The sequence below is a fragment of the Arachis hypogaea genome, chromosome 16 (assembly GCF_003086295.3).
Source record: "Arachis hypogaea cultivar Tifrunner chromosome 16, arahy.Tifrunner.gnm2.J5K5, whole genome shotgun sequence".
NCBI classification, from domain to species: domain Eukaryota; kingdom Viridiplantae; phylum Streptophyta; class Magnoliopsida; order Fabales; family Fabaceae; genus Arachis; species Arachis hypogaea.
Window position 1 is genome coordinate 88,861,920 of NC_092051.1, and position 72,089 is coordinate 88,934,008.

General features: G+C 39.9%; 2 protein-coding genes and 2 non-coding genes across 4 annotated transcripts; all 4 read right to left on the reverse strand.

Annotated features, from left to right (window-relative positions):
- Positions 1-23,165: 23,165 nt before the first annotated feature.
- LOC112757218 (uncharacterized) lies at positions 23,166-24,174 on the reverse strand. The gene is made up of 2 exons (XM_025805826.1): positions 23,986-24,174; positions 23,166-23,711 (listed from the first exon to the last, which is right to left on the reverse strand). Exons 1-2 carry the CDS (start codon positions 24,172-24,174, stop codon positions 23,166-23,168), a joined length of 735 nt encoding a protein of 244 aa, XP_025661611.1.
- A 3,270-nt stretch (positions 24,175-27,444) lies between these two features.
- On the reverse strand, positions 27,445-28,728 carry LOC112757219 (uncharacterized). Its single transcript, XM_025805827.1, has one exon. The coding sequence runs from the start codon at positions 28,726-28,728 to the stop codon at positions 27,445-27,447; it is 1,284 nt and encodes a 427-aa protein (XP_025661612.1).
- A 29,436-nt stretch (positions 28,729-58,164) lies between these two features.
- LOC112759936 (small nucleolar RNA R71) lies at positions 58,165-58,268 on the reverse strand. The gene has a single exon (XR_003180398.1). It is a non-coding gene; the product is annotated as a small nucleolar RNA R71 (small nucleolar RNA).
- Positions 58,269-69,289: 11,021 nt separating this feature from the next.
- LOC112760668 (small nucleolar RNA R71) lies at positions 69,290-69,396 on the reverse strand. Its single transcript, XR_003181098.1, has one exon. It is a non-coding gene; the product is annotated as a small nucleolar RNA R71 (small nucleolar RNA).
- Between the last annotated feature and the right edge of the window lie 2,693 nt (positions 69,397-72,089).

The following is a 72,089-nucleotide window of genomic DNA, read 5'->3' on the forward strand; positions in this document are numbered from 1 at the left end:
AGGTGGAGCTTCTGTGGGACCTACTGGTCCTGAGAGGTTAGGAATTTCAGATTCCCTGCTCTCTTTCACTAGCGTTTGAACGCCCAGGGGATACTCCCTGGCTGGCGTTCAACGCTAGCAATGCTGCCCATGATGGCCGTTGAACGCCCAGTGAGGGCTTACTTACTGGCGTTCATGACTAATGCACACGATCATGACTCCAACAACTCAAAGGAAAAACAAAATGAAAGAAAATAAATATAGTTATACAAGGTTGGGTTACCTCCCAACAAGCGCTTCTTTAGTGTCTTTAGCTGGACTTCACAGTACTTAAATTAGTAACAGTGTTGAGCTTCTTGGCTCTACATCTCCTTCAAGGTAATGTTTGACTCTCTTTCCATTGACAGTGACCCTGTTTGCAGGATCTTTTCCTTGAAGTTCCATGTGTCCGTAAAGTGATACTCTTGTAATCACATACAGTCCCTTCCAGCGGGATTTGAGTTTTTCAAGGAATAATCTGAGCCTTGAGTTGAAGAGCAGAACTTTCTGCCCTGGTTCAAAGACTCTGGAAGTTATCTTCCTGTCATGCCACCTCTTTGCCTTTTCCTTATAGATCTTTGCATTCTCAAATGCATCTAAGTGGAATTCATCCAACTCATTTAGCTGGAGCAACCATTTTTCTCCTGCTGCTTTAGCATTGAGGTTGAGGAATCTAGTGGCCCAATAGGCCTTGTGTTCTAGTTCCACTGGCAAATGACAGGACTTCTTGATGAGCTATATTTTGTCGTTATATAATACTCCAATGGAATTTTGTCGTGTGTATAGTCTAAACCAACAAACTATAACGCATCAAACAAAGAAAGTGTGTCCATGATGAGCGGATAATTTATACGCTTTTTGGCATTGTGTTTACATAGTTTTTAGTATGATTTAGTTAGTTTTTAATATATTTTTATTAGTTTTTAAATAAAAATCACACCTTTGGACTTTACTATGAGTTTGTGTGTTTTTCTATGATTTCAGGTAATTTCTGGCTGAAATTGAGGGACCTGAGAAAAAATCTGATTTAGAGGCTGAAAAAGGACTGCAAATGCTGTTGGATTCTGACCTCCTTGAACTCAAAGTGGATTTTCTGGAGCTACAGGAGTCCAAATGGCGCGCTCTCAATTCGTTGGAAAGTAGACATCCAGGGCTTTTCAGAAATATATAATAGTCCATACTTTGCCCGAGTTTCGATGACGCAAACTGGTGTTCAACACCAGTCCTCTGCCCTATTCTGGCGTTAAATGCCAGAAACAGGTTACAAGTTGGAGTTAAACGCCCAAAACAGGTTACAACCTGGAGTTTAACTCCAGAAACAGCCTAGGCATGTGTAAAGCTCAAGTCTCAGCCCCAGCACACACCAAGTGGGCCCCGGAAGTGGATTTATGTACTATCTATCATAGTTTACTCATTTTCTGTAAACCTAGGTTACTAGTTTAGTATTTAAACAACTTTTAGAGATTTGTTTTGTACCTCATGACATTTTCACGTTTTACATTGTATGTCTACGGCATGAGTCTCTAAACTCCATTGTTGGGGGTGAGGAGCTCTGCTGTGTCTCGATGAATTAATGCAATTACTTCTGTTTGCTATTTAAACACGCTTGTTTCTATCTAAGATGTTCATTCGCACTTCAATATGATGGATGTGATGATCCGTGACATTCATCACCATTCTCAACTTATGAACGTATGATTGACAATCACCTCCGTTCTACCTTCGATTGAATGAGTATCTCTTGGATTCCTTAATCAGAATCTTCATGGTATAAGCTAGAATCTATTGGTAGCATTCTTGAGAATCCGAAAAGTCTAAACCTTGTCTGTGGTATTCTGAGTAGGATTCAGGGATCGAATGACTGTGACGAGCTTCAAACTCACAAGGGTTGGGTGTAGTGACAGACGCAAAAGGATCAATGGATCCTATTCCAGCATGAGTGAGAACCGACAGATGATTAGTCGTGCGGTGACAGCGCACCTGGACCATTTTCACTGAGAGGACGGATGGTAGCCATTGACAATGGTGATCCACCAACACACAGCTTGCCATAGGAGGAACCTTGCGTGCGTGAAGAAGAAGACAGGGGGAAAGCAGAGATTCAGAAGACAAAGCATCTCCAAAACTCCAACATATTCTCCGTTACTGCATAATAAGTATCATTTATTTTATGCTATTTACTCTTCATAAATATAATCACTCTTATCGTTGATTTTCTGACTAAGAATTACAAAATAACCATAGCTTGCTTCAAGCCGACAATCTCCGTGGGATCGACCCTTACTCACGTAAGGTATTACTTGGACGAACCAATGCACTTGCTGGTTAGTGGTACGAGTTGTGAAAAGTGTGATTCTCAATTCGTGCACCAAGTTTTTGGCGCCGTTGCCGGGAATTGTTCGAGTTTGGACAACTGACGGTTTATTTTGTTGCTTAGATTAGGAAAAATTTTTCTTTTTGATTTAGAGTCTTCTATTATTGTTTTTCGTTTAAATTTTTTTTAAATCCTTATTTTCTCTTTTTAAATTTTTCAAAAATTTTTATAAACTAATAATTGAGTTTTTCTGTTTGAATTTAGTTTCATATTTTAAGTTTGGTGTCAATTGCATGTTTTTATTTTGTTTAAATTTTCGAATTTGTGTTCATTGTTCTTTCTTAATCTTCAAGTTGTTCTTGTTTATTTTCCTTTTCTGATCTTTAGTTTTTCTTGTTTTGTGATTTTCTTGTTTTTCTTGTGCATTTTTGAATTATTAGTATCCAAATATATATATATATATAATATTTTATACATTAAATACCTTTTTTAAAACACTTTAAATTTATAACTCAATTGGCTAGAGCGTTGTGTTTATGTTCTTGGTAATTTGGAATTTTCCTTTTAAAACTTTTTCAAAAAAAATAATTTTTCTTTGATTAAATCTTGTATCAAGTTTTAAGTTTGGTGTTTCCTTGTCAGTTTTTATTTAATTTTTGAAAATTTATTTTGGTTTTCTAAAAATTTTAAGCTTGGTGTTCTTTTTTTATGTTCTTGAGTCCTTTGAGTCTTTGAATTTTTGTTCTTCGTGTTCTTGTGAATCTTCAAGGTGTTCTTGAGTCTTTCTTGCGTTTTGATCTTAAAATTTTTATGTTTGGTGTTCCTTGGTGTTTTTCCTCCAAATTTTCGAAAATAAGGAGCATTAGATCTAAAAATTTTAAGTTTTATGTCTTTTTATTGTTTTTCTCTTTCCTCATTGAATTCAAAAATATCTTTTTTCTTTATTTTAATTGATTTTTTGAATTTTCCTTTTAAAAATTCAGATTTTATTTTAAAATTTTTTATTTTATCTTATCTTAGTTTTAAAATTTCAAAATTCAAATCTTTTTCAAAAAAATCATATCTTTTTCAAAATCTTATCTTATCTTATTTCAAATTTCAAATTTCAACTTCCAAAATTCAAAATTCAAATTTCAAAATTCAAATTTCAAAATCCAAATTTCAAAATTAAAATTCAAAATTTAATTTTCAAATTTCAATTTTCAAATCTTTTCAAAATTTAAATCTTTTCCAAATCCTTATCTTATATTGTTGACTTTTTCGAAAATTCAAAATTCAATTTTCAAATTTCAATTTTCAAATTTCAAATTTCAATTTTCAAATTTCAAATTTCAAATTTCAAATTTCAAATTTCAAATTTTAAATTTCAAATTTTAAATTTCAAAATTAATTTTCAAATTTAAAATTTAAGTTTCAAAACTTTTGAATTTAAATTCCTTATCTTTTCTTACCTAGCTTATGTTATCTTTTCTAATTTCAAAACTTCCTAACCAATTTCTCTCTCTTCATTTTTTTTTCCAAAAATCCTCACCCACATCTTTTTTAAATCTTTTTATTTAATTAATTTATTTTTTAATTTTCTTTAACTTTTTTCTTCAAATGTTTGAAATTATAGTCAATTTTTCATTTATTTTATTTTATTTTATTTTATTTTAATTTCAGTTTTCAAAAAAAAAAATATTTTATTTGCAATCCGCATCATCTCCCTTTCTCCATCATGGACCTAAGTGGAAATGAACAGTCCAGAAGGACTCTGGGGTCATATGCTAATCCCACTGCTGCTGCATATGGGAGTAGTATCTGTATACCTCCCATCAAAGCAGGCAGTTTTGAGCTAAATCCTCAGCTCATTGTCATGGTGCAGCAAAACTGCCAGTATTCCGGTCTTCCACAGGAAGAACCTACTGAGTTTCTGGCACAATTCTTACAAATTGCTGACACAGTACGTGACAAGGAGGTAGATCAGGATGTATACAGACTGTTACTGTTTTCGTTTGCTGTAAAAGATCAAGCTAAAAGGTGGTTAAATAACCAACCCACAGCAAGCATAAGGACATGGAAACAGTTATCAGACAAATTCCTGAATCAATATTTCCCTCCAAAAAGGATGACACAGCTAAGGCTGGACATCCAAGGCTTTAAACAAGAGGATGATGAATCCCTTTATAATTCCTGAGAGAGGTACAGAGGGATGCTAAGGAAATTCCCCTCTAAAATATTTTCAGAGTGGGTGCAATTAGACATTGATGAGCGGATAATTTATACGCTTTTTGGCATTGTTTTTAGTATGTTTTTAGTAGGATCTAGTTACTTTTAGGGATGTTTTCATAAGTTTTTATGTTAAATTCACATTTCTGGACTTTACTATGAGTTTGTGTGTTTTTCTGTGATTTCAGGTATATTCTGGCTGAAATTGAGGGACTTGAGCAAAAATCAGATTCAGAGGTTGAAGAAGGACTGCTGATGCTGTTGGATTCTGACCTCCCTGCACTCAAAGTGGATTTTCTAGAGCTACAGAACTCGAAATGGCGCGCTTCTAATTGCGTTGGAAAGTAGACATCCAGGGCTTTCCAGCAATATATAATAGTCCATACTTTGGTCAAGAATAGACAACGCAAACTGGCGTTCAACGCCAGCTCTCTACCCAAATCTGGCGTCCAGCGCCAGAAAAGGATCCAAAACCAGAGTTGAACGCCCAAACTGGCACAAATACTGGCGTTCAACTCCAAGAAGGACCTCTACACGTGCAGCACTCAAGCTCAGGCCAAGCACACACCAAGTGGGCCCCGGAAGTGGATTTATGCATCAATTACTTATTTCTGTAAACCCTAGTGACTAGTTTATTATAAATAAGACCTTTTACTACTGTATTAGACATCTTGGATCGTATTTTGATCCTGTGATCACGTTTTGGGGGCTGGCCATCTCGGCCATGCCTGGACCTTTCACTTATGTAATTTTAACGGTAGAGTTTCTACACTCCATAGATTAAGGTGTGGAGCTCTGCTGTTCCTCAAAGATTAATGCAAAGTACTACTGTTTTCTATTCAATTCATCTTATTTTGCTTCCAAGATATTCATTCGCTCTTCAACCTGAATGTGATGAACGTGACAATCATCATCATTCCCTATGAACACGTGCCTGACAACCACTTCCGTTCTACATTAGAATTGAATGAGTATCTCTTAGATCTCTTAATCGGAATCTTCGTGGTGTAAGCTAGAATGATGGCGGCATTCAAGAGAATCCAGAAAGTCTAAACCTTGTCTGTGGTATTCCGAGTAGGATTCAATGATTGGATGACTGTGACGAGCTTCAAACTCGTGATTGCTGGGCGTAGTGACAAACGCAAAAGGATAGTAAATCCTATTCTAGCAGGATCGAGAACCAACAGATGAATAGCCGTGCCGTGACAGGGTGCGTTGACCATTTTCACTGAGAGGATAAGATGAAACCATTGACAAGGGTGATGCCTCCAGACGATTAGCCGTGTCGTGACAGGGAATTTGGATCATTTTCCCGAGAGAAGACCGAAAGTAGCCATTGACAGTGGTGATGTATCACATAAAGCCAGCCATGGAAAGGAGTAAGACTGATTGGATGAAGATAGCAGGAAAGCAGAGGTTCAGAGGAACGAAAGCATCTCTATTCGCTTATCTGAAATTCTCACCAATGATTTACATAAGTATTTCGATCCTTTACTCTATGTTTATTTAATTATTATCCGAAAACACCATTATCAATTTATATCTGCCTGACTGAGATTTACAAGGTGACCATAGCTTGCTTCATACCAACAATCTCCGTGGGATTCGACCCTTACTCACGTAAGGTATTACTTAGACGACCCAGTGTACTTGCTGGTTAGTTGTGCGAAGTTGTGAACCATGGTATTGGCATCATGTTTTTGGCGCCACTACCAGGGAAAGAAAGAGCGATGAATTTTACATAATTAAAGTGTAATCACAATTTCTGCGCACCAAGTTTTTGGCGCCGTTGCCGGGGATTGTTCGAGTTTGGACAACTAACGGTTCATCTTGTTGCTCAGATTAGGTAATTTTCTTTTTGTTTTGTTTTCAAAAATTTTTCAAAAATCTTTCAAAAATTTCCCCTTTGTTTTCGAAAATTTTTTTTAAAATATAATTAAAAAAAATAATGTTTTCAAAAATAAATTATTCTATGGCTTCAAAACTTTCATGAATGAATTCTAGAGTTTCATGGTAACATATTGAATCCTATCTGGCTGAAAAGCCATATCCAAACTCCTTTGGGATTGGTCTTCAACTAATCACCTCAATGGATGTAAATCCATTCTAAAGCTTGACTGGCTATTAAGCCATGTCTAACCCTCAGATTGGAGCTTTAGACTAAAGAGTACAAGATTCCTGGAATTCATATGAAAAATTTTGAATCCTTATATTTTTTTTTCTCAAAATAATTTTCGAAAATTTTAAAATAAAAATACAAAAAAAAAATCATAAAATCATAAAAATCAAAAATATTTTGTGTTTCTTGTTTGAGTCTTGAGTCATGTTATAAGTTTGGTGTCAATTGCATGTGCATCTTGCATTTTTCGAAAATTCTCATGCATTCATAGTGTTCTTCATGATCTTCAAGTTGTTCTTGGTAAGTCTTCTTGTTTGATCTTTGCATTTGCATGTTTTATGTCTTTTCTTGTTTTTCATATGCATTCTTTGATTCTTAGTGTCTAAGCATTAAAGAATTCTAAGTTTGGTATCTTGCATGTTTTCTTTGCATTAAAAATATTTCAAAAATGTGTTCTTGATGTTCATCATGATCCTCATAGTGTTCTTGGTGTTCATCTTGACATTCATAGCATTCTTGCATGCATTCATTATTTTGATCCATAACTTTCATGCATTGCATCATTTTTCTTGTTTTTCTCTCTCATCATTAAAAATTCAAAAATCAAAAAAATATCTTTCCCTTTTTCTCTCTCATAAATTCGAAAATTAGATTTGACTTTTTCAAAAATTTTTAAAATCTAGTTGTTTTCATGAGTCAAATCAAATTTTCAATTTAAAAATCTTATCTTTTTCAAAATCTTTTTCAAAAACCAAATCTTTTTCATTTTTCTTAGTTATTTTCGAAAATTCCAAAAATATTTTGCAAAAATTTTTTTCTTAATTTTACATCATATTTTCGAAAATAACATCATCAATTAATGTTTTGATTCAAAAATTTCAAGTTTGTTACTTGCTTGTTAAGAAAGATTCAAACTTTAAGTTCTAGAATCATATCTTGTGATTTCTTGTGAATCAAGTCATTAATTGAGATTTTAAAAATCAAATCTTTTTCAAAACTAATTTCAATCATATCTTTTCAAAAATATCTTCTCATCTTATCTTTCTCAAAAATATGATTTCAAAATATCTTTTCTAACTTCCTAACTTCTTATCTTTTCAAAATTTGTTTCAACTAACTAACTAACTTTTTGTTTGTTTCTTGTCTTTTTCAAAACTACCTAACTAACTCTCTCTCTCTCCAATTTTCGAAAATATCTCCCTCTTTTTCAAAATTTCTTTTTAATTAACTAATTATTTCAATTTTTAAATTTTTATTTTCGAAAATTACTAACCTTTTTCAAAAACTATTTTCGAAAATCACTAACTCTTTTTTTCAAAAATAATTTTCAAAAATTCTCTTCTCTCTTATCTCCTTCTATTTGTTTATTCATCTACTAAAATCTCTCCCTCACTCACAAAAAAAAAGAGGATTTCTATTATTATTATTTTTCTGTGCCCTCTTCTTTGTCATATGAGCAGGAGCAAGGACAAGAATATTCTTGTTGAAGTAGATCCAGAACCTGAAAGGACTCTGAAGAAGAAGCTTATGATCCTGAGAACCCTGCAATAGCAGAAGTGAATTACTTAGGTGAACCTTATGGAAACACCTATAACTCATCATGGAGAAATCATCCAAATTTCTCATGGAAGGATCAAAAGCCTCAACAAGGCTTTAATAATGGTAGAAGAAACAGGTTTAGCAATAGCAAGCCTTTTCCATCACCCACTCAGCAACAGACAGAGAATTCTGAGCAGAATCCATCTAGCGTAGCAAACTTAGTCTCTGATCTATCCAAGGCCACTGTAAGTTTCATGAATGAAACAAGGTCTTCCATTAGAAATTTGGAAGCACAAGTGGGCCAGCTGAGTAAAAGGATCACTGAAATCCCTCCTAGCACTTTCCCAAGCAATACAGAAGAAAATCTAAAAGGAGAGTGCAAGGCCATTGACATAACCAAAATGGCCAAACCCAATGAGGGAGAGGAGGACGTGAATCCCAAGGAGGAAGACCTCCTGGGACATCCAGTGATCAATAAGGAGCTTCCCTCTGAGGAACCAAAGGAATCTGAGACTCATCTAGAGACCATAGAGATTCCATTGAACCTCCTTATGCCCTTCATGAGCTCTGATGAGTATTCCTCTTCTGAAGAGAATGAGGATGTTACTGAAGAGCAAACTGCCAAGTTTCTTGGTGCAATCATGAAGCTGAATGCCAAATTATTTGGTATTGAGACTTGGGAAGATGAACCTCCCTTGTTCACCAATGAACTAAGTGATCTGGATCAACTGACATTGCCTCAGAAGAGACAGGATCCTGAAAAGTTCATAATACCTTGTACTATAGGCACCATGATCTTTAAGGCTCTATGTGACCTTGGTTCAGGGATAAACCTCATGCCCCTCTCTGTAATAGAGAAACTGGGAATCTATGGGGTGCAAGCTGCTAAAATCTCATTAGAGATGGCAGACAATTCAAGAAAACAGGCTTATGGACAAGTAGAGGATGTGTTAGTAAAGGTTGAAGGCCTTTACATCCCTGCTGATTTCATAGTCCTGGACACTGGAAAGGAAGAGGATGAATCCATCATCCTAGGAAGATCTTTCCTAGCCACAGCAAGAGCTGTGATTGATGTGGACAGAGGAGAATTAATCCTTCAATTGAATGAGGACAACCTTATGTTTACAATCAAGGATCTCTCTCTACATCCATAGAGAGGAAGCATAAAAAGCTTCTCTCAAAGCAGAGTCAAACAAAGCCCCCACAGTCAAACTCTAAGTTTGGTGTTGGGAGGCCACAACCAAACTCTAAGTTTAGTGTTGGAGAGTCTCAACAATGCTCTGAACATCTGTGAGGCTCCATGAGAGCCCACTGTCAAGGTATTGACATTAAAAAAGCGCTTGTTGGGAGGCAACCCAATTTTTATCTAACTATATTTTTCTTAGTTATATGTCTTTATAGGTTCATGATCATGTGGAGTCATAAAATAAATATAAAAATTAAAAACAGAATAAAAAACAGCAGAAGAAAAATCACACCCTGGAGGAAGCATCTGCCTGGCGTTCAACGCCAGAACAGAGCATGGTTCTGGCGCTGAACGCCCAAAATGGGCAGCATCCTGGCGTTGAACGCCCAGAACAAGCATGGTTCTGGCGTTCAACGCCAGAAATGGCCAACAAATGGGCGTTGAACGCCCAAAATGGGCGCCAACCTGGCGCTGAACGCCCAGAGTTGTATGCAAGGGCATTTTACATGCCTAATGGGTGCAGGGATGTAAATCCTTGACACCTCCGGATCTGTGGACACCACAGGATCACCTCAAGATCTGTGGACACCACAGGATCATCTCAGGATCTGTGAATCCCACAGGATCCCCACCCACCTCACCCTCTCTCTTTCTATTTATGGTCATCCCTTCTGTTTTCCATTCACCACTCACATCCATACACACATCCCTCCATCTCCTCCATATATTCTTCTTCTTCTTCCTCTATTCTTTCTTCTTTTGCTCGAGGGCAAGCAACATTCTAAGTTTGGTGTGGTAAAAGCATAAGCTTTTTATTTTTCCATAACCATTAATGGCACCTAAGGCCAGAGAAACCTCAAAGAGGAAAGGGAAGGCAAGTGCTTTCACCTCTGAGCCATGAGAGATGGAAAGATTCATCTCTAAAGCCCATCACTAAGAAAAAGATGGAGCAAGCAAGAGAGCCCATTCATGGAGCTCAAGAGGCGTATGAAGCTCATTACCATGAGATCCTTGAGATACCTCAGGGGATACACTTCCCTCCACAAAACTATTGGGAGCAAATCAACACCTCCCTAGGAGAATTAAGTTCCAACATGGGACAACTAAGGGTAGAACATCAAGAGCACTCCATCATCTTTCATGAAATTAGAGAAGATCAAAAAAGCAATGAGGGAGGAGCAACAAAGACAAGGAAGAGACATAGAAGAGCTCAAGGACATCATTGGTTCCTCAAGAAGGAAACGCCACCATCACTAAGGTGGACTCATTCCTTGTTCTTACTTTCTCTGTTTTTCATTTTCTATATTATGTGCTTATCTATGTTTGTGTCTTCACTACATGATCATTAGTAGTTAGTAACTATGTCTTAAAGTTATGAATGTCCTATGAATCCATCACCTCTCTTAAATGAAAAATATTTTAATTCAAAAGAACAAGAAGTACATGAGTTTCGAATTTATCCTTGAACTTAGCTAAATTATATTGATGTGGTGACAATGCTTCTTATTTTCTGAATGTATGCTTGAACAGTGCATATGTCTTTTGAAGTTGTTGTTTAAGAATGTTTAATATGTTGGCTCTTGAAAGAATAATGACTAGGAGACATGTTATTTGATAATCTGAAAAATCATAAAAATGATTCTTGAAGCAAAAAAAAGCAGCAAAGAACAAAGCTTGCAGAAAAAAAAAAGGCGAAAAAAAAAATAAAAAGAAAAAGCAAGCAGAAAAAGCCAAAAGCTCTTAAAACCAAGAGGCAAGAGCAAAAAGCCAATAACCCTTAAAACCAAAAGGCAAGGGAAAATAAAAAGGATCCCAAGGCTTTGAGCATCAGTGGATAGGAGGGCCTAAAGGAATAAAATCCTGGTCTAAGCGGCTAAACCAAGCTGTCCCTAACCATGTGCTTCTGGCGTGTAGGTGTCAAGTGAAAACTTGAGACTGAGCGGTTAAAGTCAAGGTCCAAAGCAAAAAAAGAGTGTGCTTAAGAACCCTGGACACCTCTAATTGGGGACTTTAGCAAAGCTGAGTCACAATCTGTAAAGGTTCACCCAATTATGTGTCTGTGGCATTTATGTATCCGGTGGTAATACTGGAAAACAAAGTGCTTAGGGCCACGGCCAAGACTCATAAAATAGCTGTGTTCAAGAATCATCATACTGAACTAGGAAAATCAATAACACTATCTGAACTCTGAGTTCCTATAGATGCCAATCATTCTGAACCTCAATGGATAAAGTGAGATGCCAAAACTATTCAAGAGGCAAAAAGCTATAAGTCCCGCTCATTTGATTGGAGCTATGTTTCATTGATAGTTTGGAATTTATAGTATATTCTCTACTTTTTATCCTATTTGATTTTCAGTTGCTTGGGGACAAGCAACAATTTAAGTTTGGTGTTGTGATGAGCGGATAATTTATACGCTTTTTGGCATTGTTTTTAGTATGTTTTTAGTAGGATCTAGTTACTTTTAGGGATGTTTTCATTAGTTTTTACGTTGAATTCACATTTCTAGACTTTACTATGAGTTTGTGTGTTTTTCTGTGATTTCAGGTATTTTCTGGCTGAAATTGAGGGACTTGAGCAAAAATCAGATTCAGAGGTTGAAGAAGGACTGCTGATGCTGTTGGATTCTGACCTCCCTGGACTCAAAGTGGATTTTCTGGAGCTACAGAACTCAAAATGGCGCGCTTCCAATTGCGTTGGAAAGTAGACATCCAGGGCTCTCCAGAAATATATAATAGTCCATACTTTGGTCAAGAATAGACGATGCAAACTGGCGTTCAACGCCAGCTCTTTGCCCAAATCTAACGTCCAGCGCCAGAAAAGGATCCAAAACCAGAGTTGAACGCCCAAACTGGCACAAATACTGGCGTTCAACTCCAAGAAGGACCTCTACACGTGCAGCACTCAAGCTCAGCCCAAGAACACACCAAGTGGGCCCCGGAAGTGGATTTATGCATCAATTACTTATTTTTGTAAACCCTAGTGACTAGTTTATTATAAATAAGACCTTTTACTACTGTATTAGACATCCTGGATCGTATTTTGATCCTGTGATCACGTTTTGGGGGCTAGCCATCTCGGCCATGCCTGGACCTTTCACTTATGTAATTTTAACGGTAGAGTTTCTACACTCCATAGATTAAGGTGTGGAGCTCTGCTGTTCCTCAAAGATTAATGCAAAGTACTACTGTTTTCTATTCAATTCATCTTATTTCGCTTCCAAGATATTCATTCGCTCTTCAACCTGAATGTGATGAACGTGACAATCATCATCATTCCCTATGAACGCATGCCTGACAACCACTTCCGTTCTACATTAGAATTGAATGAGTATCTCTTAGATCTCTTAATCGGAATCTTCGTGGTGTAAGCTAGAATGATGGCGGCATTCAAGAGAATCCAGAAAGTCTAAACCTTGTCTGTGGTATTCCGAGTAGGATTCAATGATTGGATGACTGTGACGAGCTTCAAACTCGTGATTGCTGGGCGTAGTGACAAACGCAAAAGGATAGTAAATCCTATTCCAGCAGGATCGAGAACCGACAGATGAATAGCCGTGCCGTGACAGGGTGCGTTGACCATTTTCACTGAGAGGATAAGATGAAACCATTGACAAGGGTGATGCCTCCAGACAATTAGCCATGCCGTGACAGGGCATTTGGATCATTTTCCCGAGAGAAGACCGAAAGTAGCCATTGACAGTGGTGATGTATCACATAAAGCCAGCCATGGAAAGGAGTAAGACTGATTGGATGAAGATAGCAGGAAAGTAGAGGTTCAGAGAAACGAAAGCATCTCTATTCGCTTATCTGAAATTCTCACCAATGATTTACATAAGTATTTCTATCCTTTACTCTATGTTTATTTAATTATTATTCGAAAACATCATTATCAATTTATATCTGCCTGACTGAGATTTACAAGGTGACCATAGCTTGCTTCATACCAACAATCTCTGTGGGATTCGACCCTTACTCACGTAAGGTATTACTTGGACGACCCAGTGCACTTGCTGGTTAGTTGTGCGAAGTTGTGAACCATGGTATTGGCATCATGTTTTTGGCGCCACTACCAGGGAAAGAAAGAGCGATGAATTTTACATAATTAAAGTGTAATCACAATTTCTGCGCACCAGACATCTTCTACTACGGGCTTATAGAAGAAGCTCAGATGTCCCTAGACCACACAGCTGGTGGATCTATACACATGAGGAAAACTATTGAAGAGGCTCAAGAGATTATTGATATAGTTGCTAGAAACCAGCATCTGTACATAAGTAATGGGTCCTCCATAAAAGAAGAAGCCAAAGCAGTATCTACTGAACTTGGTCCTCCAGAACAAGTTGCTGAACTCAATCAACAAGTGTGCTTTCTAACAAAATAGCTAGCGGAATTCAAGGAGATGCTACAAGACACTAAAAATGCTAATAAAAATATGGAGGTACAATTGAATCAGACAAAACAGCATTTATCAAGGCAGATAACAGATGAGAGCCAGGCAGTTCAATTAAGAAGTGGAAAAACATTAAATACCTTACTTCAAAGCAGCAGAAAGCAAAGGAAAGAACAACTGACAGAGGATGAGCAAAATATTATCCAAAATCCCTCTGAGGACAGTAAGAGCCCAGAGAAGAACAATTCTGACGTTCAAACACCAGAAACAGGCAAGGAGCTAGCGTCAAACGCCCAATGGAAGCTCAGTTCTGGCGTTCAAATGCCAGAAGCAGGTAAGAAGCTGGCAGAGCTTCTAACCCTGGCATCCAAACGCCAGTGATGGATCAGACACACCCAAGTGCTGATAGCAACCCCTCTAAAAGGGCTTCTCCAACCACCTCTATAGGAAATAAACCTGCAGTAACTAAGGTTGAGGAATACAAAGCCAAGATGCCTTATCCTCAAAAACTCCGCCAAGAGGAGCAGGATAAGTAATTTGCCCGCTTTGCAGACTATCTCAGGACTCTTGAAATAAAGATTTCGTTTTCAGAGGCACTTGAGCAAATACCCTCTTATGCCAAGTTCATGAAAGAGATCTTGAGTCATAAGAAGGATTGGAGAGAAACTGAAAGAGTTCTCCTCACTGAAGAATGCAGTGCAGTCATTCTGAAAAGCTTCCCAAAAAAGCTTAAAGATCCCGGGAGCTTTATGATACCATGCATATTAGAGGATAATTGCACCAAGACAGCTTTATGTGATCTTGGGGCAAGCATCAACCTAATACCTGCATCCATTATCAGAAAGCTTAGTTTAACTGAAGAAGTCAAACCAACCCGGATATGTCTCCAACTTGCTGATGGCTCCATTAAATACCCATCAGGCGTGATTGAAGACATGATTGTCAGGGTTGGGCCATTCACCTTCCCCACTGACTTTGTAGTACTGGAAATGGAGGAGCACAAGAGTGCTACTCTCATTCTAGGAAGACCTTTTCTAGCAACTGGACGAACTCTCATTGATGTCCAAAAGGGGGAAGTAACCCTGAGAGTCAATGAGGATGAGTTTAAGTTGAATGCTGTCAAAGCCATGCAGCATCCAGACACACCAAAAGACTGCATGAAAGTTGATCTTATTGACTCTTTAGTAGAGGAGATCAACATGGCTGAGAGTGTCGAATCAGAGCGGAAAGACATCTTTAAAGATGTTCAGCCTGATCTGGAGGATTCAGAGGAATTGAAAGAGCCCCTGAAACTTCCTCAGGAAGAGGAAAAACCTCCTAAACCCGAGCTCAAACCATTACCACCATCCCTAAAATATGCATTTCTGGGAGAAGGTGACACTTTTTCGGTGATCATAAGCTCTGCTTTAAATCCCCCGGAAGAGGAAGCGCTACTTCAAGTGCTAAGGACACACAAGACAGCTCTTGGGTGGTCCATAAGTGATCTTAAGGGCATCAGCCCAGCAAGATGCATGCACAAGATCCTATTGGAGGACGATGCTAAGCCAGTGGTTCAACCATAGAGGCGGCTAAATCCAGCCATGAAGGAAGTGGTGCAGAAAGAGGTCACCAAGTTACTAGAGGCTGGGATTATTTATCCTATTTCTGATAGCCCCTGGGTGAGCGGATAATTTATACGCTTTTTGGCATTATTTTTACATAGTTTTTAGTATGATTTAGTTTGTTTTTAATATATTTTTATTAGTTTTTAAATAAAAATCACACTTCTGGACTTTACTATGAGTTTGTGTGTTTTTCTGGAATTTCAGGTAATTTCTGGCTGAAATTGAGGGACCTAAGCAAAAATCTGATTTAGAGGCTGAAAAAGGACTGCAGATGCTGTTGGATTCTAACCTCCTTGCACTCAAAGTGGATTTTCTGGAGCTACAGGAGTCCAAATGGCGCGCTCTCAATTGTGTTGGAAAGTAGACATCCAGGGCTTTCCTGAAATATATAATAGTCCATACTTTTCCCGAGTTTCGATGATGCAAACTGGCATTCAACGCCAGTCTTCTGCCCTATTCTGGCGTTAAACACCAGAAACAGGTTACAAGTTGGAGTTAAACGCCCAAAACAGCTTGCAACCTGGCGTTTAACTCCACAAACAGCCTAGGCACGTGTAAAGCTCAAGTCTTAGCCCCAGAACACACCAAGTGGGCCCCAGAAGTAGATTTATGCACTATCTATCATAGTTTACTCATTTTCTGTAAACCTAGGTTACTAGTTTAGTATTTAAACAACTTTTAGAGATTTGTTTTGTACCTCATGACATTTTCACGTTTTACATTGTATTTCTACGGCATGAGTCTCTAAACTCCATTGTTGGGGATGAGGAGCTCTGCTGTGTCTCGATGAATTAATGCAATTACTTCTGTTTTCTATTCAAACATGCTTGTTTCTATCTAAGATGTTCATTCGCACTTCAATATGATGGATGTTATAATCCGTGACATTCATCACCATTCTCAACTTATGAACGTATGATTGACAATCACCTCCGTTCTACCTTCGATTGAATGAGTATCTCTTGGATTCCTTAATCAGAATCTTCGTGGTATAAGCTAGAATCTATTGGCAGCATTCTTGAGAATCCGGAAAGTTGAAACCTTGTCTGTGGTATTCTGAGTAGGATTCAGGGATTGAATGACTGTGACGAGCTTCAAACTCACAAGGGTTGGGCATAGTGACAGACGCAAAAGGATCAATGGATCCTATTCCAGCATGAGTGAGAACCGACAGATGATTAGCCATGCGGTGACAGCGCACCTGGACCATTTTCACTGAGAGGACGGATGGTAGCCATTGACAACGGTGATCCACCAACACACAGCTTGCCATAGGAGGAACCTTGCGTGCGTGAAGAAGAAGACAGGGGGAAAGCAGAGATTCAGAAGACAAAGCATCTCCAAAACTCCAACATATTCTCCATTACTGCATAATAAGTATCATTTATTTTATGCTATTTACTCTTCATAAATATAATCACTCTTATCATTGATTTCCTGACTAAGAATTACAAAATAACCATAGCTTGCTTCAAGCCGACAATCTCTGTGGGATCGACCCTTACTCACGTAAGGTATTACTTGGATGACCCAGTGCACTTGCTGGTTAGTGGTACGAGTTGTGAAAAGTGTGATTCACAATTCGTGCACCAGTCCACAATTCAAATCATTAACCAAGAGTATTAGTCTCGAGTCGTTCTCCCTAGGAGTTGCCCTATGGTGCACATCATTGGGTATGAGTCTCTTGATGTTTGAGGTTGAATGCGAGAAATATAAACAAGCTTGCATAAAAGTAGTAAACAAATAACAATGAAACTAAGGGACACAAGAATTTAAAATCAAGCAAGAGTGAATGACAATCAATTGATATAGAAGCCTTGGCTAGGGTTGAGTATTGGAAGTCCTATCATTCTCCATCAATTATCATTATTATCTCCATCAATTGTGACATCAATTGGTCGTTGCTCCACTTAGTTAACCTCTAACTATGAAGGAAAGTCAAGTGGATATAATCAATTTGAGTTCACAGGTCCTAGTCTAATCCTAGGGAGAGACTAAAGTTAGTGTCATTCAAATCAATTAGCAATTTCCAATTGTCAATCAACAAAAGACCTTGATAATTCAAGTGTCTCCAATTACCCAACCCCTAAGCCAAGAGAGAAGAACTACTCCATAGCTATAGTTGACATTTTATCAAGAATTTGGTGAGCAATAATGGAAGACATCATAAAATTGAGAAGAGAATGTGAATTAAAGTTATCTATTGCAAACAATTAAGAATCCAACAATTGATAACAATTACACGAAATTCCTCAATTCATTAATGGAAATCAAAGTAACAAGGTCTAGATCCAAGATCTACAATGCTAGAACAACAATAACACTAAATTGAGAGTAGAAGAAGAGGATCTACAACTAGAACAATGTAGAATTGAATCAAATTCATATCTCACCAAAGAATCCAAGTACATTTGGGAGTGAGAAAGCTAAAACCTAGAGAGAAGTTGGAGTTTTTCTCTCTAAAAATGTAACTTCCAATAGTAACTAACTAAAAATGAGTAAAAGATGTGTTCCCGTTCAATCTGTGGTTCTTTTAACCTTTTCCCGCCAGAATTCCATTCAGAACTGACCCTGGAAACCCTCTGAAATCGCTAGGCATGTTTTCACTAAAGAGGTCACGTGCGCGCGTCACGCGTACGCGTCGTCTGGGTTTTGAGATCCACGCGTGCACGTTAGGCGTGCGTACGTGTCGATGAAGGTTCCACCCAGCCACGCGTACGCTTGCGCGCCAATTCCAAAATTCAGCTTGCACGCGTGCGCGTCGATACCAATACTCCAAGGCTCCATTTTTTAAGCTCCTTCCACTTATGCATGCTTCCTTTCCCTTTTCTAGACCATTCTTACCCTTATATGCCCTGAAATCACTTAACAAACAGATCATGGCATCAAATGATAATAAAGGGAGATAGAAATATAGCTTTAGGGCTCAAAAAGTATGTTTTCAACCATTAAGCGAAATTGGGAAGGAAACACAAAACCATGCATTTTATATGGATAAGTGTGATGGAATATTGATAAAACCACTCAAATTAAGCACAAAATGTATCACTAAATAGCGGTGCATCAAATCTCTCCACACTTAAACCAATTATTTCCTCATGCTAAATATTAAAAGACCAAAGAACTTAGGAGTTTATTGATATGCAATATACCTAAATACATGCAACTAATGCAAATGTATCTACCTACTTGGTTAAGGGTAAACCAACTTCCAAGAATGTATATATATAAAAGTACATAGGGTTAAAATGACAACCAATTCATAATCCTACTAATTCAAGCATCAAAGTAGAGTGTATATACTTGCATGAAGAAAGCTCGTGAAAGCCGGGGACAAGGAATTGAGCATCAAACCCTCACCGAAAGTGTTTGCACTCTAGTCGCTCAAGTGTTTAGGTTTGATTCACTCAATCCTCCTCTGATCATGCTTTCTAAGATTTATTTTTCATCTAGCAATCAACACTTATTCAATGCATGTGTACACATATCATGAGATCTTTTCTTAGGTTGTAATGGGGCTAGGGTCAAGGTAAGGTCATATATGGATAAGTGAGCTCAAGATTTGAATCTTTGATCAACATAAGCTTCCCACCTAACCTATACAACAACCAATAACAATCTAAGACAAGCCTAACTACCCATTCTTCACTCTTTCACATACTCATGCATTCTTTCTTTTCACCACAATACGTATGCATTGATCATTATTGGGCTTCACTTTGGGGCATTTTGTCCCCTTTTTATTTCTTTTTCTATATATATTTTTTTCTTTTGATGTATATATTTTTTCTTTTTATTTTCTCATCATTTTTTTTCTTTCTTTTTACTTTTTCAATATAGCATACACAAAAGCATCAATGCATATGGTTTTACATTTAATCCACACATGAGTATGTACCCAATTCTCAATGGTGTCAACAAAAATACAACACACACCTTTTCCAACCAATGCCCTAAGTTTCCCCACACTTGAATGATGCAAACACTCAATAGCCTAAGCTAATCAAAGATCCAAATTAAGAATATTTCTTGTTTTTCGCTTTACGGCTTGTAATGTGCTAATATTGAGAACAAAGGGGGTTAAAATAAGCTCAAAGTTGGCTAGCAATGCTTGATGAAAGGTGAGCTTTTTTTGGGTAAGTGAGCTAAGTGAAGTGATGGCCTCAATCATATAAATTTATGTATACAAGGAATAGTGGACATAATGAATCAAACAAATCAAAGATTACAATCATAGAAAGAGAACAATGCACACAAGAAGGAAGATAAGTGGTTATAAGATGTAACCACACAATTAGGCTCAAAACTCACAAGCTTGTGTTCTTAGCTCAAAACCATGTTCCAAAATACATTCTTCAAGCAAGATTAACACAAAAAATTTCCAAACTGGTAGGGTGCCCTATAGATGATTTCTTGGAAAAGAAGTTATCACCCTAATCAAGTAGTTCTAACATAAAAAGAAAAAAGCGTTCAAACACATAAACTAACCATGCAATCTATTCTAACTAAGGGAAGAAGAATCAAAATCATGGGTGTTGGAAAGAAAAGTTACCTACGGAAGTCGGTAACCGACCTCCCACACTTAAAAGTTTGCACGGTCCTTCGTGCCTTGGGTGATACGCAAAGCGGGATCAAGGTCGCTATCTCCATCATTTGAGCCTTGAGTGCTTTCTTTGCTATGGTCCAAAGTGGATGAGGAGATGACCGGCTCTTCCGTAGGTGGGTTAGTACAACCCCAAAGCCTCTTCAAGTAGGCAAATTGGCGTTTGTTACGCCTCTCATATCGATCTATCTTCTCATGAAGCTCTACAAACAATTGATGGGTGGACTTTGGTGGTACGGATGAGGTGGTAGGAATGGTGTAAGGGGAAGCTATGTCAATGTTGTTGGTGTTCGCCAGAGGCTTGAGATATTTCCTGGTTGGGACGACATCACCCTTTACCAGAATCGTTGCTTTCCGATCCTTAGTCTCCCGGGGAACACCAGCAGCAGCAACTAACTCCGTCACCAGGGCGGGAAAAGGTAGGTTACCCTTGGCATGTACACGACCCATGGCTTGGTGGATGAGGCGAGCAATGTTGATTGGCCGCTCCGTGAGTATGCACCACACTAGCAAGGCTAGGTCCATAGTGATCAACGTCTCGTAAGTGCTGGGAAACACGTAATGAGACAAGATCTGGGTCCATGCTCGAGCCTCTATGGTGAGAAAGTGCGCAAGAATTCCCTTAGGTCGGGGCCTGAGTCTCCCTCGGGTCCAAAATGACTCCGGGTCGGCAATGACTTGGCAGATACTATCCCAATCAAAGACAAAATCAAAGTCATCACGCTGGCGTAGGACCTCTTGGTAACCATCTACCTCATCCGCCACTGGCAAGACTCTAAGTACTTCTTGAATAGCTTTTTCCGAGACTGGGACTTGCTTCCGGCGCACAAAAATAGTCTGAAGAGAAGGGGAGTGGTAATTGGTGTAAAACTCCACCACTCCAGAGAGATTGGCCTCTTGTGGTCTTCGCATGAGAAATCCCCATCCTTGCCACTCAATGCGAAGTATGACAACCTGTACTAAATGCTCCGAAGGGGTAAGAAGAGGTTCCGAATGATAATTCCTTGCAATCATGATGGGGATCATAAGTTCACAATAGCGGTTGGGAAATCTAGTGGGATCTCTCGCAGGGTTGTCCTTCTCTTGTGCATCAATATTAATGATGCTTCGCGCCTTCTTGGAGAGAGACTTAGCTTGGGGCGCATGGGGCGCCTTGGCGGTGGTTCTTTGAGGTGCCTTTTTGGTAGGCGGCTTCTTCGATGCCTTTTCCTTGTCCCTTTTAACGGCCATCTGGAAAAGGGGAGGAAAGGAGAAGACATTAAACTCAAAAAAACAACACTTGAATTTTAACATGCAAGTGACACAAATGCCACAAAAGAATAGGTGTCTTGAGAAACATGACAGCTGCAACATGCAAGCAAGACAACAATTGAAACATGGGGTGATGCATTAGCATGGGATGCAAGAGTGAGATAAGCATGCAAGTAAACGGCATGAGAGAGAAAAGCTCAAGCATCCATAATAATACAAGGTAGCATAAGCAAGAAGGGAATGAGCACAAGAAAGTCATACACCTAATCTAATTCCATGACAATGAAGCAAACAAATAAAGTAAGGTAGAACTAGAGAAAGTGGAACTAATAGTCTTACAATATGCCACAAAGAAGCAAGTCTTAGAAAATGAGCATGTGAATGGGGAATATGAAGAACAATAGGCTCAACGCACATAAAAATAAGCAAGTGTAATTAGAAAGGGCTTCAAGTTGAAATCAGTGTTAAATTTGAAATAGGAACTCATTGGTGCCTTTCATCGAATATTTGGTGTGCAACCCTCAAAGAATAAGCAAGTGGAGGAAATTCAGCAATGTAGCACCCACAAAATGAAATACAAATTATCAAACAACACCAAACAAGAGATAAGTCCAACAAGAAAAAGCAAAACATATCAAAATAACCCAACAATGCAAGAGATAAGTCCAATCTCAATAAGAATGCATTAATCAAAATGTAACTAAGAAGAAATGGGAAAGAAAACAGAGGAATGCAACTAAAGAAAGAAAAATTGAAAAAAAAAGAAGAGAAGAAGAGGTAGTAGAAAACCTTGAGTAGAGAGAGAATGCAAGGTGTAGTGCAATTGGAGAGAGGAGAAAAGAAGTGGAAGGAAGAGAGAATATGGGGCCGCCGAAGGTGGTGGTCGGCGGTGGGTGATGCCGCCGGTGGTGGTGGCGGAGAGACGGTGAGAGGAAGGGGTGAAGAAGAAAGGGAGGAGAAAGGAGGAGGAAAATGGGAGAAGAAAACCAAACAGGGCGCACTGCAGCATAAGTCGCGTCGCAAAGCCGATGCGTGCGCGCCACATGCGCGTATGCGTGGATGAGTTGTAAAACGAAGAGGGGCGCGTGAGCACCACCCACGCATACGCGTGGGTTAGTAGACAGGTAAGGGACGCGTATGCGTCCCAGCGCGCGTATGCGTGGAGGTAGGTGCACGTTTCGCGCAGTGCTCGTGTGATGTTTGTGCAACTCTCGGGTTTCATGTACCATGGGTGGCATGCAAAGCAACCGACGCGTGAGCGTGCCCTATGCATATGCGTGGGTCAGGATTGCGCGTTTCGCGCAGTGTTCGCGCGATGTTCGCGCAACTCTCGGAAAAATGTACCAAGGTGGCACATAGAGCAACCGACGCGTACGCGTCATAAGCGCGCACGCGTGGATAACCATGGGGAATAGGCGACGCATGAGCTTGCCTCACGCATACGCGTGGATAGGCATTCGCGCGTTTCGCGCAGTGCTCGCGCGATGTTTGCACAACTCTCGAGAAACTATACCAAGAGTTGCAAAAGCGCAAGCGACGCGCACGCGTCCTGCACGCTTAAGCGCGGACCCCCTTTTTTTTCATACGCATGAGGAGAGTCAATTTAAGCACAAAATTGGTAGTGATGCATGCTAAAGGGGTCAAAATCATCAAAAATCTCATGCAACACTCAACCTTAAGCATTTCCTCAACATCTCAATTCAATCAAACCATTATCAATCGACTCCTCATGAGAAATTTAGCACAAAAATCAAGAAAAAAACAATTATGTGAACAACTCACAAGTTAAGCACTCACAAGAGTCACAAAGATGCAAAAAGGGCTATATGTAAGAAACTATATACAAAGGAAGATCATACCGTCGTGGGATGTCTCCCACCTAGCACTTTTGTTTAACGTCCTTAAGTTGGACGATCATGAGCTCAAATCTCCTAGCCTTCGGGTGCATCCTCGAGAAGGAACACCTCGACCTCCTTGTTGCCTTTCATCTTTTCTCCATGGTATAGCTTTAGACGGTGACCATTAACTTTGAAGATGTTGGGGCTTGAAGGGTGTTGTAGGTGGTAGACTCCATATGGTTCCGCCTTCTCCACTTTATAAGGACCTTCCCACCTTGACCTCAACTTTCTGGGCATCAACCTCAACCTAGAGTTATAGAGGAAAACCAACTCTCCCTCTATAAACTCTCTTCTTCTTATTTGTTTATCGTGTACCGCTTTCATCTTCTCCTTGTAGAGCCTAAAATTCTCATAGGCTTCCAATCGAAGGTTCTCAAGCTCCACCGACAGTAACTTCCTTTCGACTCCAACCCCAAATCCGGTGTATAACTCTTTTACGGTCCAATACGCTTTATGTTCTATCTCCACTGGGAGATGGCAAGCCTTCCCATAGACCAACCGGAATGGGCTCATGCCAATCGACATCTTGTAAGCTGTCCGGTAGGTCCAAAGCGCGTCTACAAGCTTAGCACTCAAATCCTATTTTGATGCAATTAATAGGTGCATACCAAGGGATAACTTCGGAGATTGCTAGCAAGCCCTCAAGAAGGAAGATATCATTAATAGGAGTGGAATCGCCCTTTGTGTGCTCAAGGCGACTCAAGTGGTCCGCCACTAAGTTTTGCGAACCACTCCTATCTTTGATTTCAAGGTCAAATTGTTGCAATAGCAACACCCATTATATCAACCTTGGTTTGGATTCCTTTTTGGCCAACAAATATTTCAATGCCGCATGATCCGGGTATACTATCACCTTAGAGCCAAGTAAATAAGTCCGGAATTTATCGAAGGCAAAGACAATAGCTAACAATTCTTTCTCGGTGGTAGTATAATTAGATTGCGCTCCATCTAAAGTCTTAGAGGCATAGGCAATGACATAAGGAATTTTGCCCTCACGTTGACCTAGCGCCGCTTCCACCGCATAGTTTGAGGCATCACACATGATTTCGAAAGGTCTAGTCTAATCCGGTCCTCTCACTATGGGAGCTTGGGTCAAAGCAATTTTAAGCTTGTCAAAAGCCTCCATGTACTCTTCACTCAATTCAAATTCCACATCCTTTTGCAACAATCGAGAGAGAGGTAATATCACCTTACTAAAGTCCTTAATGAATCGTCGATAAAACCCTGCATGTCTAAGAAATGCACAGACTTTCCTCAAAGAAGAGGGGCCATAAACTTAATGCACGAAAACTTGTCTCTCAACAAATTTCCCTTCGGCAAGTATACCGAATTGTCGTCAAGTAAAAACTCACAATAGAGTGAGGTCGAATCCCACAGGGATTGATTGGTCAAGCAACTTTAATTAGAGGAATGTTCTAGTTGAGCTAAGCAGAAATTGAGTTGGGGAATTGCAAAAACTTAAATGGCGGGAAAGTAAATAACAGAAAATGTAAATGCTGGAAATAAATGACAGAAAGTAAATGGCATAAGGTAAATTGCAGAATCTTAAATGGGAATTTGGGGAGATGAGCATAAAAGTAAATGACAGAAAATAAAGAGAAGGGGTAAGATCAGAATTGGGGAATTCATTGGGCTTAGGAGATGTTGCATTCTCCGGATCAAGTTCATGCTCATCTCTTCCTCAATCAATGTATTCATTGATCTCCTTGGCAATCTTAAGTGATTGGATTCCAATTCCTTGGCAACCCAATCTCTCTAAGCTTGAACAATTGCCCAATTCCTTGATTTAATTGCTCATGGGAAGAGATGAAGTTTGGTCACTGATTATACCACATGCATTCCCAAATCAAAGTGTTGGTAGGATTATATGTCACTATATCCATCCAAACCCCAATTTGGTCCAACATGAGAAAGTAATTCTAGCATAATCTCCTCATTCCTCTTCCAAGGTTCCGAGGAAATCCAATTATGGAGAGCTTCTCTTCCAAGATAGCTAACCAATTGGATGAAGAATGAAAGCTTTCTAGTAAAATCAAGAGAAAAGAAAGAGGAAGAATAATAAAAACTATTATTGATCCATCAAATTACAACAGAGCTCCCTAACCCAATGAAAAGGGGTTTAGTTGTTCATAGCTCTGGAAATGGAAAGCAAAAATGAAAAGTACATTCTGAAAATATGACTAGAAGTTGCAGAGAAAGTAAAAATATACAGAGTATAGTTCTCCAAAAAATGCCAAGCTCTCTCACTAGTTCAAAACTACTCCTATATATACTACTCTTCTGATCTTCTAGTTGGCTCTTCAAGTCTTGGATATGGGCCTTTGATCTTTAGTTGAAGCAGTTACAGTCTTCAGTGGGCTTAGCTTTGCTTCAGAGAGAAAGTGAGTAAGGCATGGTAGCAAGTTAGTTAGGACGTTAGTGGCGTTAACGTTAAGTGTAAATTCAGGTTCGAAAACGTTAGTGACGATAACCTTTTTCACTAACGCTCTAAAACTAATTGACCTATGTTAACTTCAACGTTAGTGGCACTAACGTGACCACTAACGTTGGCTCTTGGTCCTTCGCAAACGTTATTGGCATTCACCTTTTCCAATAACGTTGCTCCTTGCTTCTTTTACCCACGTTAGTGATCCACATTAGTGTAACTAACGTGGCCCTTAACGTGGGTATGCCCAAGCTTCAAGAGCATTAGTGACACTTACCTTTGTCACTAACGCTTCAAATGCCCCTTCTTTCCACGTTAGTGTCTCACGTTAATTGCATTAACGTGACCACTAACGTGGTGGTGATTGCCATCTCTAACGTTAGTGACAAAGGTGAGTGTCACTAATGTTGGCCTATCATTCCTTGCTCCATGTTACCCTTCACGTTAGTGGTCTTAACGTGAACACTAACGTGGGCAATATTGCCTTAGTCCAACGTTAGTGACAAAGGTGAGTGTCACCAACGTTAGCGATTCCTTGCTCCTCCCACGTTAGAGTTCACGTTAATGTAATTAACGTGACTCTTAACGTGGCCAATTGTGCCCTTTTGGAACGTTAGTGGTATTCACTTTTACCACTAACGTTGGAGCTCCCCTTTTCTTCCACGTTAGCTCCCACGTTAATGTAATTAATGTGGCAACTAACGTGGGCTATGATGGCTTTTGAAGGCGTTATTGGTGATCACTTTTTCCATTAACGCTGCAAACTTACTCCTATTCCACGTTAGTGGTCACGTTAATTAAACTAACGTGGCTACTAACGAGGCTCTTCCTTGCTTCCTTTGTCCTAAAATCAAACAAATAAAGTGCATCAAAGCTTGGTTCTTAATCATGAGATCATGCATCATCCATTTTATCATTCAATTCATGCAAAACTCTCATGAATTCATGCAAAGTTCACAATGTTTTCTTGAATCAAGGTGTAAGTGTATATCTACCGAAAACTTGCTTATTTACTAAGAAAATGCATGAAACTACCCTAAAACAGTAGAGAAAAGGTCAGTGAAACTAGCCAAAATGCCCTGGCATCAAGGGCATACAAGAAATAACATTTATCTTTGCCGGATTAACAGAGATCCCATCATTAGAGACAATGTGCCCTAAAACAATACCTTGTCTAACCCTAAAATGACATTTCTCAAAATTTAACATAAGGTTTGATTTAGTACACTTCTCTAGTACTTTTGCAAGATTGTCTAGTCAAAGATCAAAGGAGTCCCCGTAAACACTAAAATCGTCCATGAACACCTCCACGCATTGCTCCAAAAGATCCGCAAATATACTCATCATACACTTTTGGAACATAGCCGGTGAGTTGCACAAGCCAAATGGCATTCTCTTATCCGCATACGTTTCGAAAGGGCATGTGAAGATTGTTTTTTCTTGGTCTTGGGGAGCAATGTGAATTTGGAAATAACCGGAATATCCATCTAAAAAACAATAATGAGATTTATCACATAGGCGATCAAGCATTTGGTCGATGAAGAGCAACGGAAAGTGATCCTTCCTCGTGGCCAAGTTTAGGCGCCGATAATAAATACATACCCTCCATGAGTTTTGAACTCTTGTGGCTATAAGCTCACCTTGTTCATTCTTGATTGTAGTAACACCGGATTTCTTCGGGACCACTTGGACGTGGCTCACCCATTCACTATCCGAAATCGAATAGATAATGTCCGCTTCTAATAACCGGGTGACCTCCTTCTTTACAACCTCAAGAATGGTAGGATTTAGACGCATTTGAGGTTGTCAAACGGGTCTAGATCCTTCTTCTAAGAAAATTTGGTGTTCACACACTTGGGGGCTAATGCCAACCAAATCCGCCAAGCTCTACCCTATGGCATTCTTGTTCCTCCTCAAAACATTGAGCAACTTCTCCTCTTGTTGGGAGGTGAGCTCCCTTGTAATTATTACCGGGAACTTTTGGTTCTTCTCAAGAAAGCCATATTTTAGGTGGGTTGGGAGTGGTTTCAAATCCGCATTTTGTTCATGACTTGGTACTTTGTCTTCCGGTATCATTGGAGGTGATAAGACTTCTTCTTCACATACATGGGAACTCCCCACACTTGGGTCTTGATTCATACTCTTTCCATCAAAGCCATCTTGATGAACTTCGACTACAACATTGTCAATCAAGTCACACCGAAAAATAGAGTGATCCTCCGGTGGATGTCTCATGGCTTCATCAAGATTAAAGCTCACTTCTCTTCCATCAATCTCAAATGAATAGGTGCCCGAAAACGCATATAGTTTGAACCGGGAGGTCTTCAAGAATGGTCTCCCAAGCAATATAGATGATGTCCTACCAGAGTCACTAGAGGACATCTTGAGAATATGGAAATCAATTGGGAAGACTAACCACTTTAAGCTCACTAGAACATCCTCCGCTATACCAACCACGGAAATTATGCTTTTGTCTGCTAAAACAAACCGGGTGGCCGATCGTTTTAGCGGTGGGAGCTTTAAGATCTCATAGACGGATAAAGGCATAGTACTCACACAAGTGCCATGATTGCACATACAATCAACAAATTGGACTCCATCTGTGGTGCAAGTTACTAAGCAAGGGTCGGGGTCACCACACTTTTCTGGCACACTATCCATTAAAGCAGAAATTGAACTCCCCAATGGTATAGTCTCTAATTCACAAATTTTCTCCTTATGCATACATAAGTCCTTAAGAAACTTTATATATTTAGGCACTTGGCGGATAGCATCAAAGAGAGGAATAGTAACCTCAACTTTCTTGAACATCTCCACCATTTTGGGGTCCAACTCAACTTGCTTCTTGGTTTTCCTTGCCGATGTTGGAAATGGGATTGGAGTAGCTCCTTGCAAGACATCCCCATCCTTAGGCATTCCGCCCCTTGGTTGAGCAATCACTTCTTCCACTACCTTTTGGGCTTCATCCTCATCATCAAATTCTTCTATCTCAACCACATCCTCATCTTGAGTGACCTCTATTGGACTTGGCTCTTCATGACTCTTCTCTTGCAATTTGGTTCCAGACCACAAGGTAATAGCATTGATGCCACCCTTGGGGTTAGGTAGAGGTTGAGAGGGTAAGGCACTTGGACTTGAGGCTTGAGTGGTAGAGGTAGAGGTGGATTCCATGCGAGAGACAAGGGCTTGGAGGATGGAGTGGAGTGTCTCATCTTGGATGGAAGAAGGAGAAGGATAAGTGATTTGAGGTGCTTGTGGTTGGTTGGGTTGAGGTGCTTGCGTTTGATGAGGTGCTTGGTAGGTTTGGTATGGTTTGCCTTGGTTTTGGTTTTGATATGGAGGGTTTTGTTGGTATCGGTTTTGATGGTTGTTGTTGTTGTTCCACCTTTGGCTCCCTCCGTTATCCCTCCCTCCTTGATTATAATTGTCCCTCCATCCTTGGTTAGAGTTTTCCCTCCACCCTTGGTTGGAGTTGTCCCTCTATCCTTGGTTGGAGCCATCTTGCCACCCTTTATTAAAATTGCCCCCTTGTTGGTGATAACCTTGGTTTGGGTGATTGTAGTAGGCATTAGTGGCCACCAATGTGTTATCCTCTTGGAGGCTTGGGCATTCATCGGTGTAATGGGAGTAGCAAGAGCAAATTCTGCACACTCTTTGGGGGACCAATTGTTGACTTTGTTGTTGAAGAGGTGGAGATTGTTGTTGATTAAGTTGAAGTTGCCTAAGAATATTTGTCATTTCTCCCATGGTTTGGGTAAGGGCGGCGGTCTCACCACTAGTAGAAACTTCATTTATAGCTCTTGGGTGGTTGTTTCTTTGTCTAGTGTGTTGGATGGACTCGGCCAAATCGGTGATCAATTATCATACCTCTTCCACCATTCTATACTTTGTCAAGGAACTATTGCTTGAGGCATCCAAGAGGATCTTGTCTTGTGGTTTCATTCCTTGGCAAAAATAGCTAATCAACACTAGAGTGTCAATCATATGGTGGGGGCATGAGTCAAGTAGTCTCCGAAACCTTTCCTAATACTCGTATAGAGTTTCCATTTCACCTTGGACAATGTATAAAATTTCTTTCCTCAATCGATCCGTCACTTCCGAAGGAAAGAATTTATCTAAGAACTCCCTTCTAAGCAAGTTTCAATCACCAACAATCTCATTGGGTAAAGTGTAAAACCACTCTTTGGCTCTTTCCTCAAGTGAGAAGGGAAAGGCAAACAACCAAATAGCAACCTCATCAGAACCCTCCCGCCTTATTGTTGAACATACACCTTGGAAGTCTCTAAGGTGTCTAATAGGATCTTGGGCAGAGAGTTCATGAAACATTGGTAGAAGATTAATCAAGGCGGTCTTGAGTTCAAAATTAGCATTTTGCTCCGAGTGACGCAATTGAAGCAGTTGAAGAACAAAGTCCAGAGCACCGGTGATAAATTCACATTTTATGATGTATTTTGTGCTCAATTTAAGTGATTTATTCAATCCTTCAACCACTTATTCATGTAAATTGCATGGTTTTACTTTTCCTTCCTTATTTTATGATATATGTGAAAAACATGTTTCCTGTGCTTTAAAAATATTAATTTTTAATTACCCTTTACTATCATTCGATGCCGTGATTTGTGTGTTAAGTATTTTCAGATCTCATAGGGCAGGAATGGCTTGAAGGACAAAAAGGAAACATACAAAAATGGAAGAAAAACACAAAAATGGAGTTTTGAAGAAAAGGCAGCGACGCGAACGCATGGACGACGCGAACGCGTGCCTAGCGCGAAAAATGCAGCGACGCGAACGCGTATATGACGCGGACGCGCGCCTTGTGCAGAACGCAATTGACGCGTACGCGTGACCGACTCGTACGCGTGACAAGGAAAACTCCCAGATGACGCGAACGCGTGACCCATGCGAACGCGTGACAGACGCCACGTACAAAAATTTTCAGAAAATGCCCCCAGCAATTTTTGGACCCTTTTTCGGCCCAAATCCAAGCCAGAAACACAGAATATAAGCCAGAGAATGGAGGAATCAAGAGATACAGATAGAACAACATTCAAATACATAATTTTAGGATTAGATGTAGTTTTTATAGAGAGAGGTTCTCTCCTCTCTCTTAGGATTTAGGATTAGGATTTCTCTTATTTTAAGGATTTCTTCTACAATCACAGGTTCAATATTCCTTTAATTTATTTTCTGCTTTTATTTATTCCAATGCTTTTACTTGTTAATGTTCCTAAATTGGCTTATGAACTTTTCTATGTTAAGATTTGAATATTCTATTTAATATTATTCGAGGTATTTTCAGATTTGATTTTGCTTTATTCTATTTATGAATGCTTTTAATTCGAATTAGATTTATTTTCTCCTTTTGGCTTTAGTTAAATAATTAGCAACACTTGAGTTATCAAACTCAGCTGTTCATTGAAAATTGGAATTCTTTGCTGGTTAATTTGAATTCCAATAACTCTAGTCTTTTCTTAGGAATTGACTAGGACCCGAGGATCAAATTAATTTGTCCACTTGACTTTCCTTTGTTTTGCAAGGGTTAATCAAAAGTGGGAGCAGAATCCAATTCTCTTCACACCTGATAAGGATAACTAGGATAAGATCTCAATTTCTTATACCTTGCCAAGAGATTTTATTATTATCAATCTAATTTCCTTGTCATTTAAATTACTTGCCCCTTATTTTCAAAAACCCAAAAATATATCTTTCTACATAACCAATAATAGATCATACTGCCCTGCAACTCCTTGAGAAGACGACCCGAGGTTTGAATACTTCGGTTATAAATTTATTTGGATTTTGTTACTTGCGACAACCAAACGTTTGTATGAAAGGAATTCTTGTTGGTCTAGAAGCTATACTTACAACGGAAATTTATTTGTGAAAATTCTAGATCGTGCGAGAGTTTCGCTCTTCAAAAATGGTGACGTTGCCGGGGAGTTGCAACTGTGTGTCTTATTATTGGTTATTGTAAATATTTTCTTTTGCTTGTTTATTTATTTTTATTTTCGCTTTTAATTTTTATTATTTACTATGAATTCTCACCCCTATCGCTTTGAGTTTGGTTCTAATAATGTTGAAAGGAATGGTAGCTATAACAGGAACATGCATCAAGGTCAAAACAATCAGAGATGGACGGAGCCACGAGGATCTGATCAACCCTTCAGGCAACAACACCTTCCAAACTATCATGGACGACGACCATTCAATAATGCATGTCAGAACAATAGTTTGTAATAACCGACAAGCCCCATCATACGCCTATGAACCACTTCCTCAACATAGCTTTGAACCACCACACTCACAAGCCAACTACCACCATTCACCTCCATATGACCCTAACCTTATCCACCCCAATTCCAACCCAATTACTCCCAAGAACCACCACTTGCCTATGCACCACGTCCATATCCATCACTCTAAGAATCTAGGGAGCAACTCAAGGAAACATTTGAAAAATTTCACGCCACACTTCACCAATTGAATCAAGCGATAAATAGACTACCTCCCCGACGTTCGGACACTCAAGGAACCCCCATGGCTTCATGTGGGCAATCTAATGAAGAACGCAGCATGAAGGAGATACTAGAAACCCCACTGGATAGCACGGAGCATGACTTTGTACTGGAACAAGTGGAGGAGGTTGAAATTATAGAAGAAGAAGAATTGGTTGAAGACTTAGGAGATGCTGAACCTCCATGGGAATCTAGAATTGTGGAGAATTTCGTCACAAAAAGCGTAGTTGATGCTGAGGAGGATAGTGCACAGCCCCCGAAGCAGGTATCCTATAAAGAACTGGACGGAATACCTCAACAAGAAAGTTTCTTTGATAATGAAGATCACGAGTCAAATTCTCCTAGCAATGAACTTGCATCCGCAAGTGAATTCTTTGAGATAGAAGAATCTTCCCTAAGTGAGTATGAAGATTATGCAGAGGTAGATTTTTCGCAACCTCCAACTTATGACTTGAGTGATGAGGAAGATATCGAAGACTTGGATCAAGATGTTGTTGAAATTGAAGAAATTTGCAACGAAGTGGAGGAATTCACAGAAGAACACGAGGGAGTAGAGCTTGCAAAACCACTGGAAACACCTATCCCAAGGCCATTACCACCCAATACTAAATTCAAGTGGGTAAAATCCTTAGCTTTTATCTTTACTTTTCCACTTGAATATGGTTAACTTGAAACAGATGGTCAGCTTAGAGCTCTTTGCGGCTTTAAGAGTAAAAAGGAAATGGTTCGCGCTCAAGGCTGGCATGCAAGATTCAATAAGGTTCCACGCTTCAATCTGAAGTGTAAGGATTGGTTTCAAGTTCGATTGAATGGGGCTTGGAGAATGTTTGGCCATCTTGGTGAGAATGCAACTTCCAAACTGCCCGGCTAGAAAAATATAAATCAAGACAAAGGCAGATATAAGAGCAACGTTTGGGATCCTGGAATCTATTCTGACATTGAACACCCCGGGAACCTGAGAACCTGTTTGAATTTACTCAAAGGCTTTACATGCCTAGTTTGGGACCCCAGAGACTATTGGCATTCCAAACAGTGGTGGAGATATTTGGATGAATTCAAGCACAAGCCACCATAGCAGGAAGCTCATCAAATGTCCAACTTAAGGACTTTAACTAAAAGTGCTAGGTGGGAGACAACCCACCATGGTATGATCGTTCCTTTTTCAATTTTATTTCGTTTTGTTTATTTTATTTTATTTTATTTTATTTTATTTTCATTGAACCTAGAATTATTCATAGCATCTACATTAGTATTACATACTACATATTGCATACTGCATAATTGCATAAAAAATAAAATAAAATCACCATGCGAGCGCACAGGCCACGCGTGGACGTCGAATGGAAATCGGCATAAAGATCCAACGCCCAGAAAGTTCGGCTGGAATTGTGCGGCTGGTGTGCGTTTAGCACAAATCGGCCCACGCGTTCGCGTCCCTGACGACGAATGCATCACTCGCACTACACACATCCCACGCGAAAACGTAAGCGATGCGTACGCATCGCGTGAATTTTATGGACCCCATTGGAAACAGAGAGTTGCGCCAAAACGATGCTGGAACTGTGCGTTTAGCACAATTTTCAGCGACGCGTTCGCATGCTCCACGCGTACGCGTCTCTTACCTTTTACCTAATTCACGCGATTGTGTTAATGACGCGTTCGCGTCAACCCCCTTTTAACCCAAATCACGCGATCGCGTGCTCCACGCGTTCTCGTGGATACAAAAAACACTAACCCCAACCCACGCAAAACCCTACCATTCCGCATCAACCAAAACCCCCCACCCCCCTCTGCAACCTCTCTTCTCCCATTCCCCAACCACCACCACCCCTGGCCGCCCAGCCTTGACCACCACACCGCACCCGACCGCCGACGCCCCCCTTCTTCTTCTTTCCTTTCTTCTCCTTCCTCCCCTTCTTCCCTTCCCCTTCTCCCCCCTCCTCCTCCCTCCACAACCACCAAACCCCACTGCCGCCGCCCCATCACCGAGCCGCAACCACCGCGCCACCACCAGCCACCATAACACAACCCTCACCCCCTTCTCTCTCCCCCCTTAACCCATATCCACCCACAACCACCAAACCGCCCCTGCCTCCACCTCGAACAATCGCCGCGCCGCCACCCATCGCCGCTGCGTCACCACCATACCACCACCATCCCTCTGAACCTACTTTCTGTTTCTACACACCAGGTTCCGCCAAACACCGATTTTATTTTCCAATTAGTCAATTAGTTGCATATTTTACAGTTTTTGTTCGAAATAGGATAGTTAGATATGCATGATTGTAGTGGATTTTAGGTGGTTAGGTAGCTAGGATGTGGTTAGTGGATTTAGGCCTGATAATTGCACCGTTCCTGCTACCTATTTTTATCTGATTCGCAATTCTGAATTTGCTGTAATGTTGTGATGTTCATATGTTTTTCTTCATATTTGATGTTGCTGTTAAACTGCTCTTTAATGTTCTTGCTATTCAGCACTATTTAATTTCATATGAACTAATTTTTCCTGCTGTTTACTACCCGGGAACATCCAATTTTAGCCGAAATGGTGCCCAAATTTTCTGCAAATTTATGGTTCAATCTATCCCCATTCATGTATTGGTTTGAAAACTCATTATTCTGCATTACTTGGTTACAACCAAACCATTTCATGAATGCATGGGCTAGCATTCTTATTCCTTTTTGTTCCCTGAGTACTAAATTGCTTATTGATGATTTCATTCTCCTTATTACACTTACTTTATCTATATGAATTATCATCAATAAACTGCAATCCTTGCTTGAATATGAGTTGTTTGTTCCTCAAGTTTGTAAATTTCTTGGTAACTAGGAAAACCATTCTCATGCCACTCACTTTAACTTCCTTTTTAACTCCTAACTAGTTTAGCTTTCTAACTTCTCTTTTTAGTTTTTACCTAACTACTTTAACTTTCTAACCCAAGGCATGATATTATTTTTCCAAATTTACTTGAATTCCACTTCTATTTTATTTTGGATTGTGATTTTTTCTCTCAGCCTTTTAACTCGAATTCAATCTAAAATGTACATATATTTAACTCATTTCCTGCTTATATTGCTCTTTTGCCTTTATGCTTACATTGACAAAACCCTACTTGCCTACTTGTTTTCCTGCTTTGCTTCTTCAATTATATTTTGGAATTTCTGCTTTTCAGGATGTCTGATCCTAAAACAAAGGAAAAGGCAAGGCAACTACAGGCAAACGGAAAAGAGGAGAATCTTCTACCTCTATTCTGGATCTCCTTCACGACGATTCCTGGTGGGAGAAGAACTTTACCCCGCAGGAAAAGGCCGACCAGCTCCTCACTGCCACAAATAAAGTCAAATTTACAAACAGATACTGTGAGCTAAAGTATCCAGTGTTTGCCACTGCCAGGAACCTCTACATGGAGAGAACCCTTAAAATTCCAGAAGAACTCACCTAGTACACTTCCGACCAGATAAAACAAAGAGGCTGGTTCTTCATGGAAAGGAACATAACAGAGGTCAATGCATCCTAGATCAGAGAATTTTCCTGTAACTATTTCAAGACCTCCCTGGATGCAGTGCACCTCAGAGGGATACAGATTTTAGTCACTGAGGACGCTATTGAGGATATCCTCCGGCTCCAGCCTAAGTCAGATCAGCCTGACGGTTACCAAAAAGCTGAAGAGGATATGAGATACATGAGATTTGACTGGGATGTAGTCAAGCAGAGAATAGCCCTTGATCCTACTGCCCCATGGGTCATGGGAAAGAATACAGTGATGCCTAAGGGAATCAAGCTGATATATTTGAATGATGAGGCTCGACTTTGGCAACAGATCCTGAGTAATTACGTGATACCGAGCACTCATGAGACAGAGGTGCCCGCTGCTATGATCACCCTCATCTGGTGTGTGATGAAGGGTAAGGACCTGTATCTTCTACGTTTCATCAAGTATTATATGGCCAGGGTCCATATCAGAGGCACTCTCCCTTTCCCTTATCTGATCACCCAGCTAGGCCGCCGAACTGACGTGCCTTGGGAGCTTGCTGATAAGAAGCTAACTGCTGCAGACTACAAGAAGATCATTCCTTACAGTAGGAAGTTTCTAACATTAGGGTACAGACCTCCTTTTCTCACTACCTCGGGTGAAGCAGCAACATCTTCAGCTGCCCCTTCTGCATCCAGTGCTGCACCAGCTCCATCCACTGCACCTTTACCTGCCTCAAAGCCCATCTATCATCTTGTGCAGCGACTCTTCGCACGCTGGGATCGCATGGAACATCGAAACAAGCGACGTTATGAGCACCTACAGTTGATGATCTGATCCGGCAGCGACATCTCCTCCGAGCCTGACACCACTTCTGAGCCATCTGATGCGGAGGCGGATGATCATGCGGAGGAGGCACATGCCCAGGATGCGCAGGGAGGACCGGAGCAGGCTGCACCACACAATGAGGAGCCAGATCAGATACAGCCGGCTGACCCCGAGATTCCCCTACAATCGGAGCCCCACTGAATTAGTCAAACCCTCCGACACTTATCCAGACTGCAAACCCTCAGCCTACTGCAAAGACACCAATAGCCCATCCTTTCGGAGATGACACTTCTCACACCCAGCTTGAGTGAGGGATAATCTTCTTGCATTCTGCAGCAGGTGGCTTCTCATCAGCATCCTCCCAAGGCACGTCAGCTTGACGGCCTAGCTGTGTAATCAGATAAGGAAAGGAAAGAGTGCCTCAGACGTGGACCCTGGCCATATAGTACCGGATAAAGCGTGGCAGGTACAGGTCCTTACCCTCCATCACACACCATAGGAGGGTGATAATAGCGGCAGGGATCTCTGTCTCATGGGTACTCGGCATGACAAAATTGCTCAGGATCTGGTGCCATAGCCGAGCCTCATCATTTAAGTAAATCCACTTGATTCCCTTTGGCATGGTGGTGTTCTGACCCATGATCCATGATTCATGAAGCGCATATCCTCCTCAGCTTTTTGATAACCATCCAACTGATCAGATTTAGGCAGAAGTTTCAGAACATCCTCTATGGCCTCTTCAGTGACCAGAATCTGCTTTCCTCTTAGGTTCACTGCATCAAGGGAAGTCTTGAAGTAATTGCAGTAGAATTCCCTTACCCAAGATGCATTGACCTCAGTCAGGTTTCTTTCCAGGAAGAACCAGCCTCTTTGTTTGATCTGATCAGAGGTGTATTGCTGGAGATCTTTTGGGATCTTCAGAGTCTTCTCCAGGTACAGGTTCCTGGAGGTTGCAAACATCGGATACTTCAGCTCACAGTATCAGTTTGCAAACTTTACTGGATCAGTAGCAGGGAGTAGCTGGTCGGCCTTCTCCTGCGGGGTAAAGTTTTTCTCCCACCAGGAGTCATCGTGCATGATATCCATGATGGACATAGCGGATTCTCCTCTTTTACATTTGCCAGTAGTAGCCTTTGATTTTCCTTTTCTTTGGCTGGCAGACATCCTAAAAGACAGAAAACCAGGATATAAAAAAAACAGGAAAATAAATAGGCAAATAATCAAAAGAAACACAAAGTGGCAAAGGAGCAATAGAAGAAGAGATTGAGTTAAGCAAATTTGCATTAAGGATTGTACAAGAGTTAGAATACTGAGAAGAAAAATGTCACAATCCAAAATGTACTTTAGTTCAAGTTAATTAGAAAAAGTATCATCATGCCTTGGTTAGAATGTTAAAAGAATGTGAAAAACCAGAAGAAATGTTTTGAAAGGTTAGGTTTGGTTAGAAACGAAAAATAATTTAGGAAGTTATAATTAGTGAGTTAGTAAAAAGTGGGTAAAGTAAGTGGCATAATGATCATATTCCAAGTAACAGGCATTCACAAATAGAAGCTATAGGTAACTCATATCCAAACAAGGAAATTAAGTTGATGATGATTCAGATATATATAGAAATAGCAAAAATTGGAATCTAAACATCAAAAATGCAGATTAAGAACTAGGAAATCAAAAAGAATAAGAAAGCTTACCCTGACATTCATGAATTGGTTTGGTAAAAGCAGAGTAAAGCAGAGTTTAAATAGTCAAAACCAAAACATGAATGAAAGTCAAAAACAGTTTATAAAAATTTGAGCAGCATTCCGGCTGAAATTGGATTGTCCCGGAAAATAAACAGCAATCAGAATAGTTCATATGAATGAAAACAGATTGCAATTAAAGAGTATGAACAAGAATGAACTTGAAGAACAGCATATGAACATTATTAACATATAGAAACAGCAGATTAAATAGGCCTAAATCCACTAACCACATCCTAGGCTACCTAACAACCTAAAATCCACTACAGCATGCATAACTAACTAGCCTAAATATGAACATAAGCAGAAAAATATGAATTAACTACAAATGGATAGAGGGGTGGCGTTCGTCGGAACCTGGTAGGCGAATTAAGGAGAGTGGGGCAGAGAGGTGGCTGGGGGATAGTGGCGGTGGCGTCAGGCGCGGCGGAGGAGGGTGGTGGAGGCGGCGGCGGTTGCTATTTGGAGGCAGGGGCTTCGGGAAGGGCAATGGGGTATGGGGAGAGAGAGGGAAGGAAGGGAAGGGGGGCTTGGGTAGCGGATGGGGCCGCGACAGTGACGGTGGCGCGGTGGGGTGGTGATCGCAGAGGGGGGCAGTTGCGGTGGAGTGAGGAAGGAGAAGGAAGAAGAAGAAAGAAGGGGAATGAGGAAGGGGGTGGCGTGGCGACGGGGTCTGGGTGGTCAGCGGGGTGGCGGCGATCGGTGATGGTGGCTGGTGGTGGTTGGGTGGTTGGAGAAGAAGAGAGGAAGGAGAAGGGTTTAGGGGGGGACAAATGGTAGGGTTCGCATGACTGTGGGGGTTATAAATTTGAATCCATGCGATCGCATGGGGCACGCAGTCGCGTAGTTGGGCTGAAATGGTGGTTGACGCGATCGCATGGGACACGCGATCACAAGGAATGGATTAGGGAGCGAATGACGCGATCGCCTGCGGCATGTGATCGTGTCACTGGAAATTGTGCGAAACGCACGATTCTAGCGTCGTTTCAGCGCAACTCTCTGTCTCCTTTTGGGGTGTTGTGCAATCCATCCGACGCTATCGAGTCGCTCACGCTATTGCGTGGGATTCATGTTGTGCAAGTGACGCGATCGCGTCAGGGACGCGATCGCGTGGGCATTTTGTGCAAAACGCACAATGGCCGCACAATTCCAGCCTAACTTTCTGGTCGTTGGATGTTTACGCCGGCCTCCAAATCACGCGGCCGCGTGAATGATGCGGTCGCGTGGGAAGTGTTTTTCGCAACTTAACGCGATCGCATGAATGATGTTGTCGCGTCGCACACCCTCTTTTTTTTTGTGCAAAATGCAGAATGCAATGCTAATATGAATGTTATGCATGATTCCAGGTTCAATGAAGTAAAATAAAATAAAACTCAAAAATAAACAAAACGGAATAAAATTAAAATTGAAAAAAGGAACGATCATACCATGGTGGGTTGTCTCCCACCTAGCACTTTTAGTTAAAGTCCTTAAGTTGGACATTGGATGAGTTTCCTATTATGGTGGCTTGTACTTAAATTCATCCAGAAATCTCCACCAATGCTTTGAATGCCAATAGCCTCCGGGTCCCAAACTAGGCATGTAAAGCTTCTGAGCAGCTTCAATTAGATTCTCGGGCTCCCGGGGTGACGAGTGTTAGAATAGATTCCAGGATCCCAAACTTGGCTTTTAAATCCGCCTTCGTCTTGATCTATATTTTTCAATCTGGGCGGTTTAGAAATTAGATTCTCACCAGAATAACCAAACGTTTTCCGAGATCCATTTGATAGATCATGATGCCAATCTGCACACTTCGAGTCGAAGCGTGGAACCTTATTGAACCTTGTGCACCAGCTCTGAGTACGAGCCATTTCACTTTTACTCTTAAAGCCGCAGAGAGCTCTAAGCTGGCCATCTGTTTCAAGCAAACCATATTCAAGTGGAAAAATAAAGCTAAAGGTTAAGTATTGTGCCCACTTGAAGCTTGTATTGGGTTGTAATGGCCTTGGGATAGATGGTTCCAGTGGTTCTGTGAGTTTTACTCCCTTGTGCTCTTCTGTGAAATTCTTCACTTCTTTGCAAGATTCTTCAAATGTATCCATGTCCTGATCAAAGCCTTCTATCTCTTCCTCGTCACTCAAGTCATAAACGGGAGGTTGGGAAAAATCTACCTCTGTATCATCTTCGTACTCGCTTGGGGAAGATTCTTCGATCTCAGAGAATTCACTCACGGATGCAAGTTCATTACTAGAAGAACTGGACTTGTGACTATCATCATCAAGAGAATTTGCTTCTTGGGTCATTCCATCTAGTTCTTCATAAGAGACTTGCTTTGGGGGTTGTACACAATCCTCTTTAGCATCAATTGTAACGGCCTTGACAGAATTGTCCACAACTCTGGGTTCCCATGGAAGTTCAGTGTCTCCTAAGTTTTCAACCAACTCTTCTTCTTGTATAATGACAGCTTCCTCTGCTTGTTCTAGTACGAAGTCATGCTCTGTCTTGTCCACTGGAGTTTCTAATATCTCCTTCATGCTACGCTTTTCATTAGATTGCCCACATGGGGCTTTGGGAGGCCCTTGAATGTTCGAACGTTTAGAAGATAATTGACTTATTGCTTGCTCCAGTTGATGAAGAGTTGTTTGAAGTTGATCTACTGTTCCCTTGAGGCGAACTTCTGATTCTCAGGGTGATGGGTTTGGACGTGGTACATTGGGAAGTGGTGGTGTTTGGGAGTAATTGGATTGAAATCGGGGTAAATGAGGATTATATGGTGGCGAACGGTGAAAAGGAGCTTGTGAGTGTGGTAGTTCAAGGTTGTGTTGAGAGGATGGCCTATAAGCATAGGGTGGGGCTTGTTGGTAACTACGAGGTTGTCCACCATGTCCATTGCCTTGGTATGCATTGTAGAATGGTCTTTGTCCATGATATCTTGGAGGGTGTTGCTGCCAAAAGGGTTGATCAGATCCTCTTGGCTCCATCCATCTTTGATTGCTCTTACCTTGATGCATATTCCTGTTATAACTTTCATTCCTTTCAACAATATTAGAACCAAACTCAAAGCGAGAGGGGTGAGAATTCATAGTAGCTAATGAAGATAAAAGAAGAAAATAAAAGCAAATAAACACGTAAAAGAAAAATATTTACAATAACCAATAATAAGGCACATGATTGCAATTCCCCGGCATCGGCGCCATTTTGACGTTTGGATTTTTGCCAGTAAAGAATTTTATAAAAACAGTCGCATTGTAGGTATATTTTCTAAACCAACCGAAATCCCTTCGTACAAACGTTTTGGGTGTCACAAGTAACAAATCCCTTAAAAATTGATAACCGAAGTATTTAATCCTCGGGTCGTCTTCTCAAGGAATTGCAGGGAGGTGTTTTTATTATTGGTTATGAATTTGTAAATTGGGAGGTTTTTAATGTATAAGATAAAAAGCGAGAATAGTGAATGGTAAGAAAATAAATTGTATTAAATTAAATAGATAATAAAACTCTTGGCAAGGTATGAAAACTGAAAGTCCTATCCTGGTTATCCTTATCAATTGTAATGAGAATTGGATTTTTCTCCCACTTTGTTAACCTCTAACTATGAAGGTAAGTTAAGTGGATGAATTAATTCTGATTTCTCAAGTCCTAGTCTTTCCTTGGGAAAAGTTAGAGTTAGTGAAACTCGAATTAATTCTTGAAGAATTCCAATTTTCAATTAACAATGAGTTTGATAACTCAAGAGTCTCCAATGACTCAACCAAAGCCAAAAGGGAAAAATCCAAATTATTTATCTAATAAATAAAAGAAAGCAATCATAATTCTAAAATACCTCAATTAGCACTAATAAAGATATCAAATGTAACATGGAAGAGTTCAAAAATTAAATTAGGAAAATAATTAAAAAGAACATTGGACCTGTGATGAAGAAGAAATAATCCTAAATCCTAAGAGAGAGGAGAGAACCTCTCCACTAAAAACTACATCTACTCCTAAAATTGTGAATTATGAGCTTATTTTTGAATGGATGCAATTCCTCTACTTTATTGCCTCTAATCTGTATTTTCTGGGCCGAGAACTGGGTCAGAAACATCCCAGAATTCGCTGGTTGCGAATTCAAACACGCTAATTTTCGTCAATGCGACGCGTCCGCATAGAGCACGCGTTCGCATCGCCTATCGTCAAGGAAATAATGGCATATTATATATCAAATCGAAGCCCCGGATGTTAGCTTTCCAACGCAGCTGAAACCGTATCATTTGGACCTATGTAGCTAAAGTTATAGCTGTTTTAGTGCGAAGAGGTCAGGCTGGACAGCTTAGCAATTTCTCCAACTTCTTGTATTCCTTCCATGTTTGCATGCTACATTTCCATCCTCTGAACCATTCCTGCCCTGTAATCTCTGAAATCACTTAACACACATATCAAGGAATCTAATGGTAATAAGAGAGGATTAATAATAAGCAAATATAAGATCAAAGAAGTACATTTTCAATCATAGCACAAAATCAGGAAGGAAAATGTAAAACATGCGAATAGTATGAATAAGTGGGTAAAGAGTTGATAAAAATCACTGAATTGAGTACAAGATAAACCATAAAATAGTGGTTTATCAGAGAGTTTACTATAACTTCTAAACCATCAATCTTCAGTTCTTCAAAAATGGCGCCGTTGCCGGGGAACTGCAATCGTGTGCCTTATTATTGGTTATTGTAAATATTTTTCTTTTACTTGTTTATTTATCTTTATTTTTCTCTTTTTATTTCCATTAGCTACTATGAATCCTCACCCCTCTCGCTTTGAGTTTGGTTCTAATATTGTTGAAAGGAGTGAAAGTTATAACAAGAACATGCATCAAGGTCAGAGCAATCAAAGATGGATGGAGCCAAGAGGATCTGATCAACCCTTTAGGCAACAACACCCTCCAAGATATCATGGACAAAGACCATTCTACAATGTGTACCAAGCTGATAGATATGGTGGACAACCTTGTAACTACCAACAAGTCCCACCCCATGCCTGTAGACCATCCTCTCAACACAACTTCGAACCACCACACTCACAAGCTCCTTTTCACCATTCGCCACTATATGATCCTCATTTACCCCGATTCCAATCCAATTATTCCCAAACACCACCACTTCCCAATGTACAACGTCCAAATCCATTACCCCAAGAATCAGAGGTTCACCTCAAGCAAACAGTAGATCAACTTCAAACAACCCTTTATTAACTGGAGCAAGCAATAAGTCAATTATCTTCTAGACGTTCGAACATTCAAGGACCTCCCACAACTCCGTGTGGACAACCTAATGATGAGCGTAGCATGAAGGAGATACTAGAAACTCCATGGGAATCCAGAGTTGTGGAGAATTCTGTCAAGGACGTTACAATTGATGCTAAGGATGATAGTACACAACCCCCAAGGCAAGTCTTTTATGAGGAACTAGATGGAATACTCCAAGAAGCAAGTTTCCTTGATAATGATAGTCACGAGTCAAGTTCTCCTAGTAATGAACTTGCATCCGCAAGTGAATTCTCTGAGATCGAAGAGTCTTCCCCAAGTGAATACGAAGACGATGCGGAGGTAGATTTCTCTCAACCTCCCGTTTATGACTTAAGTGATGAGGAAGACATAGAAGGCTTTGATCAGGACATGGATGCAATTGAAGAAGTCTGCAAGGAAGTGAAAAAATTCACAGAATAGCACAAGGGAGTAGAACTTACAAAACCACTAGAAACACCTATCCCAGGGCCATTACCACCCAATACAAGCTTCAAGTGGGTACAATCCTTAACCCTTAGCTTTATTTTTCCACTTGAATACGGTTTTCTTGAAACAGATGGCCAGCTTAGAGCTCTCTGCGGCTTTAAGAGTAAGAGGGAAATGGCTCGCGCTCAGAACTGGTGCACAAGGTTCAATAAGGTTCCACGCTTCAACTCGAAGTGTGCGGATTGGCATCATGATCTATCAAATGGATCTCGGAAAACGTTTGGTTATCTTGGTGAAAATCTACTTTCTAAACCGCCCGGATGGAAAAATATAGATCAAGACGAAGGCGGATTTAAAAGCAGGGTTTGGGATCCTGGAATCTATTCTGACATTCGTCACCCCGGAAGCCTGAGAATCTATTTGAAGTTGCTCAGAATCTTTACATGCCTAGTTTGGGACCCCAGAGGCTATTGGCATTCCAAACATTGGTGGAGATTTCTGGACGAATTCAAGCGCAAGCCACCATAACAGGAAGCCCATCCAATGTCCAACTTAAGGACTTTAATTAAAAGTGCTAGATGGGAGACAACCCACCATGGTATGGTCGTTTCTTTTTCAGTTTTTTTTTATTTTGTGTTATTTATTTTTATTTCCTTTTCAATTGAACCTGAATATTATTCACACATATTGCATACTGCATAATTGCATACCTGCATAAAAAAAAAAGGCGTGCGACTCGATCGCATCGCTCATGCGATCGCGTCAGTTGCGAAAACAACCACCCACACGTCCGCGTCACCCACGCGGTCGCGTGATCTGGAAATCAGCGTAAATATCCAACGTCCAGAAAGTTAGGCTGGAATCGTGCGGCCATTGTGCGTTTCACACAAAACGCCCACGCGATCGTGCCACCCACGCGATCGCGTCAGTTGCACAACACCAATCCCACGCGACAGCGTGAGCGACGCGATCGCGTTGCGTGGATTGCATACCACCCCAAAGGAGACAGAGAGTTGCGCTGAAAAGACGCTGGAATCGTGCGTTTAGCACAATTTCCAGCGACGCGGTCGCATGAGGCATGCGACCGCGTCATTCACTTCTTTATCCATTCCATGCGATGTGTGCCCCACGCGATCGTGTGGATTCAAATTTAATAACCCCCAGCCACGCGAAACCCTACCCATTCGCGCCCCCCAGCCCCCTCTCCTTCCTCTCTTCTCTCCACAACCACCACCCACAACTTTCAGCCACCACCACCGCCCACCACAACCCCCGACGACCACCCAGAAGCCGCCGCCACGCCACCCTCCCTTTTCCCCCCTCTCTCTCTTCTTCTTTCCTCTTCTTCCCTCCATCACCATCGCCACACCCTCCGTGCCGCCGCGCCCCCAACCGCCACCAATGCCCCCTTCCCTTCCTTCCCCTTTCCCCTCCTAACCCCATTACCCTTCCTGAAACCCCCTGCCTCCGATCAGCCACCACCACCGCCGTGCCGCTGTCAACTACCGCGTCGGCCGCCACCACCACCATCCCTCGGCCACCTCTCTGCCCCACTTTCTTTCCTACGCCTTCTAAGTTCCGCTGACCGCCACCCTTCTTTCCATTCATCGTTAATTTCCTATTTTTCTGTTTATGTTCATATTTAGGCTAGTTAGTTATGCATGTTGTAGTGGATTCTAGGTTGTTAGGTAGCCTAGGATGTGGTTAGTGGATTTAGGCCTGTTTAGTTGCGCTGTTCATGTTTCTTGTTTTCTAATTTTTCCAATTCTGCTGTTGCTGTGATGCTAGTAGTGTTCATATGCTGTAATTTCTTATTTCATACTGCTTTTTAAACTGCTTTTCCATGTTCATATTCCCTTTATGTAATTGCAGCTATATTTTAATTCATATGAGCTATTCTGATTTCTATTTATTTTCCAGAAACATCCAATTTTAGCCGGGATGCTGCCCAAATTTCTGTAAATTATTTTGATTTTCATTCCTATTTTGGTTTTGGCAAACTTGCACTCTGCTTTACTCAGCTTTTACCAAACCAATTCATGAATGACAGGGCAAGCTTTCTTATTCGTTTTAATTTCCTGGTTTATAAATTGCATCTTGGATGATTCAATTCCACTTTTTGCTATTTTCATTTGATTCATTCTTAACTTCCTTGTTTGAATTTGAGTTATCTGTTGCTTTAATTTGTGAATTCTCGTTATTTAGAAAATGCTCATCATGCCACTTACTCTAACCCACTTTTTACTGATTCACTAATTTTAACTTCCTAACCTCTTTTTCATTCCTAACCCACTTACCTTTCAAAACATCTCTTCTGGTTTTTCACTATTCTCTCTAACATTCTAACCAAGGTATGACGAATGTTTTTCCTACTTAACATGAATCCTTTTACATTTTGGATTGTGAATTTTGATTCTCAGACTTTTAACTCCTATACAATCCTTAATGCACATTTACTTAACTCCTTTTCATTATTCTATTGCTCATTTGCCATTATATGCTTCTTTCGATTAATTGCCTACCTGCTTTCCTATTTTTATTATATCCTGGTTTTCTATTTTTTTTTCAGGATATATGATGCCCAGAGAAAGGGAAAAGGAAAGGAAACAACTAGCAAACGAAAAAGAGGAGAATCCTCTTTGTCCATACTGGACATCATGCACGATGACTCCTGGCGGGAGAAACACTTTACCCCGCAGGAGAAGGCTGACCAGCTACTCCCTGCTACTAATCCCATTAGATTTGCAAATCGATACTGCGAGCTGAGGTATCCGGTGTTTGCAACCTCCAAGAACCTGTACCTGGAGAGGACTTTGAAAATCCCAGAAAAAATCCAGCAATACACCTCTGATCAGATCAAACAAAGAGGCTGGTTCTTCCTCGAGAGAAACCTGACTGAGGTCAATGCATCTTGGGTAAGGGAATTTTACTACAATTACTTCAAAACTTCCCTAGATGCAGTGAACCTAAGAGGGAAGCAGATACTGGTCACTGAAGAGGCCATAGAGGATGTTCTGAAGCTTCTGCCTAAATTCGAGCAGCTGGATGGTTATCAAAAAGCGGAGGAGGATATGCACTTCATGAAGTTTGATTGGGATGCAGTCAAGGCCAGGATAACCCTTGACCCGACCGTTCCATGGATCATGGGTCAGAACACCACCATGCCAAAGGGAATCAAGCGGATTTACTTAAATGATGAGGCTCAGCTATGGCATCAGATACTTAGCAACTTTGTTATGCCGAGTACCCATGAAACTGAGATACCTGCCGCTATGATCACCCTCCTATGGTGTGTGTTGGAGGGTAAGGACCTGTACCTATCACGCTTCATTCGGTACTATATGGCTAGGGTCCGCGTCCGAGGCACTCTCCCCTTTCCTTATCTGATTACACAGCTAGGCCGTCGAGCTGACGTGCCTTGGGAGGATGCTGATGAGAAGCCACTTGCTACAGAATGCAGGAAGATTATCCCTCACAGCAGGAACTTTCTGGCTTTGGGCTGCAGACCTCCAATCCTCACTGCTACTGCTGAGACAGCCACATCATCTGCCGGCCCCTCTTCCTCTACAGCTACCCCTGCTACCACCACTGCACCTCCACCTGCCTCAGAGCCGGTTTATCACCTAGTGCACCGCCTGTTTCGACAGCTAGACTAGATGGAGCACTGCAACCGGCGCCGATATGAGAGAGCTGAGCGTCGCAGCAAGCGACTCTATGAGCACCTGAAGCTGATGATACGATCTGGCGATATCCCCTCCGAGCCTGACACACCATCAGAGCCGTCTGAGGAGGAGGTGGATGATCACGAGGCAGAGACCCATCCACAGAGCGAGGCTGCACAGGTAGGCACAGAGCAGGCTGCTTCACAGCATGAGGCCCCGCATCAGATCCAGGCTGCAGTCCCAGAGGTTCCTATTCAGTCAGCACCTCCTCTGCAGTAAGCAGATCCTCAGACCACTACCATAGAGACTCCAGCTACCCACCCTTCCAGTGATGACACCCCTTCACACCCTGCTTGAGTTAACATCAGGGACGATGCTTTATTTTAAGTGTGGGGAGGTCGCCATCTCTGGCGTATTTTTTTGCGAACCGCTACAGACTCTTTTTATTTTATTTTGCTATTTTCCCTGTATTTTTTCTCTTTATTTTTATTTTTATTTTCTCAGTACTTATATATTACTATTTTCATGTATTTTTACTCTATTTCTGGATGTTGCACTTTTAGTTTATATTTTAGCCATTTAGTTTAGTTGCAATTCTAACTTATTAGTTATAGAAATTGTTTATTAATTAGTATAGTTTACCCTTTTTAGCATAAGATAGCTTAGTTTAAATTGAAAATATAAAAGGAAGTAAACTATAGACTTGAACATAATAGAAGCAATCCACACACCTTGTATATATAGCATTCCATGTTAGTTAGTTAACAACATTTCATCAAGGAGAAACACTAGAATTTTAAAGCCACCTTAAGATTTACATTGAGAATAATGGGAACTCTTAATTTTACTTGCATGACATACATAACTGATATATGATTTTTGAGTTAGAGAACACACAGCCTGTGAGTTTTGAGCTTAATTATATGGTTACATTCAAATCATAATTTTTATTTCTGTGTGTTCCGCCCTTCTTTTTTATTCTGGTGTTCTTTACTTTGTTTTAATCTATATGTCCGATTATAGAATAAAAATACATACCAAGAGAGTGATTGAGGCCATTGTTTGATTTTAGCTAACTTATCCCAAATTAGCCTACCTTTTACATCACCCTTGTTAGCCCCCTTGAGCCTTTAAATCCCCTCTTATTCTACAAACCACATTACTAGCCTTAAGCAGAAAAACAAAATAAAAATCCCAAGTTGAATCCTTGGTTAGCATAAGATAGAAATTGTGTAATTGTTTAAGTGTGGAAAACCTATTGGGAACATGGATGATAAAAACAAAGGGTAGAAAGTTGAAAAGAATAAAATAATTCAAAATAAAAATTTTGGAAAGCATGCTCATGTGGAATCAAAATAATTTAATTACCGTGTGCAAAAATAAATAAATAAATAAATATTTATTTATTTATTTTTCAGTATTTAAATAAAGGGGATACAAAAGAATTCCCCAAATACAAAATAAAGCAATGCACATGGGACAAAATTAAAATATGAGCATGTAACATAAACAGTTGGGAAAAATATGGAAAATAGGTAAAGAAACTTTGCTTTACAAAATATGTATGTTAGGTGAGATCTTAGACTAATCAAGGATTCGCTTAATTAGCTCACTTAGCCTTATACATATACCCTTACCTTTACCTTGGCCCCATTACAACCTTAATTAAAGACCTCATGACTTTTGTATGCCTATATTCTATAATTGTTGATTGGTTAGATGAAGAACAAAGTTATAGAAAGTAAGGATAAAAAGAAGAATAGAGTGATTAACCCAATAAACACTGAGTGACTAGAGAGTAAACACAAAATCCAGTGAGGGTTCAATAGCTCATTAACATATATCTCTGCTTGAATTATTAATTGTCTTGCAAGTTTATAAAATATTTTTCTTTCCCATCTCAATTGTAAAAGTGCTTTATCATTATCTAAGGTCTGGCTATATATATGATTCCTTGAGAAATGTGAATTAATTCAACTACATGTAAGCTTTATATACAAGTGAATAAAAATAATTAGAATTGCATGATGCATTTAGGTAGTTGCATTTAGAATAGATTGCATTGCATGAGATTCCACCACTTCAACCTTACCTTACTCTTTATCTTGGATTTAGCATGAGGACATGCTATTGTTTAAGTGTGGGGAGGTTGATAAACCCATATTTTATGATATATTTTGTGATCAAATTGAGTGATTTATTCAATCCTTCACCCACTTATTCATATTAATTGCATGGTTTTACTTTCCCTTCCTTATTATTGCGGTAATTGTATGATCACTTGCATCACACATTAGCCCAAATGGCAAGTCCCAATTGGGTGCAGAGATGATAGGAGCAGTGACAAGCTTAGCTTTCAGAGTTTCAAATGCATGCAGGCATTCTTGGTCAAAGACGAATGGAACATCAGTGGCCAAGAGATTACATAGGGGTTTGGCGATTTTAGAAAAATCCTTTATGAACCACCTGTAAAATCCTGCATGTCCTAGGAAACTTCTGTTTTCCTTGACATTAGTAGGTGAGGGCAAGTGTTCTATCACTTCCACCTTAGCTTGATCCACCTCTATCCCCTTATTTGAGATCCGATGCCCAAGAACAATGTCTTCAGTTACCATGAAATGGCATTTCTCCCAGTTTAGAACTAGGTTTGTTTCTTGACATCTTTTTAGGACCAGGGTAAGATGACCAAGATAGGAGTCAAATGAGTCTCCAAAAATAGAGAAGTCATCCATGAATACTTCAAGGAATTTCTCTACCATATCAGAGAAGATGGATAGCATGCATCTCTGAAAGGTGGCAGGCGCATTACACAGGCCAAATGGCATTTGTCTATAGGCGAACACGCCAGATAGACATGTGAATGCTGTCTTTTCTTGATCTTATGGATCTACTGCTATTTGATTTTACCCGAAATATCCATCTAGGAAATAATAAAAAGCATTACCTGCTAGTCTTTCTATCATTTGGTCAATGAAGGGTAAAGGAAAGTGATCTTTTTTGGTGGCGTCATTGAGTCTTCTGTAGTCAATGCACATAAGCAACCCTGTGACCGTCCTTTTCGGGATCAGCTCATTCTTTTCATTATGAACCACTGTCATCCCTCTCTTCTTGGGGACAACTTGGACAGGACTCACCCAGGGGCTATTAGAAATGGGATAAATGATCCCAGCCTCCCAGAGTTTAGTGACTTCCTTCTGCACTACTTCCTCCATAGTTGGATTCAAACGCCTCTGTAGTTGTACCACTAGTTTGGCATTATCCTCCAACAGGATTTTATGCATGCATCAGGCCGGGCTAATGCCCTTAAGGTCACTTTTAGTCCACCCAAGGGCGGTCTTATATTTTTTAAGCACTTGGATTAGTGCTTCTTCTTCCTGTGGCTTTAGTGTAGAGCTTATGATCACAGGATAGGTATCTCCTTTTTCCAGAAATGCATATTTCAGGAAGGAGGGTAATGGCTTAAGCTCAAGCTTAGGAGGCTTTTCCTTTTTCTCAGAGGTTTCTAGAGGTTTCTCTGAATTAGGCTGAGTATCATCAAGGATGTCATCTACCCCTTCCTTGAGGCTTTCAGCCATGTTGACTTCTTCCACCAGGGAATCAATGAGGTCAATGTCTATACATTCTTCAGGAATGTCTGGGTGCTGCATAGCTTTGACAACATTTAGGACGAACTTTTATTCATTGACTCTTAGGGTTACTTCCCATTTTTCAACATCAATGATGGTCCGTCCTGTAACTAAGAACGATCTTCCTAGGATAAGGGATGCACTCTTGTGCCACTTTATGTCCATTACCACAAATTCAGTGGGAAAGACAAAAGGTCAAACCCTGACAATCATGTCTTCAACTACTCCCGATGGGATTTTAATAGAACCATCAGCAAGTTGAAGGCACATGCGAGTTGGTTTGACTTCATCAATCAAACTAAGCTTCTTTATTAAAGAAGCAGGTATTAGGTTGATGTTTGCTCCAGGGTCACATAGAGCTGTCCTTGTACAAGCATCACCTAGAGTGCATGGTATCATAAAGCTTTCAGGGTCTTTATGCTTCTCTAGTAAACTATTCTGAATTATTGCACTGCATTTCTCAGTGAGGATGACTGTTTATGTCTCTCTCCAATCCTTCTTATGACGTAGAATGTCTTTCATGAACTTTGCATAAGAAGGTATCTGTTCAAGAGCTTATGCAAAATGGATCTTTATCTCTAATGTTCTGAGATATTCTGCAAAGTGGGCAAACTGTTTATCCCTTTCCTCTTGACAGAGTTTTTGAGGAAATGGCATCTTAGCCTTGTATTCATCAACCTTGGTTGATGTAGGCCGAATGCTATGTGAGTTGGAAGGGGGGTTACTACCTTGCTTAGGAGGGTTGTTCAACGCCCAGAAAAAAAGAGCAGCCTGGCATTGAACGCTAGAATGGATGCCATTCTGGGCATTCAACACCCATAAGGAGGAGTAGCCTAGCGTTGAACGCCAGAATGGATGCCATTCTAGGTGTTCAAACGCCCATCACAGGGTAAGGAGGATGTTGACTTTTTCAAAACACATCTTTCTATATCTTATCTTTTTCATATCTTCTAAATGAAAATCTTTTTAACTTCATCTTTTAAATTCAAATTCCTTTCAAATTTAAAATCTTTTCAAATCTTTTTCAAAATCTTTTCAAATCTTTTTCAAAACCTTATATCTTTTTTATTCTTCTTCAAATCTTTTTCATATCTTTTGAAATACTTTTCTAAATCTTTTTATTTATCTTTAAAATCTTTTTCATATCATCTATCTTATCTTTTTATCTTTTTCATATCTTTTGATTTTAAAAACTTATCTTTTTCTATCTTTTACTAAAGTGTGAATCATATCTTATTTATCTTTTATCTAATTGAATTTTGAAATCCCACCCTCCCCATCCCTATTTATACCATTCGGCCTCCCTCATACGCCTTGAATTCAAATTCTTCATCTCCTCTTCTTTATCTTCTTTCCTTTCTTTTGCTTGAAGATGAACAAACTTTTTAAGTTTGGTGTGGAAAGAGCATTTCCTTCTCACTCCATTCGAATTCCATGGCTCCAAAAAGTGGAAATCCCACTTCAAGAAACAAGAAAGAAGACAACCAAGTAATTATTTTTAAACCTATCAAATTCTACACAAAGCAGCATAAAGAAATTTATTACAAAATAATGTGCAAAAGGACAGTGATCCTGGAAGACAAATTTGAATTGAAAGAAGATGAGTACCCGGAGATCCAGGAGTAAATTCGAAGGAGAGGCTGAAAGATTTTAGCTGATCCTAAGATCACTGTTGGAATAATAATGATCCAAGAATTCTATGCAAATCTGTGGATGACAGATAAGTAAAAGAAATATGGACAAGGATTCCATACTTTTTGCACCATGGTGCAAGGAAAGACTATCTATTTCCATCTTGACAAGGTGATCGAGATCTTCAGGCTACCTACCAAAAAGGATGATCCAAAATCCTTTAATAGAAGGGTGGTGGCTAATCTAAAGTTGGATCAGATTCTAGAAAACATATGTCTGCTTGGAACTAAGTAGATCAACAACACAAGAGGTAACCCAAACCAATTGCTAGGGTCTGATTGGATTTCATTGGGCGTTCCATACTCCCTACTAGCAACCACTCTGAAGTTATCATCAGAAGGGTTGTGATGATTCACGGCATTATGATGGGGAATGAGGTGGAAGTCCACCAAATAATTCCTTTTGAGCTATACAAAGTGGGAAACAGGATGTCAACAGAAGCCAGATTGGCCTATCCAAACCTTATCTTTCACTTGTGTAAAGAGGCTGGAGTCATGATTAACAAAGATTCTTTCATCTCAGTAGAAAGCCCAATCACCAAGCAAGTGATGGAAAGCACCCAAGTACCAGCTAATCCACCTAAAAGGAAGCCTGAGCCTCAAAAGATCCCTCTAATTGAATATTGGACCCAGCTGGAAGTATCTGTTGCACCATTACAAACCACCTTGGATCAATTAAGAGAGGAGCAAAAAGATCACACTAGCATGATTTGCAAACTGGTCAAGGAACAAGAGAAGCAAGGGTGTGAGCTAGAAGAACTGAAGCTTTAGAAATTATCCCCTGAAGAGCTAAATGCCTCCCATGATTAAGGTGGTTGAGTTCCATCTTTCTATTTCTGTGGCTATTCTAATTCCTATTTTTATGTTTAGATTTACATTATCACTAGTAGTCTTTCAATTTTTTTTATGTTTATTTAAATTTATGTCTTTTAATTTAAGAAGTGCATGAGTATTATTAGGATTTAAGTTTTTATTTTCCAATTAGCTATAAAATATTCCTCTTATCATCTCATTGAAATTGAATAAAGTTTTGAATTTTTTTTAGAAGTAGTAATGATACATAGATTTCGAATTTAATATTAAGAATAGTTCAATTATTTGATGTGGTGGCATTGCTTTTGTTTTCTGAATGTATGAATAAACAGTGCATATTTGATGTTGGAGTTAATAATATTGGCTCTTGAAAGAATGAGGATAAAAGTGAAGTATTATTGATGATCTGAAAAATCCTAAAATTGATTCTTGAAGCAAGAAAAAGTAGCATGCGAAAAAAAATGCAAAAAAAAAAATATAGCAAGCAGAAAAAGAAATAAAAAGCAGAAAAAGCCAATAGCTTTTTAAACCAAAAGGCAAGAGAAAAAAGCCAATAGCTCTTTAAACCAAAAGGCAAGAGCAAGGATCCAAGGCTTTGAGTATCAATGGTTTGGAGGGCCTAAAAGAAATATCTTAGCCTAGGCAGTTCAAATGAGCTGCTCCCCTAACTATATGCTTGTGGTGTGAAGGTGTCAAGTGAAAAACTTGAGACTGAGTAGTTAAAGTCATGGCCCAAAGTAAAGAGTGTGCTTAAGAACTCTGGACACCACTGGCTGGGGACTCTAGCAAAGCTAAGTCTCAATCCGAAAGGGTTCACCCAGTTAAGTGTCTCTGGCATTTATGTATCCGGTGGTAATACTGAAAAACAAAGTGCTTACGGTCACGTCCGAGACTCTAAAGATGCTGTGTTCAAAAATCAAAAAGAAATTAACTAAGAAAATCAATAGTATTATCTAGATTCTAAGTTCCTAAAGAAACCAACTATTCTAAGCTTCAATGGAAAGTGTGATGCCAAAACTATTCAGAAACAAAAAGCTACTAGTCCCGTTCATCTAATTGAGACTGAGTTTCATTGAAAACTCTGAGATTTATTGTATCATTCTCTTCTTTTTATCCTCCTTTGATTTTGGTTGCTTGGGGATAAGCAACAGTTTAAGTTTGTTGTTCTAATGAGCGGATATTTTATACGCTTTTTGGCATTGTTTTCATATAGTTTTTAGTATGTTTTGATTAAGTTTTATTATGTTTTCATAGGTTTTAATGCAAATTTCACAATTTTGAATTCTACTTTTAGTTTTTATGTTTTATGGTGATTTTAGGTATTTTCTGGCTGAAATTGAGGAGCTTGAGCAGAAGTCTAATTCAGAAGCAGAGAAAGGACTGCAGATGCTGTCAGTATCTGACCTCCATACACTCGAAGGAGCTTTTCTAGAGCTACAGAGGTACAAATGGCGCACTCTTAATGGATATGGAAAGCTAACATCCAGGGTTTTTGATGCCAAGGCATCTTAGGCTAGTTTCACTAGCATTTTTCTGTTAGTTTTAGTTGTTTTATGCATTTTCTTGAGCTTAAAGTAACCAAGAATGGTTAAATGAATAACAAAGCAATGAACCATCCAAACAGTATGATTTTGATGCAAATTCCATGAGTTTTTAGTTATATTACTTGAATGCTATGAATGGAAGATTTCTCATGAAATTTTGCAAGACTTTGATGCAATTGTTTGGATGATTTCAGGGAAGAAGAGGCTAGGCAAGGAAGCAACAAAATCGATAAAGGAAGCTTGAATATCACATGTGGAGTTTAAGTTCCAGTTTAAGCTTAAACTGGAACTTAAACTACCAAGCCATATAATGCTGGAAATGGTGTTTAAGTTCCAGTTTAAGCCTAAACTGGAGCTTAAACGCCAGAATCATGAAGGCTAAGAAATGCTGGAACTGGCGTTTAACCTCCAGTTTAACCTTAAACTCGAAGTTAAACGCCAGAATGAGAATTTCACCAAGGGAGCATTTCCACGTTTAAGCTCCAGTTTAACCTTAAACTGGAGCTTAAACGTGTTCGACACAATTTCTCACCAGGAAGCATTTCCACGTTTAACCTCCAGTTTAACCTTAAACTGGAGGTTAAACGCCAGAAGTAAGAAAGGCACTAGGAGCATTTCCACGTTTAAGCTCCAGTTTAACCTTAAACTGGAGCTTAAACGTTTTCGACTATTTCTCTCCTCCAGGGTTGCTTTCTCATTTCCACGTTTAAGCTTCAGTTTAACCTTAAACTGAAGCTTAAACGTGTTCGACCCAATTGCTCCTCCAGGGTTGCTTTCTTCATTTCCACGTTTAAGCTTCAGTTTAACCTTAAACTGAAGCTTAAACGTGTTCGACATTTCACACTCCTGGGTTGCTTTCTTCCATTTCCACGTTTAAGTTTCAGTTTAACCTTAAACTGAAACTTAAACTTCAACTTAAACGCCACTTTTTGAAAGGGGTTTCTGGGCCAAATATATTGAAGTTTAAGTTAGCATTTGAGCACAAACATTAACTTAAACGTATTATGGTATGAAACCCAATTGAATATCATGTTTATGGGATTGGGCCTGAAGAATTGATGAGTCTGGAGCTTCAATTTGTTGAGTCTTGTGTCATTACTTGTTTATCACTAAGTTTGCTCAATGAATGTTACAGAATTGGATCACAGCCTCATCAGGATTATGGACCATAAACCCAAAGCAAAAGGAAATCAGGGAAAGGCCTCAAAGCCCAAGAAACACAACAGAAGCTCAATTTAGAAAGTGTATAAATAGGATAGAATTTAAGTTTGTGAGAACTTTTTTTACACACGGAGAACTTTGGATCATTTTCTTTTAGTTTTGTAATTGAATTCAGAGCTATGACTCACTAAACCCCTTTCATTGGGTTAGGGAGCTCTATTGTAATTCAATGAATCAATAATAGTTTTATCTTCTTCTTCAATCTTTTTTCTTGAATTTTGTTAGAAAGCTTCTCGATCTAATTCCATTGGGTAGTTGTCTTGGGAAAGAAACTACCCATAATTGGAATCCTTCGGAACCTTGGGAAAGGAATGGAGGATTCATGCTAGAGAAGCTTTCTCACAGTGAATTGGATTGGGGTTTGGATGGATATTGTGACATGTAATCCTACCAAATTGTGGTTCATGAAACTGTGTGGTATAATCAGTGATCGAGCATCATCTCTTCTTATGAACATTTAAACCAAGGGATTGGGAATTTGTTTGTTTTTAGAGAGAATTGGTGAGCCAAGGGATTGGGATCCAATCATATAAGATTGCCAAGCAAAATTCAATGAATGCATTGGTTGAGGAAGGGATAAAAGTTGTTTTGATTCGGAGATCTCAATATCTCCTAACACCCAATGAACTCCCCATTCCTGATTTACCACTTTCTCTTTACATTTTGCAATTAAATTCATGCAATCACCCCCATCCCTTTTAATTTCAGCAATTTAGCTTCTCGCTCTTTAATTCATGCAATTTTACATTCCGCAATTCTCATCTAAATCTTGATTCCGCTCAACTAGAACATACTTCTAATCCGAATTGCTCACTCAACCAATCCTTGTGGGATTCGACCTCACTCTATTGTGAGTTTTTACTTGACAATAACCGGTGCACTTGCCGGAAGGAATTTTGCCGATCGTGCAATTTCCTAAATCGTAGCATATCAAGTTTATGCACATCAAGTTTATGGCGCCGTTGCCTGGGATTGCTTTTCGATTGACAATTCTCAAATTGGAAGTTAACTAGATTGAGCATTTTTCTTGCTTTGTTAATTCAGTTCAAGTTACTTGTTGAATTTTAATTTCTGCACTATGTTACATGCTTTCTTTCTTTATGCCTTTAAATTCAAGCAACTAACTCACTGACTCACTAACTATTTGAATTAATTCCTCAACTGCTCTAACCATACTCTTCCATTAACAAAGAGTATTTCACTTGTTTGTTGCCTGTGCTGTGTTTTTGTATGACAGGTAGGAGAGGAGAGACATCAACTCCTCATTATACCAAACCAGAGAGGACCCTTCATAAACTTAGAAGGGAAGCAAGAAGGAAGAGAGTACTGGGAGAAGAAGAATCTGAAGGAGAATCTGAGGACAATTTTGAGGAAGCTCTAGATCTCAACATGGATAGAGAAGTTCACAACCATGAGAGAGCTGATGGAAACAATGCCATTCCCGAGAGGAGGGTTCTTGGTTCATACATAAACCCAACCTCTGGGAATTGTGGTAGCAGCATTCAGAAACCACCCATTCAGGCCAACAATTTTGATCTCAAACCACAGCTAATATCACTTGTGGAGGATCATTGTTCATTTGGTGGGAGTGCTAATGAAGATCCAAACCAACATCTCACAAAATTCTTGAGAATTTGCGACACTGTGAAGTCCAATGGAGTCCAGGAAGATACCTATAAACTGCTCTTGTTCCCATTTTCACTTAGGGACAAGGCAGCTAAGTGGCTGGAATCATTCCCAAGGGGGAGCCTAACAACCTGGGATGAGGTGGAAAGCAAGTTTCTGGCACGTTTCTACCCCCCACAAAAGGTCAATAGGCTTCGATCTGAGGTTCAGACTTTTAGACAACAAGATGGTGAAACTCTCTACGAGGCATGGGAGAGGTTCAAGGATTTGACAAGGAAATGCCCACCAGACATGTTCCATGACTGGGTGCAATTGCATATTTTCTATGATGGACTTTCTTATGAATCAAGGAAGGCTGTAGACCATTCATCAGGAGGTTCATTGAATAGGAAAAAGACTGTGGAAGAAGCCATTGAAGTGATTGAGACAGTGGCTGAGAATGAGTACTACTATGCTTCAGAGAGACACAACACTAAGGGAGTCATGGAGCTGAACCATGTTGATACAATTTTAGCCCAAAACAAGGTGTTTGCCAAGCAACTAGCAGAGCTCACCAGGAAATTAGAAACAAAGCAAGTGGCTGCAATACACACACAAGATCAAGAGGAAGTAAGCACTGAAGGAGGTAATTGGGAAGAGGCTAATTATGTAGGAAATCAACAAAGGCAACCATATGATCCACATTCCAACACTTACAACCCAGGCTGGAAAAACCACCCAAACTTTGGGTGGGGAAACTAGCAAAACCAACATAACAAGTCCACATACCAAAACTCCAACCAAAGATCATACCAAGCCACACAAAACACTTACTCCCAACCATCATATCATGGCCAAAATAATCAACCTACCCAACCTAATCCGAACCAACAATTTCAAGATCAATTAAACAGGATAGAAGGAATGCTGGCAAACATGGGTCAGGACATAAGTGAGTTGAAAAGCTTTAGGGATGATGTGAGATCTACCTTAAGGAACCATGGTGAAAAACTCAAGAGGATGGAGTCTCAAGTAGGAGAGCTATCTCAACAGGCCCCCAAGTCAACTGCAGTGTTCCCTAGTGACACAGAAAAGAATCCTAAAGGGGAACAAAAGGGAGTGAGATGGGAAGAATGCAAGGCCATCACCATATTGAAGGAGGTCTCAGAAGAAGAAGGAATCAGACCCTCAGAACAAGAGCCAGAAATCTTGAAGGAAGGTGTGGAAGAAGCTAAGCAGGAAAGTGAAACTGAGCAAGCCAAGGAACTGCAAAAAGGCATGCTGGAAACATACCAACCAAAAGCACCATTTCCTCAGAGGTTAGGAGGAGGTGAAAAAGGGAAAACCTATTCAAGGTTTTAGAGACATTTAAGTCTCTCCATATCAATATTCCCTTTCTTGAGATTCTCCAGCAGATGCCTACACATATCAAGTATTTAAAGGAATTGCTGAGCAAGAAAAGAGTTTTGAAGGGAGGACAAACTGTAATAATGAACAAAGAATGCAGTGCCCTCATCAAGAAGGACATAGTCTCTAAGAAAACAGACCCAGGAAGTTTTCATATCCCCTGTATCATAGGGGAAACAAAAATTAACAGAGGATTCTGTGATCTAGGAGCTAGCATAAATGTGATGCCTCTAACTCTTATGAAGAGGCTACAACTGAATAAGGTGAGATCCACTGATGTAATCATACAACTGGCTGACAAAACTCAGAAGCAAGCTGAAGGGGTAGTTGAAAATGTGCTGGTGAAAGTGGGAAATTATTTCTTCCCCACAGACTTTGTCATTTTGGACATGGAGGAAAGCTACCTACACCCTATCATTCTAGGAAGGCCATTTCTAGCCACTGCTAGAGCGCTCATAGATGTAGAACAAGGAGAGCTAATCTTGAGAATACATGATGAACAGCTCATTTTCAATGTTTTCAAACCTGCATCTGAGCCTGAACCAGAACCTGAAAAGCCTAAGGATGATAGTAGCCATCTGTGTTTGGAGGAAAGCAATCCAGCAGCTGAAACTCTAAAACAGTCCTTGGAAGGCAAACAAGAATTGCAAGAGTTAAAGCCACAAGAATCAATAGAAACAGATCAGAAGGATCCTCCTGGCATAAGGGTCAATGAAGAAATCCTCAAGAGAAAGGGAAGAATTGTAAAGAAATTGCCAAGAGGGTGGAGAAACAAGAAAATTCCCACTGAAGGTTTCTCTCCGGGAGATAAAGTGATATCAAGTCATTATCTGCCAATCCCACCTGGCCTCAAAACCATTCCTTCCCAGCTCCCTCAAGTGTTCACAATCAGGAAAGTTCTTTCTATGGAACATTTGAAAATCATGAAGGAATCAAATGGAGACGTTTTCATAGTGAGAGGAGAGGACATCAAGCACTACAATCGACCCTAACAAGGGGCAACCGTCAAGCTAATGACCTTAAAGAAACGCTTGTTGGGAGGCAACCCAACCTGAGGTAATACTCCCTTGCTGTTTCTTTTATTTGTTTCAATAAAAAGGTGAAGTAGTTTCTGTGCATTGCAAAGAATTAAGTTTGGTGTTTCACACCAAACAATGAATTCGTGGATCAATAATTCAAAGGGGAATGTGTGACTCTAAGTTTGGTGTTCCACCACACAGATCAACTGAACACAACAACCTTTGAATTATATGAAAGGAACAACCATTCTAAGCAATCACAGGAATGGTTAAAATCCTTAGCAGCAACTTCATTCCAAGGAGAATTCAAGGACTCAAAGAGCAGAGGAGTAAGTAGGAGACTAAGTTTGGTGTTCACACACCAACTTAAGACTCAGACACTTGCCCATACATAGTTGAGCTAACCACTCAAGTGCTTGAGAAGCAAGCAACTTCATCACTCTTTGCAGGAAAGGAAACAAGGATCTGAGAAAGAACATGAAGCAACAACTAGGAGAAGAAGGAGAAATCAAATTGTTTCCTGGCAACAAAGAGAAAACAAGAAATTTCACAAGGTGGTGTTGTTCCTTGACAATTCTTTAAAAAGGGCAAACAAAAGCATGCTTGTTCTGGTTTAAACTGTAATTGTTGAATCTTTCTGGAATGTGAAGTTTCTAGTATGTTTGTCTGTTTATTGCTTTGAATAAAGTGAATGCCTAGATGTTTGGATATAACTTCACCTTCTTAAACAAATGCTTGCCATGCTTGTTCTGTTTCCAAAAATAAAAGAAAAGTTTGAACAAAAGTAACTTGGCTCAATTAGTGACAAATCAAGTAGAATTAAGTGGTGGTATGCATGCTTGATTGTTTAGTCAGATCACTGGAAATAGAGTGTAGAATTATCATTTTTTGTGTAGAAATTGAAAACTGTCTATGGATCTTGATGAATAAATGTCTTTGGCCATGAAAAAGAAAGAAAAAGAAGAAGAAAAAGCCACTGAAAAAGGGCAACCAAAAAGCAAAAAAATTGAGAAAATAAGCTAGGCACCAATGGTTTGAACTTCTGAGACAAATGCCTGTGGTGTTTATGTATTAAGGATATGCTTGGATGAATAGGTTCTGAGGAGTGTTTCAACACTTGGTAACTTGGGTTAACCAACCCGGGATTATCAACCAAAAGTCCATTATCAAGAGCAACCTAAATACAAAACATTTAGTCACACAAAGAGGTGCTGGGCACCAATGTCTCAAGAAGAAATGTGAACTAAAATGCCTGTAGTGGATATGTGTAGTGCACTGATAAGAAAAAGAAAATGCCAAAGGCTTGTGCAACACATGACACTAAGCAAACAAGGAGCAAAGGAGCTCTAAGAAAAAAGAAAAGAAAAACAAAGAAGAGAAAAGTGCCAAGGACATAAGAATAACAAGAGGCCATAGCAGTGTTTGATGGATGCAATGAAAAAGTGATAATCTTACCTGATAAGAATGAAAAAGTGATGCTGCAACTTTCTGCATAAAACCCTTTTGATGAACTTCAAATGCTTGCTAATATAGCCAATGTAATTGCTTTCTGTTTCATACTTTCTTCTCAAATAACTCAGGACTTGCTTAGGGACAAGCAAGTATTAAGTTTGGTGTTGTGATGCCAAGGCATCTTAGGCTAGTTTCACTAGCATTTTTCTGTTAGTTTTAGTTGTTTTATGCATTTTCTTGAGCTTAAAGTAACCAAGAATGGTTAAATGAATAACAAAGCAATGAACCATCCAAACAGTATGATTTTGATGCAAATTCCATGAGTGTTTAGTTATATTACTTGAATGCTATGAATGGAAGATTTCTCATGAAATTTTGCAAGACTTTGATGCAATTGTTTGGATGATTTCAGGGAAGAAGAGGCTAGGCAAGGAAGCAACAAAATCGATAAAGGAAGCTTGAATATCACATGTGGAGTTTAAGTTCCAGTTTAAGCTTAAACTGGAACTTAAACTACCAAGCCATATAATGCTGGAAATGGCGTTTAAGTTCCAGTTTAAGCCTAAACTGGAGCTTAAACGCCAGAATCATGAAGGCTAAGAAATGCTGGAACTGGCGTTTAACCTCCAGTTTAACCTTAAACTGGAAGTTAAACGCCAGAATGAGAATTTCACCAAGGGAGCATTTCCACGTTTAAGCTCCAGTTTAACCTGAAACTGGAGCTTAAACGTGTTCGACACAATTTCTCACCAGGAAGCATTTCCACGTTTAACCTCCAGTTTAACCTTAAACTGGAGGTTAAACGCCAGAAGTAAGAAAGGCACCAGGATCATTTCCACGTTTAAGCTCCAGTTTAACCTTAAACTGGAGCTTAAACGTGTTCGACTATTTCTCTCCTCCAGGGTTGCTTTCTCATTTCCACGTTTAAGCTTCAGTTTAACCTTAAACTGAAGCTTAAACGTGTTCGACCCAATTGCTCCTCCAGGGTTGCTTTCTTCATTTCCACGTTTAAGCTTCAGTTTAACCTTAAACTGAAGCTTAAACGTGTTCGACATTTCACACTCCTGGGTTGCTTTCTTCCATTTCCACGTTTAAGTTTCAGTTTAACCTTAAACTGAAACTTAAACTTCAACTTAAACGCCACTTTTTGAAAGGGGTTTCTGGGCCAAATATATTGAAGTTTAAGTTAGCATTTGAGAACAAACATTAACTTAAACGTATTATGGTATGAAACCCAATTGAATATCATGTTTATGGGATTGGGCCTGAAGAATTGATGAGTCTGGAGCTTCAATTTGTTGAGTCTTGTGTCATTACTTGTTTATCACTAAGTTTGCTCAATGAATGTTACAGAATTGGATCACAGCCTCATCAGGATTATGGACCATAAACCCAAAGCAAAAGGAAATCAGGGAAAGGCCTCAAAGCCCAAGAAACACAACAAAAGCTCAATTTAGAAAGTGTATAAATAGGATAGAATTTAAGTTTGTGAGAACTTTTTTTACACACGGAGAACTTTGGATCATTTTCTTTTAGTTTTGTAATTGAATTCAGAGCTATGACTCACTAAACCCCTTTCATTGGGTTAGGGAGCTCTATTGTAATTCAATGAATCAATAATAGTTTTATCTTCTTCTTCAATCTTTTCTCTTGAATTTTGTTAGAAAGCTTCTCGATCTAATTCCATTGGGTAGTTGTCTTGGGAAAGAAACTACCCATAATTGGAATCCTTCGGAACCTTGGGAAAGGAATGGAGGATTCATGCTAGAGAAGCTTTCTCACAGTGAATTGGATTGGGGTTTGGATGGATATTGTGACATGTAATCCTACCAAATTGTGGTTCATGAAACTGTGTGGTATAATCAGTGATCGAGCATCATCTCTTCTTATGAACATTTAAACCAAGGGATTGGGAATTTGTTTGTTTTTAGAGAGAATTGGTGAGCCAAGGGATTGGGATCCAATCATATAAGATTGCCAAGCAAAATTCAATGAATGCATTGGTTGAGGAAGGGATAAAAGTTGTTTTGATTCGGAGATCTCAATATCTCCTAACACCCAATGAACTCCCCATTCCTGATTTACCACTTTCTCTTTACATTCTGCAATTAAATTCATGCAATCACCCCCATCCCTTTTAATTTCAGCAATTTAGCTTCTCGCTCTTTAATTCATGCAATTTTACATTCCGCAATTCTCATCTAAATCTTGATTCCGCTCAACTAGAACATACTTCTAATCCGAATTGCTCACTCAACCAATCCTTGTGGGATTCGACCTCACTCTATTGTGAGTTTTTACTTGACGATAACCGGTGCACTTTCCGGAAGGAATTTTGCCGATCGTGCAATTTCCTAAATCGTAGCATATCAAGTTTATGCACATCAGTTTTCCAGGAATATAAAATAGTCTATACTTTTTTTAAGAAATAAAGGCCCAAAACTAGCGTTCAACGCCATCCACCATCCTCATTCTTAGCATCCAGCGACCACAGGGGAGCAACTGGAGTTCAACGCCTAAAAAGGGTCCCTAGCCAGCATTCAACAACCCTAAGGGACATTAGCACGTGGGAGACACTCAAGCTTAACCCAAACACTTACCAAGTGGGCCTCAGAAGTAGATTTTTGCACTGTCAACTTAGTTTATCTGATTTCTATAATCCTTTGTCATTATATTAGTATATATAGGAGAAGATCACCCTTGTTTAGGATCTTCTTCCTCCCCCATTCGAATACTTTACTACTTTTGTACAGTATCAGTCACTAACCTCCTAAGGTTAAGGTTAGGAGCTCTGCTGAGTTTCATGGATCAATAATATTACTGTTTTCATTCAATATGTCTGATTCTATTCTCTTATGCAACCTTGTTCTTCATCTTATGAATTGAGGATGACCCGTGATAATCACCCTTGTTCTACATGGGTTCCATGCGATTCCTGACCCAGATAGCATTGAACTAAAGCTAGAGATTGTATTGCGGACTCGTATAGAGCATCTGAGCAACTTTGGATATGTGACATATAATCACGTTGACTATGGGTGCGTGAATTTTTTGTGGCGTTTAGGCTAGAGTCAGAGAAGCGGCATTTTCTGATTCGGAAGATCTGTCTTGTCTGTGGCACCGTGAGTAAGATCGTGAAAGGAAGTGGACTGCTTAGAGCTTCATCTTCTGCTACAGTGAGAAACTTAGAGGTGACTTGATGAGAGGACATGAGTCATCTCAACATGGTGGATTGCTACAGTAGAGGAGGTTAACTTGATAAGAGGACATGAGTTAATCACTTACGGCTGCCATTGAAGGAATCAGAAGGTTATTGAAGAAGACAGTAAGAAAAGTTAATCCAGAACGACAAAGTATCTCCGAAGCCTCAACTATTCTATACCATTGAATTCCTATCTATCTAGTAACTTTTATTTATTTATTTTGTTTTGTGTTTTTTCCATGACAACTTATAATTTTCTATCTGCCTAACTAAGATCTGCAAGGTGTCCACTGCATGCTCAAAACAACAATCCTCGTGGGATCGACCCTGACTAACCTTAGGTATTACTTGGACGACCTGGTATACTTTCTGGTCTATCTGTGCGAATTCTGCGAAGCTAGTTCGTGCACCAAGTTGTCACTATTTTTCTTGCACAAGGTGAATTTGTATGTTATATGTTGTATTTGCCTATAACTCCATTCTATATTTTCAAGTTTTGAAGCTTATCCATGAGACTCTGATGACATGTCATCATGTCATGTTTTTCTATGCTTTTTCATACAAGAAATTGATGTTTAGTGCTTAAATATTGAATGCTTTTTGTACTTATATAGTATATTTCTTTGATCTTTTGATTTTATAAACTTTATAGGAAATAAGAAGAAAAAGAAGCAAAAAAAAGCACAAAATAAGCTAAAAAGGAGAAAAGAGAGTTTTGGAGCACATTTTGGAGTTTAGGCACACTTTGGAGGCTTAGGCCACGCTTTTAAAAGTGTGGCCCATGACTAAATCAAGAAAGCGTGCTCTGTTTTCACAATCAGCGCTCAACTGCCAAGAGAACGCTAAGTTATCTAAGCCAGCATTTTCGGGCAAGTTAAAATTTGGAGGCAAAGTTTTGCAAACGACGCGCACGTGTGCTTGACGCGCACGCGTTGATGGTGCATCTGGGACAAGGCACGCGCACGCATGGCTGGCGCTGAAGCATGAAATTGAGATTTTGCTATCCACGCGCACGCGTACTTATAAATGAACAAAACCGTGATGCCAGGGCATTTTGGCCAGTTTCACAGACCTTTTCTTTATGGTTTTAAGGTAGTTTCATGCATTTTCTTAAGAAATAAGCAAGTTTTGGGTAAATAATCATTTACATCTTGATTCAAGCAAACATTGTGAATTTTACATGATTTCATGAGAATTAAGCATGAATTAAAGGACAAATTGAATGATGCATGTCTCATAACTTGGATTAGAGCTTTGATGCACTTTATTGCTTGATTTTAGGATAAAGGAAGCAAGGAAGAACCACGTTAGTAGCCACGTTAGTCTAGCTAACGTGACCACTAACGTGGAATGAAGGCTAGCTTGCAACGTTAATGAGAAAAGTGATTGCCAATAACGCCTTCGTGAGCCATCATAGCCCACGTCAGTTGCCACGTTAACTATGTTAACGTGGAAGCTAACGATAGTTAACGTGGAAGCTAACGTGGAAGAGAAGTAGAACTCCAACGTTAGTGGTAAAAGTAAGTGCCACTAACGTTCCAAAAGGGGCAATTGGCCACGTTAAGAGCCACGTTAACTTAGTTAACGTGAGCTCTAACGTGGAAGAAAAAGATGATGCCAACATTAGTGACACTCACCTTTGTCACTAACGTTGGACTAAGCCCATATTGGCTACGTTAAAAGCCACGTTAACCTAGTTAACGTGGACTCTAACGTGGAAGGAGCAAGAATCACCAACGTTAGTTACACTCACCTTTGTCACTAACGTTGGATTGAGCCACTATGAGCCACGTTAGTTGCCACGTTAATTACATTAACGTGGAAGCTAACGTGGAGAAGAGGGATGATGAGCCAACGTTAGTGACACTCACCTTTGTCACTAACGTTGGAGATGGCTATCAATACCACGTTAGAAGTCACGTTAACCTAGTTAACGTGAACTCTAACGTGGGAAGTAGGGGTGTTCTGAAGCGTTAGTGACAAAGGTAAGTGTCACTAACGCTCTCGAAGATTTGGCAAGCCTACGTTAAAGGCCATGTTAACTATTCTGACGTGAACTCTAACGTAGGGAGAAAGGGGTACTCTCAACGTTATTGAAAAAGGTAAACCCCAGTAATGTTTGCGAAGGGCCAAGGGTCAACGTTAGTGGTCACGTTAGTGCCACTAACATTGAAGTTAACATGGACCACTTTGGGTTAGGAACGTTAGTGAAAAAGGTGATTATCACTAACGTTCTCAACCCCACATTTTCACTTAACGTTAACACCACTAACGCCCTAAGCTAAAGTCCTTGCCTACTTCACACTTTCTCTGCAAGTAAAGCTAAGCCCACTGAAGATGATAACTGCTTTAACTCAAGATCCAAAGGCCCATATCCAAGACTTGAAGAAGCAACTAGAAGATCAGAAGAATAGTATAAATAGGGAGAACTTTTAACTAGAAAGTAGCTTTTGGACATTATTAGAATTACTCTCTGTATTTTACTTTCTCTGCACTTCTAGTTTAACTTTCAGAATGTACTCTCCATCTTTGCTTTCCATTCCCAGAGCTATGAACAACTAAACCCCTTTCATTGGGTTAGGGAGCTCTGTGGTAATTTGATGGATCAATAATAGTTTTCATTATTCTTCTTCTTTTTTTTCTCTTGATTTTACTAGAAAGCTTTCAATCTTCATCCAATTGAGTAGTTATCTTGGAAAAGAAGCTATTCATACTTGGATCTCTTCTGAACCTTGGAAAAGGGATGAAGAGATCATGCTAGAAATGTTTTCTCATGTTGGACCAAATTGGGGTTTGGGCGGATATGGTGACATATAATTCTCCCAATACCTTGATTTGGAAATACATGTGGTATAATAAGTGACCACACTTCATCTCTTCTCATGAGCAATTAGACCAAGGAATTAGCTATTGATCTGATTTGAGAGATTGAATTACCAAGGAATTGGAATTCAATCACTTAAGATTGCCAAGGAGATCAATGAATGCATTGATTGAGGAAGAGATGAAAATGAACTTGATCCGGAGAATGCAACATCTCCTAAGCCCAATGAATTCCCCATTTCTGATCTTACCCATTCTCTTTACTTTATGCCATTTACTTTCATGCTAAACTTCCCTTCCCCATTTAAGATTCTACAATTTACTTCCCGTCATTTATTTTCTTCTATTTACTTTCCCGCCATTTAATTTCCTGTAATTCTCAACTCACTTTCTGCTTAGCTCAACTAGAACATTCTTCCAATTAAAGTTGCTTGACCAATCAATCCCTGTGGGATTCGACCTCACTCTACTGTGAGTTTTTACTTTACGACAATTTGGTATACTTGCCGAGGGAGATTTGTTAAGGGACAAGTTTCCGTGCATCAAGTTTATGGCGCCGTTGCCGGGGATTGATTTTGTATCAACAATGATTAAATTGGTGGATAACTAGATTGAGCATTTGTTTTTATTTTGTTTGATTCAGTTTCATCTGAGTAATTTACTTTTAGTTTTAGTTATTTCGTTCCCTTTACTTTTCACCCATTAGTGGTGTTACCTGCATTTTGTTTTAATATTTGGTTCACTAACCCACTAACTGTTTGATATATTGCATCACTCACACTAACAGTATTTCTAACAGGAACACTTTCTGCATCTATTTCCTTGCTTGTGCCTTGTTGGTTGTATGACAGGTAGAAGAAGCGGGGCTTCAACTTCTTTTGATTCTGAACCTGAGAGGACCTTCCTTAGATTAAGGAGGGAAGCAAGTGGAAAGAGAGTAGTTGGTGCTGAGGAAGAGGAAGAGTACTTTGAACCAGACATGGATGAGAATATGGAAAACCATCATGAAGAAGAGGCTCACAACTATGGCAGAGAAGGTCTAGCGCATCAGGCTGGACAAGAGAAAAGAGTTCTGGGTTCTTACATCAATCCAAACCCAGGAAACTGTGGGAGTAGCATCCAAAGGCCAACCATACATGCCAACAACTTTGAACTAAAGCCACAACTCATCACCCTTGTTCAGAACAATTGTTCATTCGGAGGAAGTGTCCAAGAAGACCCCAATCAACATCTAACCACCTTCCTGAGGATATGCGATACTATGAAGTCTAATGGTGTTCATCCTGACACCTATAGACTACTTCTGTTTCCCTTCTCTCTCAAGGACAAAGCATCTAAATGGCTGGAATCCTTTCCAAATGAGAGTTTAGCAACTTGGGAAGATGTGGTGAACAAGTTCTTGGCAAGATTCTATCCTCCTCAACGGATCAACAGGTTGAGAGCTGAGGTACAAACATTCAGGCAGCAGGATGGTGAGACTCTATATGAAGCATGGGAGAGGTTTAAGGACCTGACAAGAAGATGCCCGCTAGATATGTTCAATGAATGGGTGCAGTTGCACATTTTTCTATGAAGGCCTTTCGTATGAATCAAAGAAGGCAGTAGACCACTCATCCGGGGGATCTCTGAACAAGAAGAAGACCATTGAAGAAGCCATAGATGTCATTGAGACTGTAGCAGAGAATGACTACTTCTATGCTTCTGAAAGAGGCAACACTAGAGGAGTGATGGAGCTGAACAATGTGGATGCACTGCTAGCTCAAAACAAGCTTATTACCAAGCAGTTGGCTAATCTTACCAAAAAGATGGAGAGGAATCAAGTGGCAGCAAGCACCACCTCAGCAGCAACCCAAGAAGGAGTGAATGAAGAAGCAGAGGGTGATCAGGAACAAGCCAACTACATTGGAAATTTACCTAGGCAGCACCATGACCCATACTCCAAAACATATAATCCTGGTTGGAGGAACCACCCAAATTTTGGGTGGGGAAACCAACAAGATCAAAGCCAAGATCAGAGATGCCACAACCCCAATAACAATGCAGCTCACTAACACTCCACACAGAGGTCTTATCAACACCCACCTAACAACACCTCTCAGCATTCATACCAAAGTCAAAATGGCCCTTCTCATCCTTCCAATCTCGACTCACCATCATTTGAAGATAGACTCTCAAGGATTGAAACTCTGCTTGAAGGCATATGCAAAGAGATCCAAGATAACAAGGTGTTCAAGGAGGAGGTGCGAGCCAATATCAAGAACCAGGGAGACACCATTAAGAGGCTGGAGTTTCAAGTGGGATACCTTTCTGAGAAGATCCCCAAACCTACTGATAGCTTCCCAAGTGACACAGAGAAAAATCTGAAAGGTGAAGCAAAGAAGGTCAGATGGGAAGATTGCAAGATGGTTACTATAAGTGATAAGAAGACTGAGGAAGAGCCGAACAAACCATCAGAAAAACCTGAAGATACATCAGCAGGAAAGCAGGAAGAGAATCATCAAGAAACCACAATTACACAGAAGGAGTTGTTGAGACTCTATGCACCCTTTCCCCAATTACTCAATGGTGGTGTATAGAAGAGAATATACTCAAGGTTTCTTGACATATTTGTATCTCTCCATGTAAACATACCATTCATCAAGGCCCTCCAACAAATGCCCTCATACATTAAGTACATGAAGGAGCTGCTGACCAGGAAAAGCTCACTCAAGGGAGGACAAACCATAATGATGAATAAGGAGTGCAGTGCTCTCATTCAACCAGAGCTGCCTACAAAAAGGAAGGACCCAGGGAGTTTTCACATCCCCTGTGCCATAGGAGAAACAATGTTTGATAAAGGACTCTGTGATCTGGGAGCAAGCATCAACTTAATGCCTTTATCCCTTATGAAGAGGCTGCAAATCAATGAGCTGATGCCCACAAACGTAGTCATCAGGCTAGCGGACAAAACTCAAAAACAAGCAATAGGAGTGGTTGAAAACGTGCCGGCGAAGGTTGGGAACTACTTCCTTCTCACAGACTTTGTCACACTGAAAATGGAAGAAAGTCATCTTCACCCAATCATATTGGGAAGACCATTCTTAGCTACAGCCAGAGCGCTCATAGATGTGGAGCGAGGAGAGCTAATACTGAGGGTACATGACGAACAACTCACCTTCAATGTCTTCAAACCCTCACAAGAAACAAGTCAGGAAGGCAAGGAACTAAGGATAGAGTATGACAGAGCAATGGTGGGAGAAACAAGCATTGAGGCACAAGCTGTACACTCAGGAATTCCTTTGGGTGATGAACAAAATAATCAGCAACTGTCACAGCTAAAGGAAACTCAAGTGGAGCCAAAACCACCAGAATTATATGGGACCAGCAACAAAATCCCCCTAGGAAAAGAGACCCAAAGAGCAGGATAATAGCAAAAGAAACAAAGAAGAAGATACCAAGGAGATGGAGGAACAAAAAGATCCCTACAGAAGATTTCTCTCCAGGGGATAAAGTGATCTCAGCTTACTTCCTAGATATCCCACCTTATCTCCCCACCATCCCATCTCAGTTACCTAAGGTTTTTACCATCAACAAAGTTCTCTCCCTAGAACATGTAGAGATCATTGATGAAGCCAATGGATATAGGTTTACTGCAAGAGGGGAAGATCTGAAGCATTACCAACCACCATGACAAAGGCAGAACGTCAAACTAGTGACGCTAAAGAAGCGCTTCATGGGAGGCAACCCATGTCTTACATGCTTTTAAAGTAGTTAATAAAGCAAGGTTCATGGATCGCAAATCAACTTTGACATATCCTTGAATAAATCCTTTTATGCAACATATAGTGAAGAACAAGTTTGGTGTTCAAGGCACACTAAGAGGACATGAATGCAACTCATAGCATGTCACTCTTAGCACCTTGAACAAATCATCTTACACCACATTGCCACAAACTAAGTTTGGTGTCACTAAGGTTGCATACATGGAAATTTAATTAGTCAGTTGGTTTGCATTTGTGAATAGCACTTAGTAGTTAATAACAAAAATTTTAAAAAGTAGTTACTCTTTCTTGTCTTTTAAATTTTGCCGCCACTTTCCACAAGTTTTCTTTTAATCATATTTCTTTTATTTTGTAGGAGAATTGATAGGATAATTGAAGGGTTCGGCCACCACAAAAAGAGAAGACTATACACGTGTCTCCAGGGGGTTGCATTGGAAATTGTTGCCATGCAACATTTGAAGGAGAACAAGC

Coding starts and splice junctions, on each gene's coding strand:
- LOC112757218 (XM_025805826.1), bottom strand. CDS start 24,174: ATGTGTGATGCCTCAAACTATGCGGTGGAAGCGGCGCTAGGTCAACGT. Junction 23,712..23,985: donor CTTATTTACTTGGCTCTAAG/GTGATAGTATAC, acceptor GCATCAAAATAG/GATTTGAGTGCTAAGCTTGT.
- LOC112757219 (XM_025805827.1), bottom strand. CDS start 28,728: ATGGAATCCACCTCTACCTCTACCACTCAAGCCTCAAGTCCAAGTGCC.